The 72,089-nt window shown below is 43.7% G+C and overlaps 3 protein-coding genes and 1 pseudogene across 9 annotated transcripts in view; 2 read left to right on the forward strand and 2 right to left on the reverse strand.

Moving 5' to 3' along the window:
* Positions 1-16,630: 16,630 nt before the first annotated feature.
* Positions 16,631-22,693, reverse strand: LOC125537870 (uncharacterized). The gene is made up of 4 exons (XM_048701192.2): positions 22,419-22,693; positions 20,895-21,078; positions 17,652-17,748; positions 16,631-17,071 (listed from the first exon to the last, which is right to left on the reverse strand). The coding sequence occupies exons 2-4, from the start codon at positions 21,057-21,059 to the stop codon at positions 16,815-16,817; spliced, it is 519 nt and encodes a 172-aa protein (XP_048557149.2). The 5' UTR covers positions 21,060-21,078; positions 22,419-22,693; the 3' UTR covers positions 16,631-16,814.
* A 2,363-nt stretch (positions 22,694-25,056) lies between these two features.
* LOC147985356 (uncharacterized) lies at positions 25,057-26,142 on the forward strand. Its single transcript, XM_087539874.1, has one exon. It carries the CDS (start codon positions 25,057-25,059, stop codon positions 26,140-26,142), a length of 1,086 nt encoding a protein of 361 aa, XP_087396000.1.
* A 284-nt stretch (positions 26,143-26,426) lies between these two features.
* LOC147985357 (uncharacterized) lies at positions 26,427-42,184 on the forward strand (annotated as a pseudogene).
* A 12,747-nt stretch (positions 42,185-54,931) lies between these two features.
* PHOT2 (phototropin 2) overlaps positions 54,932-72,089 on the reverse strand; it is a 17,731-nt gene continuing 573 nt past the window's right edge. For 2 of the 7 annotated variants that reach the window (XM_048701193.2, XM_048701195.2), the window contains exons 2-24: positions 71,277-71,806; positions 71,018-71,200; positions 70,843-70,934; positions 70,494-70,743; positions 70,199-70,409; positions 70,043-70,113; positions 63,916-64,022; positions 63,731-63,780; positions 63,510-63,614; positions 63,046-63,105; positions 62,568-62,657; positions 61,774-61,850; positions 61,280-61,364; positions 61,102-61,182; positions 60,815-60,918; positions 59,277-59,326; positions 58,987-59,093; positions 57,919-58,041; positions 57,048-57,099; positions 56,180-56,292; positions 55,777-55,917; positions 55,596-55,689; positions 54,932-55,244 (exon numbers count right to left, since the gene is read on the reverse strand). In XM_048701193.2, the coding sequence (XP_048557150.2) occupies positions 55,597-55,689; positions 55,777-55,917; positions 56,180-56,292; positions 57,048-57,099; positions 57,919-58,041; positions 58,987-59,093; positions 59,277-59,326; positions 60,815-60,918; positions 61,102-61,182; positions 61,280-61,364; positions 61,774-61,850; positions 62,568-62,657; positions 63,046-63,105; positions 63,510-63,614; positions 63,731-63,780; positions 63,916-64,022; positions 70,043-70,113; positions 70,199-70,409; positions 70,494-70,743; positions 70,843-70,934; positions 71,018-71,200; positions 71,277-71,716 (2,685 nt within the window). In that variant the 5' untranslated portion in view covers positions 71,717-71,806 and the 3' untranslated portion in view covers positions 54,932-55,244; position 55,596. Of the gene's footprint in view, positions 55,245-55,325; positions 55,471-55,550; positions 55,690-55,776; positions 55,918-56,179; positions 56,293-57,047; positions 57,100-57,918; positions 58,042-58,986; positions 59,094-59,276; positions 59,327-60,814; positions 60,919-61,101; positions 61,183-61,279; positions 61,365-61,773; positions 61,851-62,567; positions 62,658-63,045; positions 63,106-63,509; positions 63,615-63,730; positions 63,781-63,915; positions 64,023-70,042; positions 70,114-70,198; positions 70,410-70,493; positions 70,744-70,842; positions 70,935-71,017; positions 71,201-71,276; positions 71,807-72,089 lie in introns of all 7 variants that reach the window. The other 5 variants (XR_007296132.2, XR_007296130.2, XM_048701196.2 and 2 more) reach the window with 5 other exon arrangements.

Consider the following 72,089-nt stretch of genomic DNA (forward strand, 5'->3'; position numbering starts at 1 on the left):
TTGCACTTAGTATTTACTTCTGATAATTAAGTGTGTTGTGTGTTCATTTGGATTTTCTGAGTCTTTTCATGTTGCATGTTATTTGGTTCTCTGAAATGATTGCTTATGTGAATGCAATGTTTGACTTTATAGATTTTCATTGGAGAGTGACGAATAGTTCTATTAAGTAAATTTCTGAGAGTGATATAATCTTCATCAACTATTACCAGGCAAGTTCACATTTGACCATTCCTTCAATTACCTATGTTTTTATTATGCACTTAGTCCTTTTGTGGTAGGATTGCATGGTAGGATTTATTGTTTCCAGATGGCTATGCCATTACCTAGTAGTTCATTTGAGGTAGGTCTGATCTATACATCCTTGTCACCAACGTGTAAGTTTATTTTATTTTTTTGCCTCGCCAAATGTAGACGTGGTTTGGGAAGCGAACATGGTGAGATATGAGTGACAAAGTAGTAATCAGGACCAAGATAACTTAATGAACTACCTGGGCGGAGGTTTGGTTTGAATGGTGGCGAAGTACAGTGGGAGCTGATACGTCTCCAACGTATCTATAATTTTTGATTGCTCCATGCTATATTATCTACTATTTTGGACTATATTGGGCTTTATTTTCCACTTCTATATTATTTTTGGGACTAACCTATTAACCGGAGGCCCAGCCCAGAATTATTGTTTTTTTACCTATTTCAGTGTTTCAAAGAAACAAAATATCAAGCGGAGTCCAAACGGAATAAAATCTTCGGGAATGTGATTTTCTCACCGAACGTGATCCAGGAGACTTGGACCCTGCTCCAAGGAACAAAAAAGGCGGTCACGAGGTTGGGGGCACCCCCCCCCCCTAGGGCGCGCCCCCTACCTCGTGGGCCCCTCGTTGCTCCTCCGGCGTACTTCTTCCTCCTATATATACACATGTACCCCCAAACGATCAGAACAGGAGCCAAAAACCTAATTCCACCGCCGCAACTTTCTGTATCCACGAGATCCCATCTTGGGGCCTGTTCCGGAGCTCCGCCGGAAGAGGGCCGTCATCACGGAGGGCTTCTACATCATCGTAGCCCCTCCGATGAAGTGTGAGTAGTTTACCTCAGACCTTCGGGTCCATAGTTAGTAGCTAGATGGCTTCTTCTCTCTCTTTGAATCTCAATACAAAGTTCTCCCCCTCTCTTGTGGAGATCTATTCGATGTAATATTCTTTTGCGGTGTGTTTGTTGAGACCAATGAATTGTGGGTTTATGATCAAGTCTATCTATGAATAATATTTGAATCTTCTCTGAATTCTTTTATGTATGATTGGTTATCTTTGCAAGTCTCTTCGAATTATCCGTTTGGTTTGGCCAACTAGATTGGTAGTTCTTGCCATGGGAGAAGTGCTTAGCTTTGGGTTCGATCTTGCAGTGTCCTTACCCAGTGACAGAAGGGGCAGCAAGGCACGTATTGTATCGTTGCCATCGAGGATAACAAGATGGGGTTTATTTCATATTGCATGAATTTATCTCTCTACATCATGTCATCTTACTTAAGGCGTTACTCTGTTTTTAACTTAATACTCTAGATGCATGCTGGATAGCGGTCGATGAGTGGAGTAATAGTAGTAGATGCAGAATCGTTTCGATCTACTTGTCATGGATGTGATGCCTATATACATGATCATGCCTAGATATTCTCATAACTATGCTCAATTATGTCAATTGCTCAACAGTAATTTGTTCACCCACCGTAGAATACTTATGCTCTTGAGAGAAGCCACTAGTGAAACCTATGGCCCCCGGGTCTATTCTCATCATATCAATCTCCATTACTTTAATCTTGCTTTGCTTTTTACTTTGCTTTTACTTTTTTACTTTGCATATTTATACCAAAAATACCAAAAATATTATATCTATCAGATCTCACTCTCGTAAGTGACCGTGAAGGGCTTGACAACCCCTAATCGCGTTGGTTGCGAGTAGCTATCGCTTTGTGCAGGTACGAGGGACTTGAGCGTGAGCTCCTACTGGATTGATACCTTGGTTCTCAAAAACCGAGGGAAATACTTACGCTACTCTGCTGCATCATCCCTTCCTCTTCGGGGAAAACCAACGCAAGCTCAAGACGTAGCAGGAGCATGCATGGGAAATCCATGGTGGTGCACCACTAGTGGATGGTCCGCCCAGGCTCAAAGAGATCAATCGTATTCTCATGTCTAGAAGCTTACGTGTGCAGCCACAAGCCAATATGGGCTCTGGCTTAGTCGAGTAGTTAGTGTGACCCCTTTCGGGATGGGCTAGCAGATGTAGAATGTTGTAGGTATACCGGCCTATCCGTGGGTTAAGGGGGGGCATTTTCGAAAGACTATGTCTCGGTCATCCTGTTCTCAAACACCAGGCAGTGCGAGAATTTTAAGGGAGGTGATCGAGTCTTGTGGGGAAAAGTGCGCAAACCTCTGCAGAGTGTTAAAACCTAATCGATTAGCCGTGTCCCCGGTTACGGACAACTTGAGCATCTAGTAGTGGAAATGTTGGGAGATCTCATCACCCTTAATTAAACAGTTGGGTTTTAATGAAACTTTGGGAATGGATTACTCATCCTATGCTATACAGTAGTGGTAGAATAATATATTTTATTCTAGGGAAAAACTAGCTTTATGCAAAAACTAAACTTAGAGCTTTCCACCAGCCAAATTGCATGTACAAATAGGTTCATTATTCTTATGATGTGACTTGCCAGTACATTCAATGTACTGACCTACAGGGCTGCAACGTCTTATGTTGTAGGGATTTTTTCTACGACGAGTAAGAGTTACGTTGTAGGGTTACGGTCTACACTCAACTTGCCGTTGGCGTTGATGGACTCCACACCCTTATGTTGTTTCCGCTGAGACTTATGAGGTATATATCAGTTTTATGTTATTTATACATGTGATTGCACTTTGATATATACATTGATGTACTGTGCGTGCCAGCATACCGATCCAGGGATGGCACGGATACACAGAGGCTTGACCATTTGAGGTCGGGTCGCTACACGCGCACACGTCCCCGCCGCCGCGTCCGCCTACCTCCGCCAAGGCCAGCGCGCTGCGCCGCTCCCCTCAAGTTGTGCCGCTACCGCTGGCGGCCACCTCCACTCGCTCGTGCCCCGCTTCCCCCGGCGTCGTTGCTCCTCCCCGCGGCCGCCCGTGCTCGCCGCCCCGTGTTGCGCTACTCCCCGCCCCGTGATGCTGCTGTTGTCGGAGCCGCTCCAGCCACCGCTGGTGCAGCTTCGCATCGGCCAGCGCTCTGTCGCCCGTCGTTGCCTCGCGCCCCCTGTCCGCTGCCTGCTGCCCCGCTCGCCGCGCCCCCCTGCTCCGGCTGCGCCCGTGGCCACCGGCGCCGGGCCGCAGTGCCCGAACCGCGCCTCACGCCCGCTGCCCGCTAAGGCCGTTGCCCGCTAAAGGCCCTCCAAGGGCCTATGACGTATGGGCCCCGCGCAGAGAAATGTTTTAATAAAAAAGGAATTTAAAATAATAATAATAATTTCATTAATTAATTAATTAACTAAGTTAATTAACTTAATTAATTTTGATTAATTAACCTAATCATTTAACTAATCTAGTTAATCCTGATTAGTTAGTCTCAATCAATGACAAACGGGGCCCATGTGTCAATTTGACTGGATCAACTGGGCCCTCTGGCCCCACATGTCATGCACATGCACACAATGCTGGGTACACTAATGTGTACCCATAGCATTTAGCTAGTTAATTTTCGAATTAATAATAACTCCAGAAATTGATTAGAACTTTGAAAATTAATATAAAATAATCCGTAAGGGCTTCACCTAAGCACTACGGCGTGGTGACGGTGTTGGTGAAGAACAGTCTCCGCAGGGCTTCACCTAAGCACTACGAAAACTATGACGGAGGATAAACTAGAGGAGACGGGGTAGCCGGCACACGGCTTGGTGTTTCTTGATCTGTCTTTGGTGCTAGCCCTACCCCTCTATTTATATGTTGAGCCCTGGGGTCGAAACTTGGAGTAAAACCCTCCTCAAAGTCGGTTTCACCCGAAAGGCAAGAGTCCTTCTCGGACTCCAGGGCTAGACGCTAGGGTTCCCGGCGTCTACCCCCTAGACGCCAGGGTTCCTGGCGTCTAGCCTCTGGTCTCCGCAAAACTTCCTTTTGCACTTTCCAAAAGCCTCGTGGGCTTTCCCCTTTGGCCCAGATAAAGTGTTCTCGTGCCCAAACATTTCGGGAAACATCCGGAACCCCTTCCGGTGAATTCTGGAACCCTTCCGGAGATCAAACACTACTATCCACATATCAATATTTACTTCCGGACCATTCTGGAGTTCCTCGTCATATCTGTGATCTCATCCAAAACTTCGAACAACATTCGGTCACCAACATACATAACTCATAGTACTATATCGTCAATGAACGTTAAGTGTGCGGACCCTACGGGTTCGAGAACTATGTAGACATGACCGAGACACCTCTCTTGTCAATAACCAATAGCGGGACCTAGATGCCCATATTGGCTCCTACATATTCTACGAAAATCTTTATCGGTCAGACCGCATAACAACATATGTTGTTCCCTTTGTCATCGTTATGTTACTTGCCCGAGATTCGATAGTCGGTATCTCAATACCTAGTTCAATCTCGTTACCGGCAAGTCTCTTTACTCGTTCCGTAATACATCATCCCGCAACCAACTCATTAGTTGCAATGCTTGCAAGGCTTATAGTGATGTGCATTACCAAGTGGGCCCAGAGATACCTCTCCCACAATCGGAGTGACAAATCCTAATCTTGAAATACGCCAACCCAACAAGTACCTTTGGAGACACCTGTAGAGCACCTTTATAATAACAAAGTTACGTTGTGACGTTTGGTGGCACACAAAGTGTTCCTCCGGTAAACGGGAGTTGCATAATCTCATAGTCATAGGAACATGTATAAGTCGTGAAGAAAGCAATAGCAACAAACTAAACGATCAAGTGCTATGCTAACGGAATGGGTCAAGTCAATCACATCATTCTCCTAATGATGTGATCCCGTTAATCAAATGACAACTCATGTCTATGGTTAGGAAACATAACCATCTTTGATCAACAAGCTAGTCAAGTAGAGGCATACTAGTGACACTCTGTTTGTCCATGTATTCACACATGTATTATGTTTCCGGTTAATACAATTCTAGCATGAATAATAAACATTTATCATGATATAAAGAAATAAATAATAACTTTATTATTGCCTCTAGGGCATATTTCCTTCAGTCTCCCACTTGCACTAGAGTCAATAATCTAGTTCACATCGCCATGTGATTTAATACCAATAGTTCACATCACCATGTGATTAACACCCATAGTTCACATCGACATGTGACCAACACCCAAAGGGTTTACTAGAGTCAATAATCTACTCCCTCCGTTCCTAAATACTTGTCTTTCTCGGCATTTCAACAAGTGACTACATACGGAGCAAAATGAGTGAATCTACACTCTAAAATATGTCTACATACATCCGTATGTAGTAGTCATTTGAAATGTCTAGAAAGACAAATATTTAGGAACGGAGGGAGTAGTTCACATCGCTATGTGATTAACACCCAAAGAGTACTAAGGTGTGATCATGTTTTGCTTGTGAGAGAAGTTCAGTCAACGGGACTGCCACATTAAGATCCGTAAGTATTTTGAAAATTTCTATGTCAACAATGCTCTGCACGGAGCTACTCTAGCTAATTGCTCCCACTTTCAATATGTATCTAGATTGAGATTTAGAGTTATCTGGATCAGTGTAAAAAATTTCATCAACGTAACCCTTTACGACGAACCTTTTTGTCACCTCCATAATCGAGAAACATATCCTTATTCCACTAAGGATAATTTTGACCGTTGTCCAGTGATCTACTCCTAGATCACTATTGTACTCCCTTGCCAAAAACAGTGTAGGGTATACAATAGATCTGGTACACAGCATGGCATATTTTATAGAACCTATGGCCAAGGCATAGGGAATGACTTTCATTCTCTTTCTATCTTCTGCCGTGGTCGGGCTTTGAGTCTTACTCAGTTTCACACCTTGTAACACAGGCAAGAACTCTTTCTTTAACTGTTCCATTTTGAACTACTTCAAAATCTTGTCAAGGTATGTACTCATTGAAAAACTTATCAAGCGTCTTGATCTATCTCTATAGATCTTGATGCTCAATATGTAAGCAGCTTCACCGAGGTCTTTCTTTGAAACACTCCTTTATGCTTTGCAGAATAATTCTACATCATTCCCGATCAACAATATGTCATTCACATATACTTATCAGAAATGTTGTAGTGCTCCCATTCACTTTCTTGTAAATACAGGCTTCACCGCAAGTCTGTATAAAACTATATGCTTTGATCAACTCATCAAAGCATATATTCCAACTCCGAGATGCTTGCACCAGTCCATAAATGGATCGTTGGAGCTTGCACATTTTGTTAACACCTTTAGGATCGACAAAACCTTCTGGTTGCATCATATACAACTCTTCTTTAATAACTCCATTAAGGAATGCAGTTTTGTTTATCCATTTGCCAGATTTCATAAAATGCGGCAATTGCTAACATGATTCGGACAGACTTAAGCATAGATACGAGTGAGAAACTCACATCGTAGTCAACACCTTGAACTTGTCGAAAACCTCTTGCAACAATTCTAGCTTTGTAGATAGTAACACTACTATCAGCGTCCGTCTTCCTCTTGAAGATCCATTTAATCTCAATGGCTCGCCGATCATTGGGCAAGTCAATCAAAGTCCATACTTTGTTCTCATACATGGATCTCATCTCAGATTTCATGGCCTCAAACCATTTCGCGGAATCTGGGCTCATCATCGCTTCCTCATAGTTCGCAAGTTTGTCATGGTCTAGTAACATGACTTCCAGAAAAGGATTATCGTACCACTCTGGTGTGGATCTCACTCTGGTTTACCTACGAGATTCGGTAGTAACTTGATCTGAAGTTACATGATCATCATCATTAGCTTCCTCAATAATTGGTGTAGTAGTCACAGGAATAGATTTCTGTGATGAACTACTTTCCAATAAGGGAGCAGGTACAGTTACCTCATCAAGTTCTACTTTCCTCCCACTCACTTCTTTCGAGAAAAACTCCTTTTCTAGAAAGGATCCATTCAAAGCAACGAATATATTGCCTTCGGATCTGTGATAGAAGGTGTACCCAACTGTCTCCTTTGGGTATCCTATGAAGACACATTTCTCCGATTTGGGTTTGAGCTTATCATGATGAAACTTTTTCTTATAAGCATCGCAACCCCAAACTTTAAGAAACGACAACTTTGCTTTCTTGCCAAACCATAGTTCATATTGTGTCGTCTCAACGGACTTAGATGGTGCCCCTTTTTAAGGTGAATGCAACTGTCTCTAATTCATGACCCCAAAACGATAGTGGTAAATCGGTAAGAAACATCATAGATTGTACTATATCCAATAAAGTACGGTTATGACGTTCAGACACACCATTATGCTGTGGTGTTCCAGGTGGCATGAATTTGTGAAACTATTCCACATTGTTTTAATTGAAGACCAAACTCGTAACTCAAATATTTGTCTCCGCGATCAGATTGTAGAAACCTTATTTTCTTGTCACGATGATTTTCCATTTCACTCTAAAATTCTTTGAACTTTTCAAATGTTTCAGACTTATGTTTCATCAAGTAGATATACTCATATCTGCTCAAATCATCTGTGAAGGTCAGAAAATAACGACACCCGCCGCGAGCTTCAACACTCATCGGATCGCATACATCAGTATGTATTATTTCCAATAAATCAGTTGCTCACTCCATTGTTCTGGAGAACGGAGTTTTTAGTCATCTTGCCCATAAGGCATGGTTCGCAAGCATCAAGTGATTCATAATCAAGTGATTCCAAAATCCCATCATCATGGAGTTTCTTCATGCGCTTTACACCAATATGACCTAAACAGCAGTGCCACAAATAAGTTGCACTATCATTATTGACTTTGCATCTTTTGGCTTCAATATTATGAATATGTGTATCACTACGATCGAGATCCAACAAACCATTTTCGTTGGTGTGTATGACCATAGAAGGTTTTATTCATGTAAACAGAACAACAAGTATTCTCTAATTTAAATGAATAATCGTATTGCAATAAACATGATCAAATCATATTCATGCTCAACGCAAACACCAAATAACACTTATTTAGGTTCAACATTAATCCTGAAAGTATAGGGAGTGTGCGATGATGATCATATCAATCTTGGAACTACTCCAACACACATCGTCACTTCACCCTTAACTAGTCTCTGTTTATTCTGCAACTCCCGTTTCGAGTTACTAATCTTAGCAACTAAACCAGTATCAAATACTGAGGGGTTGCTATAAACACTAGTAAAGTACACATCAATAACATGTATATCAAATATACGTTTTTTCACTTTGCCATCCTTTCTTATCCGCCAAATTCTTGGGGTAGTTCCGCTTCCAGTGACCAGTCCCTTTGTAGTAGATGCACTTAGTCTCAGGCTTAGGTCCAGACTTGGGCTTCTTCACTTGAGCAACAACTTGCTTGCCGTTCTTCTTGAAGTTCCCCTTCTTCCCATTGCCCTTTTGCTTGAAACTAGTGATCTTGTTAACCATCAACACTTGATGCTCTTTCTTGATTTCTACCTCCGTCGATTTCAACATCACGAAGAGCTTGGGAATCGTTTTCGTTATCCCTTGCATATTATAGTTCATCACGAAGTTCTACTAACTTGGTGATGGTGACTAGAGAATTCTGTCAATCACTATTTTATCTGGAAGATTAACTCCCACTTGATTGAAGCGATTGTAGTACCCAGACAATCTGAGCACATGCTCACTGCTTGAGCTATTCTCCTCCATCTTTTAGGCATAGAACATGTTGGAGACTTCATATCTCTCAACTCGGGTATTTTCTTGAAATATTAACTTCAACTCCTGGAACATCTCATATGGTCCATGTAGTTCAAAACGTCTTTGAAGTCCCGATTCTAAGCCGTTAAGCATGGTGCACTAAACTATCAAGTAGTCATCATGTTGAGCTAGCCAAACGTTCATAACGTCTGCATCTGCTCCTGCAATAGGCATGTCACCTAGCGGTGCATCAAGGACATAATTCTTCTGTGCAGCAATGAGGATAGACCTCAGATCACGGATCCAATCCGCATCATTGCTACTAACATCTTTCAACTTGGTTTTCTCTAGGAACATATCAAAAAATAAAACAGGGGAGCTAAACGCAAGCTATTGATCTACAACATAGATATGCTAATACTACCAGGACTAAGTTCATGATAAATTTAAGTTCAATTAATCATATTACTTAAGAACTCCCACTTAGAAAGACATCCCTCTAATCTTCTAAGTGATCACATGATCCAAATCAACTAAACCATAACCGATCATCACGTGAAATGGAGTAGCTTTCAATGGTGAACATCAATATGTTGATCATATCTACTATATGATTCACGCTCGACCTTTCAGTCTCAGTGTTCCGAGGCCATATCTGCATATGCTAGGCTCGTCAAGTTTAACCTGAGTATTCTGCGTGTGCAAAAACTGGCTTGCACCCGTTGTAGATGGACGTAGAGCTTATCACACCCGATCATCACGTGGTGTCTGGGCACGACGAACTTTGGCAACGGTGCATACTCAGGGAGAACACTTTTATCTTGAAATTTAGTGAGAGATCATCTTATAATGCTACCGTCAATCAAAGCAAGATAAGATGCATAAAAGATAAACATCACATGCAATCAATATAAGTGATATGATATGGCCATCATCATCTTGTGCTTGTGATCTCCATCTCCGAAGCACCGTCATGATCACCATCGTCACCGGTGCGACACATTGATCTCCATCGTAGCATCGTTGTTGTATCGCCAATCTTATGCTTCCATGACTATCGCTACCGCTTAGTGATAAAGTAAAGCATTACAGCGCAATTGCATTGCATACAATAAAGCGACAACCATATGGCTCCTGCCAGTTGCCGATAACTCGGTTACAAAACATGATCATCTCATACAATAAAATTTAGCATCATGTCTTGACCATATCACATCACAACATGCCCTGCAAAAACAAGTTAGACGTCCTCTACTTTGTTGTTGCAAGTTTTACGTGGCTGCTACGGACTTTAGCAAGAACCGTTCTTACCTACGCATCAAAACCACAACGATAGTTTGTCAAGTTGGTGTTGCTTTAACCTTCGCAAGGACCGGGCGTAGCCACACTTGGTTCAACTAAAGTTGGAGAAACTGACACCCGCCAGCCACCTGTGTGCTGTCACGTCGGTAGAACCAGTCTCGCGTAAGCGTACGCGTAATGTCGGTTCGGGCCGCTTCATCCAACAATACCGCCGAACCAAAGTATGACATGCTGGTAAGCAGTATGACTTATATCGCCCACAACTCACTTGTGTTCTACTCGTGCACAACATCAACGCATAAAACCTAGGCTCGGATGCCATTGTTGGGGAACGTAGTAATTTCAAAAATTTCCTACGCACACGCAAGATCAGGTGATGCATAGCAATGAGAGGGGAGAGTGTTGTCTACGTACCCTCGTAGACCGTTCGTGGAAGTGTTATATCAACGCGGTTGATATAGTCGTACGTCTTCACGATCCGACCGATCCAAGTACCGAAAGCACGGCACCTCCGAGTTCTGCACACGTTCGGCTCGGTGACGTCCTCGCCTTCTTGATCCACCAAGAGGGGTGAAGTAGTAGATGAGTTCCGGCAGCACGACGGCGTGGTGACGGTGTTGGTGAAGAACAATCTCCGCAGGGCTTCACCTAAGCACTACGAAAACTATGACGGAGGATAAACTAGAGGAGACGGGGTAGCCGGCACACGGCTTGGTGTTTCTTGATCTGTCTTTGGTGCTAGCCCTACCCCTCTATTTATATGTTGAGCCCTGGGGTCGAAACTTGGAGTAAAAGCCTCCTCAAAGTCGGTTTCACCCGAAAGGCAAGAGTCCTTCTCGGACTCCAGCGCTAGACGCCAGGGTTCCCGGCGTCTACCCCCTAGACGCCAGGGTTCCTGGCGTCTAGCCTCTGGTCTCCGCAAAACTTCCTTTTGCACTTTCCAAAAGCCTCGTGGGCTTTCCCCTTTGGCCCAGATAAAATGTTCTCGTGCCCAAACATTTCGGGAAACATCCGGAACCCCTTCCGGTGAATTCTGGAACCCTTCCGGAGATCAAACACTACTATCCACATATCAATCTTTACTTCCGGACCATTCCGGAGTTCCTCGTCATATCTGTGATCTCATCCAAAACTCCGAACAACATTCGGTCACCAACATACATAACTCATAGTACTATATCATCAACGAACGTTAAGCGTGCGGACCCTACGGGTTCGAGAACTATATAGACATGACCGAGACACCTCTCTTGTCAATAACCAATAGCGGGACCTGGATGCCCATATTGGCTCCTACATATTCTATGAAGATCTTTATCGGTCAGACCGCATAACAACATACGTTGTTCCCTTTGTCATCGGTATGTTACTTGCCCGAGATTCGATCGTCGGTATCTCAATACCTAGTTCAATCTCGTTACCGGCAAGTCTCTTTACTCGTTCCGTAATACATCATCCTACAACTAACTCATTAGTTGCAATGCTTGCAAGGCTTATAGTGATGTACATTACCGAGTGGGCCCAGAGATACCTCTCCGACAATCGGAGTGAAAAATCCTAATCTCGAAATACGCCAACCCAACAAGTACCTTTGGAGACACCTGTAGAGCACCTTTACAATCACCCAGTTACATTGTGAATTTTGGTGGCTCACAAAGTGTTCCTTCGATAAACGGGAGTTGCATAATCTCATAGTCATAGGAACATGTATAAGTCATGAAGAAAGCAATATCAACAAACTAAACGATCAAGTGCTATGCTAACGGAATGGGTCAAGTCAATCACATCATTCTCCTAATGATGTGATCCCGTTAATCAAATGACAACTCATGTCTATTGTTAGGAAACATAACCATCTTTGATCAACGAGCTAGTCAAGTAGAGGCATACTAGTGACACTCTATTTGTCTATGTATTCACACATGTATTATGTTTCCGGTTAATACATTTCTAGCATTAATAATAAACATTTATCATGATATAAGGAAATAAATAATAACTTTATTATTGCCTCTAGGACATATTTCCTTCATGTTCGGCCAGAGGGATCGAGCGTGTTGGGAAATGTGGTGCACCCCTACAGGGAAGTTTATTTATTCGAATAGCCGTGTCCCTCGGTAAAAGGACAACCCGGAGTTGTACCTTGACCTTATGACAACTAGAACCGGATACTTAATAAAACACACCCTTTCAAGTGCCAGATACAACCCGGTGACCGCTCTCTCACAAGGCGACGAGGAGAGGATCGCCGGGTAGGTTTATGCTATACATTGATACTTGGTTAACTTACCTCTACTCTCAGCTACTGGTTCAAGATGGAGGCTGCCAGAAGCGTAGTCTTCGGTAGGACTAGATATCCCCCTCTTATTCTGGCATTCTGCAGTTCAGTCCACAGATACTACCCATTTCATTGATACCAATGCATATGTAGTGTAGATCCTTGCTTGCGAGTACTTTGAATGAGTACTCACGGTTGCTTTGCTATTTATTTTCCCCCCTTTCCCGGTTATTGCGATCATATGATGGAGTCCAGGAGCCAGAGGATCCCGAGGATCTACGTGGAGTTCGGCTTCGAGGAGTAGTTAGGAGGTCCCAGGCAGGAGGCCTCGCCTTTTCGATCGTTGCTACTTTTGTGCTAGCCTTCTTAAGGCAAACTTGTTTAACTTATGTCTTTACTCAGATATTGTTGCTTCCGCTGACTCGTCTATGATCGAGCACTTGTATTCGAGCCCTCGAGCCCCTGGCTTGTATTATGATGCTTGTATGACTTATTTATGTTTTTAGAGTTGCGTTGTGATATCTTCCCGTGAGTCCCTGATCTTGATCGTACACGTTTGCGTGCATGATTAGTGTATGATTAAATCGGGGGCGTCACATATGTCTTGCATGTGGATACCCGTGGTGACAATGGGTGTTCTATTGATTCACTTGATGTATGTTTTGGTACTCAGCTTGTGGATTCCTGTGGTGACATCCGGGTAATCTATGCATGGGGGTTGATACATGTGTTCTTCCTACTTTCTCCTATAGAAATCTTGGGGCACTCTTTGAAGTTCTTTATGTTGGATTAAATATTATGAATTTGAAGTTGTTTGATGCGTATCGAATAATCAACTCACAGATACTTGTGATGACATTGGAGCATCTAGGTGACATTAGAGTTGGTTGATGTGTATCATATGGTGTTATTTTAGTACGAACTCTAGGGCTGTTTGTGACACTTATAGGAATAGCTTAATAGATTGATCGGAAAGGATAACTTTCGTACCCTACAAAACAATTTCGTCTTATATTCTCCGCTAGATAAGAACTTTGGAGTGATTCTTCGTCGCACGTTGAGGGATTGTTATATGATTCAATTATATTAGCACTCTTGGGAGATTGTAACTAGTGAAGATATGAACCCTAGGCCTTGTTTTCAAGCATTGCAATATCGTGTGTGCTCCGTTTTATCACTTCTACCTTGCTATTTTTATATTTTCATATTACGAAAACCTATATCTACTATTCATACTACACTTGTACCACCGTGTCCCTAGTAAGCCTCTACTAGACTAGCTCATTGACAATTCGTCACCCTGAGTGAGGAATGGTTATTCTTCACCCCCCCCCCCTCTATTTTAATATCAATGCACTGTAAAATCATAAATTTTATCTTATTTCAGACATAAAAAGAGAACGTAAAAAAATCTTCGTAAAAAATATTGTATGTTATGTAAAATTACAAATGTAAAAACATAATGTAAAATTTACATAAAATGTAATTTTTCTAATCTTATCACCTTTTTTCTTATGCCAAATTTTACACGGTGAATCAATATGAATGTAACTATTCGTATTTAAAATGTAATTTATTTGTGAAATGATCTTAAGATTACCTCGAGTGAAGAATAATTTATTCTGCACACTGGGTGATGAATAGACTTTCTATATATATAGGTAAATTATATGGGGCACCCACCTAGGTGCCTGGGTTGCACTAAGAAGGACAGGCTATAGAATAGGGATAACCATCCAATTTGCTATTGTGCAAGGACCGGCTAGATTTTGGAATCAAGAGAACCTTTGGTACACCATCATAACTTGCATGATCTTGAACGACATTGTCATTGAGAACGAGTGTGGATAAAATTTAGATTACACCTTCTATCACCTCACAGAAAACCGATGCGGCCAACTAGAAGGCAAGATCAAATCCAACGCTTTTGTTAAGGTGTACCATGACATCAGAGTCCGATACTCATAATGTTCTTCAAAAAGATATCATGGAGGAGGGTGGCATGGCATGGGCAACAACGCCCCTAGTTCCTTTCTTTTTTTTGAGAGTACGCAATCGCGTACCTTAGCTTTATAAAAGATGGAAATATGTACAAGAAATTGTTACAAATGAGAGGTATGATCTGGCACACGACCTAACCGATGTTTGCCAGAGATCCCCAGCTCCACTCCAACACTACACTCTACTACTCACAAAATATGCTAACTGCACGTCCTCCTGCCAACACCCAAGTGCGCATAATTTCGAAAGTTTGCATGGTAAAATGCTGCACCGTGTCAATCGCAGTTCTCTGACCAAAAACCATACCGTTTCTATGCTTCCACAGCTGCCAAGTGAATAGCATTACCAGCGAATCAAAACCCTTTCTGTGCTCAGCTGGTATTAGAGCGCGACTCGCCATCCACCAGTCCTCCAAGGAGTCATTTGTGGTCGGGACCAGAGAGATATCCAACCGAGCTTGTTGAAAGCATTTATGCCAGACCTGTCGAGCAAAAACACATTGAACCAGGATGTGATCCATAGTGTCTTCCTCCTGGGCACATATGTAGCATGGCGATCGATGATCTTGAAGCCCATGTCTGAATCTACGATCGGTCGTCTAGAGACGATAATGTGTGGCTAGCCACATGAACAGCTTGCAGGAGAGAGGAGCCCAACACTTCCAGATGGCCTTTGCCGGGGCAAAGCTAATGCTACCTTGCCAAACCATACCGTTTCTACGCCCCTAGTTCCTTTCATCTGTGTGTTTGTTGTATTGTTGATGAACTTTATTGCATTGTGTGCTAAACTTTGTTGTATTGTGTTGCATTTGATGTTGTGGGTCGAATTATTGTTATGTTTGTTTTGGATTGATTTGACATAAGTTTGATATTTGTTTGATTGCAATATGTATGCATTTATGGTGCGAATGCCCTATTTTAGGGCAACTGTTTGAGCACTAGTGCCCTATTTTAGGGCATTTATTAGAGATGCACGTTTTTTGGTACCCTGAAAATTACTTTGAGATGTTGCAAATTTTGCTCCAAGTACAGTTTATTAGTGCCCTAAAATAGGGACCTATTGGAGATGCCTTAACCACAAATGCGTTTTTCATTTTGTAATTTACTCACCTAGTGACAACCAACAAAATAATTTCCAGTTCCATTGTATCGATGAAAACGCATTATATTCATCTGATGGTTTTGATAAACTTCCTCGGTTCCAAAATAAGTATCATGGTTGTTATTTATTTTTTCCGCAAAATAATTGTCGTGGTCTTGCTTCATTTCTGTTTTGCACAGAGGGAGTACATAACCACCCTTTAAAGTATTTAAACTACTACTTCAGTTTTTGTATACAACAAGACCACTATGAAAATACATTTTGTAGCTATACAAGGCTACCAAGAGTAACCGATGCAAAAATTGATGACCTTGCCTCATATTAGCAACTCATGGTTTAACTGCTCGCATGCATGCAGTGAATGACAATAATAGTCTCAACTACTTTCTCCCTTTGTTCCATTCAATTTTCTCTAATTTGCATGTGCCCTATTAATTAACCTAGTAAACAGAAGACAAGTTGACTTACAAAATAGATATTAATTTTTATCTTGGTACCAGTAATTCAAGTACTTCCTCTCTCTCAGTTTACAGGGTGTGCACGTACCCCTAGGTCGTCAATTTGACCAACCTAATACAAGTCATATATTACAAAAAATATACCAATATAAACTTCAGATGTTCTATTTTCAAACGGTATAATTTTTGTGTTATATAGTTTATATTAGAGTGATAAAATTGGCAACCTAGGTATACGCGCAGGACTTGTAAATTGAAACGGGGGAGTATGTGATCTTGTATACTCAGACCTCCTCCAATGCAAAGGTGCTTAGATAAGGTGATAAGTGCATTAAATACCTTAGCAACTCAACTCCCCAGTGCATAGGTGCTTAACTTGTTGCTAAGCACACTTTATTTAATAAGTTAACACTTAAAGTCTTTCATCCATTGGTCAAGTTATTTCATTTAAATGGTTTGCCTAGGTTCACGCATTTGGCATTGGTTCTTCCCGGGTCACCAAAGTGCTCTTTCTCCTTAATTATTATGCCATGCCAATTTTTCACTTATGTGACATGCTTAGCACCTGTCCACCATGGAGCACTAGGAAGAGCCTTAAGTAAATGAAGGGAGTATGCACTTTGGATCCGTAATAACTTCATTCAGGTGTTCTTAAATTGCATCTTACAAATGGGGTCAAACCCAGAAAATCATCTCGCCATAAAACGGTGTAAATCTGTACATTCTTGAAATCTTTTTTCCACGTCTTACAGGCCCTTCAAAGCTGAATAAATGATTGTTCCATGAAGAGAAAATACGCACTATCAATCAACAGGGAAACCAAGAAATCTGTTTATCAGTGCCACAACTGGCTTGGCCTCTCCTGGCACGTAAGGCTGGAGCGTCTTCAGATCCATCGCCTCGACGGTCTCCCGCAACGTGTGTGGATGGGCACAGAAAAGGTGATTCCTCTCGGCCAGTTCCTCTGCTAGCTCGCTTTGGTGATTGTCCATCAGGTCTTCATTCACAACCACGATAAGAGGTTTGCCCAGTCGCAGCGTCTCAAATATGCTGCCAGAACCTGTCAGCAATAACAAGTTAAACAAACGATGGATTGGAATGCTTTTTCCAACCATTCATGTCGCTAAAATGCAACACGGGCAGCATATTATATTTCCATAACCCTCTCGCTCTAAAATATAGCAAGTTTTCCAACAACAAAAGTCCAAAAGACTACATATAGATGCAACTACAAGTCCTGATTCCATGATCACTAGTGACTAATGCCAATTCAGCAGGCACCTTTGTCCGCCTTCTACAAAATTCACAGGATAGTGCACGATAGTGACCACCTAGTAATGGACATGTGTCGAAATGCTAGTCTGTAGTATTTATTTCCTTCTCGCCAAAAAAGTTACTCCTATTTGAAGTTGAAACTCCAAATCCATAAATAATGACAGAAGAATCAAAATCCTTAACATAGATTTCTACAGGTTTAAGAGTTGTGACAATATCAGTGTGAAAGAGATTGCTTAGGGCTATATCATTACAACAACCAATATACATAGGCCAAAGGATTCACCATCAAATAATCTGCTTCAAGTATCGTTCCATTATAGTTTCTCAAGAAAATAAATCTATTATTCAGATTTGATCATCACCTGCATGACTGATGACTAAGGATGCTTCCCGTATGTTGTCAGCTATGCTTGGTGAAAAAGTGAAATGCTCAACTTGAAGACTTGAATTTCCTGAGGCCTATATTCAAGAAGAAAAAACTAAATTCATGGTACATTCACACACTTATAACCGTTAGATACAAACTACAACCAATGATTACGGTACAGTGCAGCAGAAGATATTAGATAGTACTATCCTAAAAAAAGATATTAGATAGTACTATGTAAGAACTAGAACCTACGTAGGCCTTCTGCCTTGCCAACTTTTTTTTGAGGATCCTGCCAGTTATTAAAGTATATAGTTGCAGTTATTATTCAAAAATCAAATTATCTCCTGGACTTAACAAAGCGGTGACGTATCGAAATGAAGTTTATACCCACAAGAAATCAATTACTCCCTTTGATCATAATAAGTGTCATGGTTTTAGTTCGACACCACGACACGAGTAAGGGAATCTCCAACGCTAACCCGCAAACCGGACACCACATCCGTCCGCGGACAGCCAGGGGGAGGGGGGGGGGGGGGATCCGCGGACAAGGATGCGGGAGCCGGCCATGCAAAAACATTTCGAAGTTTATTTAACAAACCGGGCAAAATTTAATCAAACACGACGAAATTCAGTCAAGTTCTGTCATAATTTACATAAACGGCCTATATCTCGGCCGTTTTTACTGAAAACTAAAAAAACTGCTTGTACTGGACAACCACCTCGTACACGTGGCCGCCCTGCCCGACCGCAATGTCGTCGCTGTTCGTGCCGTCACTGTCATCCCTCCAGCTGTGGTAGGGCGCCGGTGGGCCGCGACAGCCTTGTCCGGCCGTAGCTTGCACTTGCGGAGGAGCCGCTCCACTTCCTCCTGCGCGGTCGGAGGGCCGCCGCAGACAATGCCGACGGCACCTGCGGAGCACAGGCGGCGGCCTTGCCCCTGCCAGCGTTGGCGAAGGAATCGCTAAGCAACCAGTCCTCACCGATCTTGGCAAGCTCGCCGTCAAGGCGGCGCTTGGCTGCAGTCTCCGCGGTGGTGATGGAGCGGTCGAGGGCCCAGGCGGCAGGGAGGTCTGGGTCGTTGCAGACCCATTCCGGCGCTGCGTCCAACTTAGCGAATGCGGAGCGTCGGGCGGCGTTGCGCTGCTCGCAGCGTGCCTGTTGCCTCGCCGCCCGCTCCTCCTCGGACCCGACAGCCCTCATGCCTTGGTGATCATGGGCGGCAGCTCGTCCTTGACAAACTGTCCGTGGCGGTTTTCGTGGGGCGGTGACACAGACCCGTCAATATGGGCGGGCCTAGCGGTTGTGTGCTGGCGGCGACGCTGGCTCCTCCTTCACGCGGTGCCTGACATGGACGCTGCGGTTGCGTGGCGGCTCCTCCTTGATGCAGCGTCCGATCTGGACGCAACCTCGGTTGCGCGAGGGTGGGGGGTGCGGTCTCCTCCTTCACTCGCCGGAGAGGGGACACCGGCTCCCTCTTCATGCGGTAGCGAGGTAGGGATGGCGGTTCCTCCTTGACCGCACGCGGCTGCGAGGGTGGCACCGAGCCCATCTGACGGAGCGATGCTTCGTCATGAGCTCCATCTGACGGACGAATTCCTAGTCCGTCAGAGTTGCCTCCGCGAGGAGGCGTAGCTGCTGCTACGGCTGCTGCTCCTGCGGCGGCGCCTGGTCCTCCTCGTCGCCGAAGGAGATGATGATCTCGTCCTTGCCAGAGGAGTCGACCACTGTGGATGCCGAGGGGCCCCGAGAATGAGGGCGGCGGCGCCATGAGCCGCCTGACGAAGAACTGCTGCCGTCTCCGCCCGCCAGCGCGGAGAACCATGACTTCGACATCGCTGGAGTTGGAAATGCTCGGGAAGGAGGGGCTTGGATATGTGCATCGCCGAGGTACGACTTAAATAGCCGTGGCCAGGCCATGCGAAGGGCCGGTCAACCCGCTTCAATGCGGCGCAGCAACCGGAGTTGGTTTCTCGGGACGCGTCGTCTGCATTGAAGCGGCAACGCCCGAGATGTCGTGTCCGTCAGCGTTGCCCTCCCGTCCGGTCACGTTGCTCGGCATCAATACCGGCTGCTGCGTGCTCTGGACCGGCATGAATGCGGCGTGGGCGTTGGATGGAAAGCGCGGGAGAGACAGGATGTTTTTTTGGGTCGGCCACGACAATCAGATGTGGGCGTGGCAGTGGTCCAGACGCCCGCAAAGCCCCCCCTTCCCCCAGTTTTGTTTCCGGTTTGCGGGAAAAAGCACGTCGGGAACGGTCGGCAGACTGATACAGGCCCGCGTTGGATGGCAAAACACGTCCGGACCACGCGGTCCGGACGGTTGCAGGCGGTTTGAGGGTCGGCGTTGGAGATGCCCTAACATATAAGCGAGTTACTTTCCTATTTTCCCATCAGATCCTTCATTGTCCCAGTTTATTTCCACCTTCTATTGCACAATAGCCTAATGCTCTTGTAACCAGATTCTGGTATTCCAGTCTATAATACTATATATAAAAGGCACCAGTTCACTAGACCATAATTTGATCTTTTCCATTATGAGACTTCAAATTATCATACTACCTCTGATCCATATTACTTGTCTTAGATTTGTCTAGATACGGATGTATCTAACACTAAAACGTGTCTAGATACATCCGTATCTAGACAAATCTAAGACCAGTATGGATCGGAGGGAGTAGTTAGCACACAAAAAAGTAAAACATTGTGAACTTGCCTGAAGTCTGGACAATCAAACTTATCTCTGCCAATGTGTTATCCTAATGTTGCCTATGTTCCCTTTTTTTTTGCCACCTTTCCTGTCTAGCTTTATCATAAATTTTGCAAGTCTGGAATTTTGTTCATGTGATGCATCAAAAGATGTAAATGATTGTAGCATTAAAAGTGTCAGCATCTATAAGGATGCCACAATTAGTTACAAATATCTTCATGCAATTTCTTTCCACAAGCAATGCGCAATTTACACCTAGATGTCAGATCAGCAGTTACAGATCTCAGTTGGTCAGATACTATGTCCATTTAAGGATTAATAAGCAACATTACAAATCAATTACTCCTTGCAGTAGTAGAACCTGATGAGATTGCAAAACATTATCGGACTTTCCCTTCTTACCTATTAAGTATGCTGTAGATTGCGATTTTGATAACAAAATACTGCATTGACTAAAAGGTGCAGTCGGCCAGTCACTAAGCAAAACCACACAAAGAAAATTGACTGCAAGATGGAGACAGATGTTACCTTGGATGGCTTGTATGTTCCTCGGCCCATTTGAATCAGAAGGTCTGTGTAACCTTTCTGCAGTAGTGCTTGTTTGAGTTCCTCAGAATCTACCACTTTGACAAGAGCATCGAAACATGTCGTCCCTACTGTGACAAACACCACTCGCCTTTCTCTATCTCCCATTCCTTCTAAAGAGTAAGCTCTGTAGAAAAACAAGTTAGTATCAAGGTTTTTTTGTTGTCAAATACAGTCAGAGTCACGACTATAGACTATAGTCGTGATCCAAAAAAAGGTGTGTCCTTTTATAACATTCTTATTTTCAGATCCCACTTGATCCAATAGCACGGAACAACTATCTTCAAAATAGATTCCTGCCACTGGGTCTCACCGAATCGAGACACGCATGGCTCCGCGTTCATAGTCACCGACTAGTAGGAGCAAGTCGCCTTCCATATGTGTGGCTCGAATCATAGAAGCAAGCCACAACCGCTACACTGGCAAGTGCGTAGTCGCAGCAATTAAGCACCAAGCCGCCAACTAATCGGCGACTCAATATCACTTGTTAACATTTAAAAGGGAAACTAAAGGAAACGGATACAGGATACTACCTCTGATTCAAAACGTAAGTTCTTTAAAATTTAATGCTAGTAAAATGTTTCTAAGTTTAAACATGTATAAACAAAGAATTGCAAGAATCCATAAAAAAACTTAATATTGTTAGATTTATCAATACATATACTTGCAATAATGTATAATCATTTTTATGTGTGAGAACATGTTTGCACATAAACTGATGATCAAAAAATAATAATCTTGAAGACTATGTCAAAGTGTCAATGTCCAAAAAAATTTACATATTACACCGGTGGGAGCTGACTTATGCTTGTACATGGGTTAAGGCACTGAGTTTCCAAGCAAAAGAAGACTATTTATCTATAGGAATGTAAAAAATACTTAACCAAGCAAAAATGTTTATTCCAGTTTATATCTCATCCAATGGTTATGTTCCACCTTTGCCTTCCATTTCTTCACATCTTGAACGACCCGACAGCACACTTTTATGTGTGTCAATTCGTACAACACTTGCACATGCTCTTTCATCCAATTCATTGCATCTAATCCACAAGATGTCCCTCATTACTGAGAGACTAAAACGTTAACAAGTCGGCCTTCAAGATTTAGATGGCAATTTGTCATAATTATTCCTCCCTCCGTTCACAAATAGTATAAAACGTCCTAACTTTTTTGTGAATCAGATGTATGTAGACACGTTTTAGTATGTTTGTTCACTCATTTCAGTCCGCATGTAGTCCATACTGAAATATCCAAAACATCTTAATATTTGTGAACGTAGGGAGTACTAATTTTGTTGCGAAAATAGTTTTGTCAATTATGCTCGACTATGTGCTGTGAATTCCCCATGCTAGTGCTAGAGTTGATACGTACCAAACAAAATCGCGGCACGCATGAAACCCTGAAATCACCCAAATTGGGGAACTAACCAGATACATGGGGCATCAGAATTGGGAGAGGGAAGCTCACCTGAGAGGAACCTCCCTCCCTCGATTCGCGGACGGGAGCGAGCTGGGGTCGAGCGGAAGGCAGGGCGGGGCGGGACGGGATCGCGCGGTGGAGGACCCGCGGGGGCGGGAGGAGGACCGGCGGGCGGGGCGGGAGGGTGGAGCTCCGGCGGCGGGCGGAGGGGCAGTCCGAGCGAGCGAACGAAGCGGGGCGGCGTGCGTCGTTCTGAACGGACTGAAGAGAACAGAGGAGCGGGCTGTACAAACAATAGTCGGATGTCTGAGAGTAAGGGCCCGTTCGGATCTCATCCAGCTTCATGAAATAGCCAGCTTCCTGAGAAGCCAGCCGCCGCCAGCTTCTGACCGGATTCGAATACGTTCGCCCCACCACCAGCTCCTCTTCTCCGTCATTATGGGCTGGCAGCCCAGGAAGCGAGTTTGTGGCCCAGTTTGATTGCTCGTAACGAGGAAAACTGTTTGAGCGAAAGAAAACGGTTCGCACCGAGGCACTTCGGAAGGGCATTTCCCAATAATTACCAGCAACTTCTCCTCCTCCTTTACGTGAAGCTACGCTTCTGCTGCTCTACGGATTTACACTGCGGGCCGCTCGGTCTCCTGGAGCGGGATTCTCGGAGGTGAACCGTTCGGGTCGCTTCTCGCTGGCTTCTCGGGAAGCTAGATCGTGGATGAGATCCGAACGGGCCCTTAAATTACATAGAAGTACCACAATTGAGGCATTGAAAGTAGATTGGTACCAAAATTGGTAATTTTTATGTGTCAGTACCAAGATTGGGATGAGCCGTTGCAAAAAAGACTAAAAGTGCGTTTTATACGTATTGACAGAAAAGCTGACCGGTTGAGCCCGTCCGTCAGGCGCCACGCTAACCAGTGCGCGCGTGCCCGCGCGCTGACTAGGACGATGCCGGCTCGCACCGTTTAGGTCTCGCTGGTGCGACCGAGCCAGACCCCGACCCCGCTCTGCCCTCGCACCCTCGCCGGCGGCTGCCTCCCCCTCGCCGGCGGCTGCCTCCCCGCCACCCGCCACAGCACGCCGCCGTAGCCTAGGATCGAAGTGCTTAGGCACTGTCACCTCCCCTGCGGCTGCTCCTCCCTCGCGCCCTCCTCTCCCCCCCCCCCGGCTGTTGTGCCTCCCTAGGCGACGATGGCCTCGGCGACTCCGGCAGGCGGCGATGGCCGGGGCGATGTGAGCGGCGGCGACCTCCCCCGCTTAGGCCTAGATGGCAGTGGCGGCTACTCCAGCTCGGAGTACAGTAGCGAGGACGAAGATTTTGCGGAGCCGGCGTTGTCGATGGAGCAGAGGCTGCAGTTGGCGCGAATTTGGGTGGCCAACCCTAGCACCGCCCATCACTGGACTCATGGCTTCGGTGGTGTTCTGTAAGTGGTCAACTGTTCCATTCTTGCTCATTGAAATTGGGGATTAGGGTTAGGTTTCTACTGCCTGCATGTTTAGCACTCTAATAGCTAGTTCTAATTAGAGCAGAGAAGTATAGTGGATTACATTGTTATTTGTTAGTCCAAATTGTCATAGCAGCATTATGTGTTACCTAACTGGAGCAGAGCAGAGCATCATTAGTGGCTTACATTGTTATTTCTTAGTCCTAACTAGAGCAGAGCACCATTAGAGCATAGCACCATTAGACCAGAGCAGAGCAGAGAAGCATAGTGGATTAAATGAGTCCTAACTAGAGCAGAGCATCATTAGTGGACAATTCTGTTAACTACTTATATGAAAATACAAAACATCAGTTTGCTGTGAGTTAAGTACCCACTCTGTAATTATGGTTGCATTGAGATAGTTGTTTACATTGTTTGATTTTGTAGTAATTGTTTAGTTTATTCATATTGCAAGGCTAAATTAAACAAAGCTTTGTTTATATGTTAGCCTATCTGTTAAGAAAAATTGTTTATTAACCAATTTTGTCTGTTATTTCATTTTGCAGTTTGTATGATGACATTTTGGATGTTAGGTTCCATTTTGATGCTTCAGAAATGTTTGAGCTGAAGCTCTGCAGTTCAGATGTGACATACATGAATATGATTGCAGTGATGGAAACCCAAGGATTTAGTGAATATGATCTATTGTTTCACATTGAGAATCCAGATTTAGGGAAGAAAGGATTAGAGATGGTAGAGAGTAATGCTGAGTTGCAACTAGTAAAGAGGCGGTTGAGGAGTGTAAGGTTTTAAATTTGTTAGTGAGAGCATGTCCACCTCCTTGCAGCCAGTTTGAGAGGCAAGATTTATCCATTGTTCCACCTCCTTGCAGCCAGTTTGAGAGGCAAGAATTATCCACTGTTCCACCTCTTTGCAGCCAGTTTGAGAGGCAAGAATTATCCACTGTTCCACCTCTTTGCAGCCCATTTGAGAGGCAAGAATTATCCACTGTTGTGTATGAAGAGCCTGTGTTATATGATCTCAGTGAGCCACCCATCTATGCTGTTGATGAAGAAGGAGTTGCCTTTGAAAGTCAGAGTAGCAGCTTCAGTGTAGCTCATGGTACTGGTGTTTGCACACAAGAGAGCAAGAATGTAAAAGGAAAACTGAAAGTTGTGTTGGAAATAGAAGAAGAAGAGGGATATGATGGCAGTGGTGGTTCTGATTGTGAAGGTGAAGATGACAGTGATGTAAACCCTTTTTATATGGGTGATGCTGGTGATATAGAGATGGAGGAGGGAAAGAAACAGAGAGAGTATGATGAAATAGAAGAGGAAGAAACAGATGATGAAGAATCCGAGGTGGAAGAAGTGGTGCATTATGAGGATGACACAGAGGTTGAGGAACCTTTCCAAATGGATGAAGATGAGAAAGTTGTTTCACAGGATGAAGAAACTGTAATTGTACAGGAAGAGAAGAAGAAGAAGAAGAAGAAGAAACAGAAGCTTCCAGATAGGAAAGGGCCTACAACAAGGACACATTCAAGTGTAGTTCAAGAGGAGGAATCTGATTTCAAACCTTCATCTGATGAAGAAGAGAAAGGATTGTTGAAGAAGGCTGATGATGATGGTTATGAGCCATTGTCATTTGTACTGCCAAAGAAAAGGAAGAGCAGGGCAAAGCAGAGGCCTCCTAGAAAATGGTACAATGAGAAGATGGAGGCACCACATGAGCAATTATGTATAAAGATGTGTTTTTTGGATCAACATCAATTCAGAGAGGCTTTGTTGAACTTGTACATCACTCAAGACAGAAACTGCAGATATCATAGGAACTCAGATAAAAAAATAATTGTAGAATGCAACCAAAAACATTGCAACTTCTTTATGGTGGCAGCAGTTATAAAAGGTGAAACTATTTTTGTAATTAAGAAGATGAGAATTAAGCACATTTGCCCTATTAGTACAGAGACAACAAGGGTAAGTGCCAAGTGGCTTGCACAGAAGTATGAGTCACTGTTCAGATCTGATCTAACAACTGGCATTCAGACTTTGATTGATGCCTGCATGGAGAAGTATGGTGTGGATGTGCCCAAGTCAATGTCATATAGGGCAAAGAACCTAGCTATTGATGCTGTGCTAGGAGACCACAAGAAGCAATACCCTAGGTTGAAAGACTATGCTCAGACAGTGATGGATACAAACCCTGGGAGTAGAGTAGTTGTCACTACTGTAACTCCAACACCCAATGCAAAAATCCCCCATCCAGGTCCAAGATTTCATGCTATGTTCCATTGCATCAATGGAGCAAGGGAGGGGTTTCTCAAGGGGTGCAGACCATTCATTGGTTAGTTTGTTCACCTTGTGCATTAGTTACATATTGTTTCATCTTTAAATGCATTTGAATGTTCTAAATATTGAATTTCCTTGCTCATTTAGGTGTTGATGGGTGCTTCATTAAGTTAACTACTGGTACTCAACTACTTGCTGCCACTGATAGAGATGGCAACAACAATATATACCCACTAGCATTTGGTATTGTTGGGCAAGAGGACAAAGCTAATTGGTGTTGGTTTCTACACCAACTTAAAATCTGCCTAGGAGGAGAAGAGGGACATTTTGGTCCATATACAATAATGTCAGATAGGCAAAAGGTATGTGCTTGCATCTTATGTCCTTGTTCCTATAAGGTTGTTTTGTGCTAGAATTAGCTTAGCTAGTTTAATTGTGTGTCCCAGGGCCTACTATATGCAGTGAATGCTGTCTTTCCTAAGTGCAACCAAAGGTTCTGCCTTAGGCATATCTATGCAAACTTCCAAACTGCTGGGTTTAGGGGGGAAGATCTGAAGAAGTGTATGGATAATGCTGCCTATGCATATAGTGAACACAAATTTAACATTGCAATGAATGACCTTAGAGCTGAATGTAAGGAAGCATGGGAGTGGCTTTGTCAAATACCCAAGAAAACATGGGCAAGGCATGCATTTGACACAAACTCCAAGACTGACCTTGTAGTCAACAATTTGTCTGAGGTGTTTAACAAGTATGTCCTAGATGTTAGGAAGAAACCAATTAGGACAATGTGTGATGGAATAAAGGATAAGCAGATGATGAGGTGGCATAGGAATAGGGAGAGTGCAAAGACAGCTAGATGGGACATAACACCCCATCATAGTGAGAAGCTAGAGGTTGAGAAGGAGAGGGCCAAATATTGCAAACCAATTCAAACTGGTGTGGACTTGTGGCAAGTTACAAGTGGGCAGCAAACCCATGTTGTTAACTTGCAAGTGCACACATGTGGGTGCAGAAAATGGGACCTCAGTGGCATCCCATGTAACCATGCCATCTCAGCAATAAACAAGGGCAAAAGATAACCAGAGGATTATGTCAGCAAGTTCTTCAAGAAAGAATTTTATGTGGCAGCTTATGAACCAATGATCTATCTATTGGAAATATGCCCTAGAGGCAATAATAAAATGATTATTATATTTCCTTGTTCATGATAATTGTCTATTATTCATGCTATAATTGTATTATCTGGAAATCGTAATACATGTGTGAATACATAGACCACAATGTGTCCCTAGTGAGCCTCTAGTTGACTAGCTCGTTGATCAACACATAGTCAAGGTTTCCTGGCTATGGACATGGGATGTCATTGATAACGGGATCACATCATTAGGAGAATGATGTGATGGACAAGACCCAATCTTAAGCTTAGCTCAAAGATCGTGTAGTTCGTTTGCTGTAGCTTTTCTGAATGTCAAGTATCATTTCCTTAGACCATGAGATTGTGCAACTCCCGGATACCGTAGGAGTGCTTTGGGTGTACCAAACATCACAACGTAACTGGGTGGCTATAAAGGTACATTACAGGTGTCTCTGAAAGTGTCTGTTGGGTTGGCACGAATCGAGACTGGGATTTGTCACTCCGTATGACGGAGAGGTATCTCTGGGCCCACTCGATAATGCATCATCACAATGAGCTCAATGTGATCAAGTGGTTGATCACGGGATCATGCATTACGGTACGAGTAAAGTGACTTGCTGGTAACGAGACTGAACAAGGTATTGGGATACCGACGATCGAGTCTCGGGCAAGTAACGTACCGATTGACAAACGGAATTGTATACGGGGTTGCTTGAATCCTCGACATCGTGGTTTATCCGATGAGATAATCAAGGAGCATGTGGGAGCCAACATGGGTATCCAGATCCCGTTGTTGGTTATTGGCCGGAGAGCCATCTCGGTCATGTCTACGTGTCTCCTGAACCCGTAGGGTCTACACACTTAAGGTTCGGTGACGCTAGGGTTGTAGAGATATGAGTATGCAGTAATACGAAAGTTGTTTGGAGTCCCGGATGAGATCCTGGACGTCACGAGGAGTTCTGGAATGGTCCGGAGGTGAAGAATTATATATAGGAAGTGTATTTTCGGCTATCGAGAAAGATTCGGGGTCACCGGTATTGTACCGGGACCACCGGATGGGTCCCGGAGGTCCACCGGGTGGGGCCACCCATCCCGGAGGGCCCCATGGGCTGAAGTGGGGAGGGGAACCAGCCCATAGTGGGCTGGTGTGCCCCCTCCTTGGGCCCCCCTGCGCCTAGGGTTGGAAACCCTAGGGTGGGGGCGCCTCCACTTGCCTTGGGGGGCACTCCACCCCCTTGGCCGCCGCCCCCCTTGGGAGATCCCATCTCCAGGGCCGGTGCCCCCCCTAGGGGGCCTATATAAAGGGGGAAGGGAGGGCATCCACACCTGAAGCCTTGGTGACTCCCTCTCCCCTGCTGCACCTCTCCCTCTCGCAGAAGGTCGGCGAAGCCCTGCTGCGATCATTGCTGCATCCACCACCACGCCGTCGTGCTGCTGGATCTTCATCAACCTCTCCTCCCCTTGCTGGATCAAGAAGGAGGAGACGTCATCCGCTCCGCACGTGTGTTGAACGTGGAGGTGTCGTCCGTTCGGCACTTGGTCATCGGTGATTTGGATCACGGCGAGTACGACTCCATCATCCCCGTTCTCTTGAATGATTCCGCTCGCGATCTACAAGGGTATGTAGATGCACTCTCCTCTCGTTGACAGTTGACTCCATAGATTGATCTTGGTGAAACGTAGGAATTTTTTTTGTTTTCTGCAACGTTCCCCAACAGTGGCATCATGAGCTAGGTCTATGCATAGTTACTATGCACGAGTAGAACACAAAGTAGTTGTGGGCGTCGATATTGTCAATTTGCTTGCCGTTACTAGTATTATCTTGATTCGGCGACATCGTGGGATGAAGCGGCCCGGACCAACCTTACACGTACGCTTACGTGAGACCGGTCCACCGACTGACATGCACTAGTTGCATAAGGTGGCTGGCGGGTGTCTGTCTCTCCCACTTTAGTCGGATCGGATTCGATGAACAGGGTCCTTATGAAGGGTAAATGGAAATTGGCAATTCACGTTGTGGTTTTGGCGTAGGTAAGAAACGTTCTTGCTAGAAACCTATAGCTTCCACGTAAAAAACTTGCAACAACAATTAGAGAACGTCTAACTTGTTTTTACAGCAAGTGTCTTGTGATGTGATATGGCCAAAGGTTGTGATGAATGATGAATGATATATGTGATGTATGAGATTGATCATGTTCTTGTAATAGGAATCACGACTTGCATGTCGATGAGTATGACAACCGGCAGGAGCCATAGGAGTTGTCTTTATTTTTTTGTATGACCTGCGTGTCATTGAGAAACGCCATGTAAATTACTTTACTTTATTGCTAAACGTGTTAGCCATAGTAGTAGAAGTAATAGTTGGCGAGAAACTTCATGGAGACACGATGATGGAGATCATGATGATGGAGATCATGGTGTCATGCCGGTGACAAGATGATCATGGAGCCCCAAGATGGAGATCAAAGGAGCTATATGATATTGGCCATATCATGTCACTATTATTTGATTGCATGTGATGTTTATCATGTTTTTGCATCTTGTTTACTTAGAATGACGGTAGTAAATAAGATGATCCCTCATAATAATTTCAAGAAAGTGTTCCCCCTAACTGTGCGCCGTTGTGACAGTTCGTTGTTTCGAAGCACCACGTGATGATCGGGTGTGATAGATTCCAACGTTCACATACAACGGGTGTAAGACAGATTTACACACGCAATACACTTAGGTTGACTTGACGAGCCTAGCATGTACAGACATGGCCTCGGAACACAGAAGACCAAAAGGTCGAGCATGAGTCGTATAGAAGATACGATCAACATGAAGATGTTCACCGATGTTGGCTAGTTCGTCTCACGTGATGATCGGACACGGCCTAGTCAACTCGGATCATGTTATACTTAGATGACTGGAGGGATGTCTATCTAAGTGGGAGTTCATTGAATAATTTGATTAGATGAACTTAATTATCATGAACTTAGTCTAAAATCTTTACAATATGTCTTGTAGATCAAATGGCCAACGTTGTCCTCAACTTCAACGCGTTCCTAGAGAAAACCAAGCTGAAAGACGATGGCAGCAACTATACGGACTGGGTACGGAACCTGAGGATCATCCTCATAGCTGCCAAGAAAGATTATGTCCTACAAGCACCACTAGGTGACGCACCCGTCCCACAGAACCAAGACGTTATGAACGCTTGGCAGACACGTGCTGATGATTACTCCCTCGTTCAGTGCGGCATGCTTTACAGCTTAGAACCGGGGCTCCAAAAGCGTTTTGAGCGACACGGAGCATATGAGATGTTCGAAGAGCTGAAAATGGTTTTCCAAGCTCATGCCCGGGTCGAGAGATATGAAGTCTCCGACAAGTTCTTCAGCTGTAAGATGGAGGAAAATAGTTCTGTCAGTGAGCACATACTCACAATGTCTGGGTTGCATAACCGCTTGACTCAGCTGGGAGTTAATCTCCCAGATGACGCGGTCATTGACAGAATCCTTTAGTCGCTTCCACCAAGCTACAAGAGCTTTGTGATGAACTTCAATATGCAGGGGATGGAAAAGACCATTCCTGAAGTATTTGCAATGCTGAAATCAGCAGAGGTAGAAGTCAAAAAGGAACATCAAGTGTTGATGGTGAATAAAACCACTAAGTTCAAGAAAGGCAAGGGTAAGAAGAACTTCAAGAAGGACGGCAAGGGAGTTGCCGCGCCCGGTAAGCAAGCTGCCGGGAAGAAGCCAAAGAATGGACCCAAGCCCGAGACTGAATGTTTTTATTGCAAGGTAAGTGGTCACTGGAAGCGGAACTGCCCCAAATACTTAGCGGACAAGAAGGCCGGCATCACGAAAGGTATATGTGATATACATGTAATTGATGTGTACCTTACCAGTACTCATAGTAGCTCCTGGGTATTTGATACCGGTGCGGTTGCTCACATTTGTAACTCAAAGCAGGAGCTGCGGAATAAGCGGAGACTGGCGAAGGACGAGGTGACAATGCGCGTCGGGAATGGTTCCAAGGTCAATGTGATCGCCGTCGGCACGCTACCTCTACATTTACCTACGGGATTAGTTTTAAACCTCAATAATTGTTATTTAGTGCCAGCTTTGAGCATGAACATTGTATCAGGATCTCGTTTAATTCGAGATGGCTACTCATTTAAATCCGATAATAATGGTTGTTCTATTTATATAAGAGATATGTTTTATGGTCATGCTCCGATGGTGAATGGTTTATTCTTAATGAATCTCGAGCGTAATGCTACACATATTCATAGTGTGAATACCAAAAGATGTAAGGTTGATAATGATAGTCCCACATACTTGTGGCACTGCCGCCTTGGTCACATAGGTGTCAAACGCATGAAGAAGCTCCATGCAGATGGACTTTTAGAGTCTCTTGATTACGAATCATTTGACACGTGCGAACCATGCCTCATGGGTAAAATGACCAAGACTCCGTTCTCAGGAACAATGGAGCGAGCAACCAACTTATTGGAAATCATACATACTGATGTGTGCGGTCCAATGAGTGTTGAGGATCGCGGTGGCTATCGTTATGTTCTCACCCTCACTGATGACTTGAGTAGATATGGGTATGTCTACTTAATGAAACACAAGTCTGAGACCTTTGAAAAGTTCAAGGAATTTTAGAGTGAGGTTGAGAATCAACGTGACAGGAAAATCAAGTTCTTGCGATCAGATCGTGGGGGAGAATACTTGAGTCACGAATTTGGCACACACTTAAGAAAATGTGGAATAGTTTCACAACTCACGCCGCCTGGAACACCTCAGCGTAATGGTGTGTCCGAACGTCGTAATCGCACTCTATTAGATATGGTGCGATCTATGATGTCTCTTATCGATTTACCGCTGTCATTTTGGGGCTATGCTTTAGAGACTGCCGCATTCACTTTAAATAGGGTTCCGTCAAAATCCGTTGAGACGACACCGTATGAATTATGGTTTGGGAAGAAACCTAAGCTGTCATTTCTAAAAGTTTGGGGATGCGATGCTTATGTCAAGAAACTTCAACCTGAAAAGCTCGAACCCAAGTCGGAAAAATGCGTCTTCATAGGATACCCTAAGGAAACCATTGGGTATACCTTCTACCTCAGATCCAAAGGCAAGATCTTCGTTGCCAAGAATGGATCCTTTCTAGAGAAGGAGTTTCTCTCGAAAGAAGTAAGTGGGAGGAAAGTAGAGCTTGATGAAGTACTGCCTCTTGAAGCAGAGAGTAGCGCGGCTCAGGAAAATGTTCCTATGGTGCCTGCACCGATTAGAGAGGAAGTTAATGATGATGATCAAGATACTTCGGATCAAGCTCCTACTGAACTTCATAGGTCCACAAGGACATGTTCCGCACCAGAGTGGTACGGCAACCCTGTCTTGGAAATCATGTTGTTAGACAATGGTGAACCTTCGAACTATGAAGAAGCGATGGCGGGCCCAGATTCCGACAAATGGCTGGAAGCCATGAAATCCGAGATAGGATCCATGTATGAAAACGAAGTATGGACTTTGACTGACTTGCCCGTTGATCGGCGAGTGTCGGTGTCAAAACCGGCGGATCTCGGGTAGGGGGTCCCGAACTGTGCGTCTAGGCCGGATGGTAACAGGAGGCAGGGAACACGATGTTTTACCCAGGTTCGGGCCCTCTTGATGGAGGTAAAGCCCTACGTCCTGCTTGATTGATATTGATGATATGGGTAGTACAAGAGTAGATCTACCACGAGATCAAGAAGGCTAAACCCTAAAATCTAGCCTATGGTATGATTGTTGTATATATTGTATATCTATCGACTAGCCTGGCCTCGGTTTATATAATGCACCGGAGGCCTAGGATAACAAGAGTCCTAGCCGAATACGCCGGTGGGGAGAAGTCCTTGTCTTGATCGCCAAGTCTTGTGGAATCTTCCTTGTATGCGGTAGCCGTCCGAACTGGCCCATGAGTATACGGCCACGGGGGTCCTCGGCCCAATCTAATAGATCGGGAGACGACGTGGTGAGTACCCCCTAGTCCAGGACACCGTCAGTAGCCCCCTGAACCGGTCTTCAAGTTAGGGATGCTCCTCGATTCTTCCGAACTGTTCTTCATCTTCGGTTGCCGGTCTTGAAAACTAGTTCAACAAATCTTCTTTATCTTCGATCTTGAGGATCGCTGAAATGCATTCGACGAGTTTACACGTCGGGTATCCGAGGAGCCCCTTTAAGTTTCCAGCCTTTATCAATGCCTTGTTTATTTTTATGCCACACCTCGGGTTTGAAGTTGTTCCCGGGAGGCAGGGTCCTCTTGCGTCCGAGCTCCAACGCCGGACTGCATTCGAGGTATCTTTTGCAGTCGAGCACCAACGCCGGACTGCTTCCCAGCTCTAGCGCCGGAATGTATCCGAGCTCCAACGCCGGACTATGTATCCGAGCTCCAACGTCGGACTGTATATCCGAGCTCCAACGCCGGACTGTGTCCAGGCTCCAATGCCGGACTATATCCGAGGTGTCATATCACCTTGGTTCAAAAAAGTTGAAGGAGTTTAGCCGAGCTTAATGCCGGAAATGCCCTCTATGGAGCCAGCCACTAGCGCCCGAGCTTTATGCTGGACTGCTTCCGAGGTGGTGCACCACCCCGACTATGGGCCGATTTTTTGTCAATATTTTTTATTAGTGCAATTTATTCTCTGCCGAGATATATAGCCAGTAGCCCTCAAGGTGTGTATCGGTCTAAAACCCGAGATGCACATGAAGGATGACATAAGACCGCTGATCCCAGTAGCCGCTGAGACTCAGGTTGATTTGCAAAATCGGCCTGAGGATCAAGTCCTAGCTCGGCAGAATACTTCGGGACACAAAAGCGGCGTGCTCAGTCCTCACGACTCAGGTTGGGTGCGGCCGACCAACCTGAGGATCAAAATATCCTCGAAAACTATATTGCACACAAAATTTTCTGCATTGGACAAGCAATGCAGTAGCCCCCGAGACACTGGTCGGGTGGCAACACCAGATCAGGGGATCGATATGCCCCTTTAATATTTGTAAATAATAAGCCCGAAGCCCGGTAGCCCCCGAGCCTTAATGCGGGCACGGGTGGCCGAATTAAGGATCAATATCCATAGTAAAATCACAAATTATGTGTAATGACTCTATGTATCCAAGTACTTTACGTCATTAATGCTCGGATCCGCATTGTACAAAACTTTGTTGACCGACCATCGGCTTCCACCTCCTTGGCCAGTAGCCGTGGAGTGTTTGTCCTACTTTATAAAGCCTTTATGAGGGCAAAGATTTATGACAAATAAGGCAATCTGGCCACACGGTTTTATAAACAAAGGTACGCAGAGAGATATGTTATATTACTGTTTAACAGAAGAAATGTATTCCAAAGAAAATAGTCCCGCTATCGGTTCCTTTCTTTGGGTTGTCATGCTAAGCATGATCATGAAACCTCAGCTCGAATGTAAGAGCAAAATATCGAGGATTTAGTTTGGGAGGCCAGTTAATAGCCCCCGGTAGTGTTCGGCGACAGTCGAGGTCAAGCCGTAAACACTTCGGCCAATGTTATGAATGGCCCGTCATAGTCATCGGATCGCTGACCAGTTTACGCTTATTGTGACAGTCAGTTTTCGGCTTTCTCCACTAAGGTGCTTAACCATGTGAGCTGGAAGCACAATCGCAGTGGTTCTCCCTTTGCATGCCTAGCCGAACAAAACGGAACGTAGGAAGCAAGTGCAGGAGCCGGGCAACCCAACTATTGACCGAAGACACAATTCGAAACCGATGCATATATAGCAATATCTGAGAATGTTTTTGCCGAATCCCTAAAGGTGTCCGGCGTTGCACTGCGAGACTAATGCTGGAAAAGCACAAATAGTTTAAAAGTGCCAAAAAGCTTGGAAAACCAAGAAACGTCAGTAAAAACATGACGTCCGAACAAGATCAAGTGTTCGGTGCCAATCCAAAAATTGGTCTTAGAAAAAAGAAGTGCTTCTGTCATCCTTTAACATGACACATCCTATCTCAAGACTTCGAGCGGGTCAGCCTACGGCTTCAACCTCCTATCCCGAGGGCGGAGTACTTCTCATTAGGCCAGTTTAGCAAACTAAACTCTAGCGGCTTTGAGAGAGAAATTAGGCTCCCCGGCTAGTGACCGCACACTCCCGTCGAAAAAAGGAGTGATAAATGATAATAAAACTTTGCAACGACTAAGAAGAAGAACACTTATTATAAAACGGCTCAAATGAACTTAAGAGCCCCTAATTGACTTGGGTAGAGGAATGATTGCATGTACCGAAGTACTTATATCATATCTATGTTCAACCGAACTTTAAACGCGTCTTAACCGACCGTCAGCTTCTCCCTCTTCGGTCAAGGACCGAAAAGTGTTATGTACTCCATCGGTCGAGAATATCGACGGTGTTTCCAGTAACCAGGCAATCAGGCCATAAGGCTGTAACAGACAAAGCGTGCTCAGGGAACTTATGCTATATTACTGTGAAGTGTAAGAAGCATCTTCGAAGAAAATAGTACCCCCACCGATACCTTTCTTCGGTGCTCATTGTTATTATGAGACTTGTGCAATAGATTTTTTGTACTCATGAGTTCCGTTGTGTGCCGACCATCATTGAAAACTATAAGAGCGCTAGCTTTCGGCTTCACCCAGTCTGAGGTCCGGCTCGGTTGACCCGATCGTGACAATCGCAGAGGTGCTCCCTTTACTCCCTAGCCGAACAATCGGGAACGTAGGGGTAAACACAGGAGCGAGGCAACCCAACTTGCAAATCGCTTAAGTCAATATGGTGCATATTGTGGCATAATACACGAACAAGGAACAAAGCCGTACAAGTATAATCATATGCAAGAGGAAAAGCTTCATAAATGAAGCCCCCAAGTGAATTGGGTCCTTGAATTTGTGTGTCACAAACAAAGTTTGGACAAGGAAAAATTTTTACAAGCAACTTTTTTTCAAAAAAGTATAATGCTTGGTCGAACCGAACACAAGTTAGAAATTTAAAACTTTGAGCATGAAGGCAACTTAGCTGGTTAATGTGTTCGGTATTGATGACGCGGTCCGAGCTTGATGCGGGACAAGGTGCCATCCCCCAAGCCGGTCCCGAGGTGGCGGAGCGAAGAGCTTGGCACTCCAAAGTGGTGACATAGCACGGTCAATGCAGGCCGGCAGAGTGATGCCGAAGTCCTCGGCATGGGGTAATGAAGTGTTGACGAAGCCCCCCGTCCAGCCGAGGTGACGCCAAAGGATATAGTCCGGCTGGATCATTTTCCTGTGCCACATAAAATAGTGCAAACCGGAGATAATAGTAATAATAAAAAAAAAATCGTTGCATAATCAATAATTTATGCAAAGTGAGTAATAAAAGAAATATGGCCTGGCGCCGAAGTCAATGTCGATGCAGGGCGTCGGCGTGATGCGGTAAGGGCGTGGCAAAGCCTGAATTCACAGGTCGGTCCAAGCTCCGGATGCGGCGTTCGCCGGACTATGTACGAAGACTGACCGGACCACCATGCGACCGTCGTTAATGCGGCCACCATTTGATAGACCTGTGTGCATATGATGGACAAACCAGAGTAATAATTCCTTGAAAAAAATTGAACCCAAACAAGCAAAAAATACTAGGATTAATAGCACCTGGTTTATTTGTTGTAGCAATCCGGAGGAAGGTGGTTCCAAAATTGGGACTCGATCCGCACACCCGTTACCGGAGTAGGTTGATGAAGAGATGATGAAGCCCCCGATCCAGCCGAGATGTCGAAGTAGGTCAGCGTGATGGACACCGGCTCGGAGGAGCAATAGTGCGGCCCTGCCGATGCAGGTCGTGACGTGGTCAATGCCGGCTTGATGAAGTGACCGTGCGGCGATGCCGGTGTGCCCGCTCCGTGTAACCCGTGGGGCGTCGATGTTGGTGATGATTTATTCTTTGCGATGCCGAACTGTTGTTCAACTTACCGAGGTGATGATCCGAAGAAGTTGAGCTCGGCTCAATAAAGTGACGACGTGTCTAGCGCAGGTCGGCCGCCGTGGAGCAATATTGCCGGACTGGTTTGACACCAACATGATGTTTGAAGATCATGTTCAAAAGATTTTAGTGGGATGTGTTCGGGAACAAAACACAATACCTCATACAAAACTTCCTTCAAAAAGGATGTCCGAAATCCCGTTCATAAAAAAGACGAACTCGGGTCGGATTCGTTTTCGCGCAGAAAACAGATCCGAAAAGTGATGCACTAATCGGAAGGTTTCCGGAGTTTGGACAGTCGGATCGAGCTGAAATTTGGAGGGCTGGTAGATATAGGAATTCTGCAGCCGATGAACTGTTGGATCTTCCAAAGGACGTCCGAGCTAGAAGCTGGACAGCACACCCTAAACTCGTCCAGATTCCCGTCCAGATTTGACAGGGCTCCGGTATATCGCGGATTGCCAGAGATTCCTCCATCGGAACTCGACGAAATTTTTCAGGGTTGTTGTAGACCCAATTACGCACAATCCCACCGAAGCAATCGTTAAAACGACACTTGAGGAGGCGGTGGCGGCGGATACAAGTTCGCTGTTCAGAAAAACAGCACGGTCGCCCAAGGGCAATGTTAACGTTGAGCCCGCGAGCTCCATAGATGATTCCTCCGTGATCTTGATAGAGATCAGAGTTGATGTTTCATGAAGGCCCTCGTCCGGACATGGTGATCCAAACACGGGGCGCAATTCTTGGTCGAACCAAGGTGACCAGTCGAGCTGGTGACGAAGATGCCGAAGTCGCAGTTGATCTGCAGGCGAGCCATCGATCCTTTTGTCGATCACACAGCGGAGCCCTCAATGAAAGCACCAATGTCGGTGTCAAAACCGACGGATCTCGGGTAGGGGGTCCTGAACTGTGCGTCTAGGCCGGATGGTAACAGGAGGCAGGGTACACGATGTTTTACCCAGGTTCGGGCCCTCTTAATGGAGGTAAAACCCTACGTCCTGCTTGATTAATATTGATGATATGGGTAGTACAAGAGTAGATCTACCACGAGATCAAGGAGGCTAAACCCTAAAAGCTAGCTTATGGTATGATTGTTGTATATATTGTATATCTATCGACTAGCCTGGCCTCGGTTTATATAATGCACCGGAGGCCTAGGATAACAAGAGTCCTAGCCGAATACGCCGGTGGGGAGAAGTCCTTGTGTTGATCGCCAAGTCTTGTGGAATCTTCCTTATATGCGGTAGCCGTCCGAACTGGCCCATGAGTATACGGCCACGGGGGTCCTCGGCCCAATCTAATAGATCGTGAGACGACGTGGTGAGTACCCCCTAGTCCAGGACACCGTCAGCTAGCCATAGAAAATAAATGGATCTTTAAGAAGAAGACAGACGCGGATGGTAATGTGACCATCTATAAAGCTCGGCTTGTCGCTAAGGGTTATCGACAAGTTCAAGGGGTTGACTACGATGAGACTTTCTCACCCGTAGCGAAGCTGAAGTCCGTCCGAATCATGTTAGCAATTGCCGCATTCTATGATTATGAAATATGGCAAATGGACGTCAAAACGGCATTCCTTAATGGTTTCCTTAAGGAAGAATTGTATATGATGCAGCCGGAAGGTTTTGTCGATCCTAAGAATGCTGACAAGGTGTGCAAGCTCCAACGCTCGATTTATGGGCTGGTGCAAGCATCTTGGAGTTGGAACATTCGCTTTGATGAGATGATCAAAGCGTTTGGGTTTATGCAGACTTATGTAGAAGTCTGCGTTTACAAGAAAGTGAGTGGGAGCTCTGTAGCATTTCTCATATTATATGTAGATGACATACTTTTGATGGGAAATGATATAGAACTTTTGGACAGCATTAAGGCCTACTTGAATAAGAGTTTTTCAATGAAGGACCTTGGAGAAGCTGCTTATATATTAGGCATCAAGATCTATAGAGATAGATCAAGACGCCTCATAGGTCTTTCACAAAGCACATACCTTCATAAGATATTGAAGAAGTTCAATATGGATCAGTCTAAAAAGGGGTTCTTGCCTGTGTTGCAAGGTGTGAAATTGAGCTCAGCTCAATGTCCGACCACAGCAGAAGATATAGAAGAGATGAGTGTCATCCCCTATGCATCAGCCATAGGGTCTATTATGTATGCCATGCTGTGTACCAGACCTGATGTAAACCTTGCCGTAAGTTTGGAAGGAAGGTACCAAAGCAATCCCGGCAAGGAACACTGGACAGCGGTCAAGAATATCCTGAAGTACCTGAAAAGGACTAAGGACATGTTTCTCCTTTATGGAGGTGACGAAGAGCTCATCGTAAAGGGTTACGTCGACGCTTGCTTCGACACAGATCTGGATGACTCTAAGTCACAAACCGGATACATGTATATGTTGAATGGTGGAGAAGTAAGCTGGTGCAGTTGCAAGCAGAGCATCATGGCGGGATCTACATGTGAAGCGGAGTACATGGCAGCCTCGGAGGCAGCGCATGAAGCAATTTGGGTGAAGGAGTTCATCACCGACCTAGGAGTCATACCCAATGCGTCGGGGCCGATCAAACTCTTCTGTGACAACACTGGAGCTATTGCACTTGCCAAGGAGCCCAGGTTTCACAAGAAGACCAGGCACATCAAGCATCGCTTCAACTCCATTCGTGAAAATGTTCAAGATGGAGACATAGATATTTGTAAAGTACATACGGATCTGAATGTTGCAGATCCGTTGACTAAACCTCTCCCTAGAGCAAAACATGATCAACACTAGAATTCCATGGGTGTTCGATTCATCACAATGTAACTAGATGATTGACTCTAGTGCAAGTGGGAGACTGTTGGAAATATGCCCTAGAGGCAATAATAAAATGATTATTATATTTCCTTGTTCATGATAATTGTCTATTATTCATGCTATAATTGTATTATCCGGAAATCGTAATACATGTGTGAATACATAGACCACAATGTGTCCCTAGTGAGCCTCTAGTTGACTAGCTCGTTGATCAATAGATAGTCAAGGTTTCCTGGCTATGGACATGGGGATGTCATTGATAACGGGATCACATCTTTAGGAGAATGATGTGATGGACAAGACCCAATCTTAAGCTTAGCTCAAAGATCGTGTAGTTCGTTTGCTATAGCTTTTCTGAAAGTCAAGTATCATTTCCTTAGACCATGAGATTGTGCAACTCCCGAATACCGTAGGAGTGCTTTGGGTGTACCAAACGTCACAACGTAACTGGGGGACTATAAAGGTACATTACAGGTGTCTCCAAAAGTGTCTGTTGGGTTGGCACGAATCAAGACTGGGATTTGTCACTCCGTATGACGGAGAGGTATCTCTGGGCCCACTCGGTAATGCATCATCACAATGAGCTCAATGTGATCAAGTGGTTGATCACGGGATCATGCATTACGGTACGAGTAAAGTGACTTGCTGGTAACGAGACTGAACAAGGTATTGGGATACCAACGATCGAGTCTCGGGCAAGTAACGTACCGATTGACAAAGGGAATTGTATACGGGGTTGCTTGAATCCTCGACATCGTGGTTCATCCGATGAGATCATCGAGGAGCATGTGGGAGCCAGCATGGGTATCCAGATCCCGCTATTGGTTATTGGCCGGAGAGCCGTCTCGGTCATGCCTACGTGTCTCCCGAACCCGTAGGGTCTACACACTTAAGGTTCGGTGACGCTAGGGTTGTAGAGATATGAGTATGCAGTAATCCGAAAGTTGTTCGGAGTCCCGGATGAGATCCTGGACGTCACGAGGAGTTCCGGAATGGCCCGGAGGTGAAGAATTATATATAGGAAGTGTATTTTCGGCCATCGGGAAAGATTCGGGGTCACTGGTATTGTACCGGGACCACCGGATGGGTCCCGGGGGTCCACCGGATGGGGCCACCCATCCCGGAGGGCCCCATGGGATGAAGTGGGGAGGGGAACCAGCCCATAATACGCTGGTGCGCCCCCTCCTTGGGCCCCCCTGCGCCTAGGGCTGGAAACCCTAGGGTGGGGGCGCCTCCACTTGCCTTGGGGGGCACTCCACCCCCTTGGCCACCGCCCCCCTTGGGAGATCCCATCTCCAGGGCCGGCGCCCCCCCTAGGGGGCCTATATAAAGGGGGGGAGGGAGGGCAGCCACACCTGAAGCCTTGGCGCCTCCCTCTCCCCTGCTACACCTCTCCCTCTCGTAGAAGCTCGGCGAAGCCCTGCTGCGATCATTGCTGCATCCACCACCACGCCGTTGTGCTGCTGGATCTTCATCAACCTCTCCTTCCCCCTTGCTGGATCAAGAAGGAGGAGACGTCATCCGCTCCGTACGTGTGTTGAACGCGGAGGTGCCGTTCGTTCGGCACTTGGTCATCGGTGATTTGGATCACGGCGAGTACGACTCCATCATCCCCGTTCTCTTGAACGCTTCCGCTTGCGATCTATAAGGGTATGTAGATGCACTCTCCTCTCGTTGCTAGTTGACTCCATAGATTGATCTTGGTGAAACGTAGGAAATTTTTTTGTTTTCTGCAACGTTCCCCAACACTATCCAGTTCCTGGTGAGCATGACTGGACAAGGACCCCTGGTTCTGACATTGACCCACCTGCATTTAAAGTGAAGAGAGGAAGAAAGAAAGAGAAAAGGATCAAGGGGAAAATTGAAGTTCCAAAGCCTAAGGACACATCCAGAATGGGGACTATAACATGTGGCAATTGTGGACTACAAGGACATAGGTACACTAGCTGCATGAAGCGGTTGAAGCCTGAGCTGGCTTTGAGGAAGAACAAACATGTGGTAATCCTCTTATAAGTAGTAACATGTTTTCCTTCTTGTACATTCCATTTTTTAAGTACTAACTCATTTTCCTTCTTGTTTATGCAAGCCTCTTGCAAGGAATCCCAATGCTGGTGCTGCTGCTACTACACCAGCAGCAAGAACTTCTCAACCAACTCCTACAACAACACCAACAGCTGGAACAGGAGGTGCTGGGAGAGGTGCTGGGACATGAGCTGAGAGAGGAGCTGGTAGAGGTGCTGGGAGAGGTGCTGCAGCTGCAGGTGCTGGGAGAGGTGCCGGGAGAGGGAGAGGTACATTCTCTGCCCCAAGGCAATCTGGTCCATCCACATCTACTGCTAGGACAGGTGCTGGTGTTACACATAGTGGATGGAGGAGGTACTTCTATGCAAGTGGCAACTAGATACTTCATGTGTGTGTTCTTGCATCCTATGATACAACGGTGATCTTGCTTTGATGATGTACTTTAAGAATCAATGCCATGTATGGCTTTTGTTCATGTGGATGCATATTATTGGATATCTTCATGTGATATGTTGATGAGTACTCAATATATTATTGGATATATTGCTGGAGTTATTGATATTTTGGAGTTATTGATGAGTACTCATTATATTGGATATCTTCATAGTGTGTATGTTCTTTTTATGATTCATATGTTGATGAGTACTCAAAATGGAGTTATTGATATGCTGGATATATTAATGGAGTTATTGATATGTTGTGTATGCTGAAAATGTTCTTTATATGATTGATATGTTGATCCTATTGATATGTTGTATAAAGCGATCATTTTGGGTTTTGGTGGCTCGGGGTCGACGAAACCACCTAAAGCCATCATTTTGGGTTTTGATGGCTCGGGGTCGACGGAACCACCTAAAGCCATCAACTAGGGTCTAGGGTGGCTCGGGGTCGACGAAACCACCTAAAGCCATCAACTAGGGTCTAGGCTGGCTCGGGGTCGACGGAACCACCTAAAGCCATCATTTTGGGTTTTGGTGGCTCGGGGTGGACGGAACCACCTAAAGCCATCAACTAGGGTCTAGGGTGGCTCGGGGTCGACGAAACCACCTAAAGCCATCAACTAGGGTCTAGGCTGGCTCGGGGTCGACGGAACCACCTAAAGCCATCATTTTGGGTTTTGGTGGCTCGGGGTGGACGGAACCACCTAAAGCCATCAACTAGGGTCTAGGGTGGCTCGGGGTCGACGAAACCACCTAAAGCCATCATTTTGGGTTTTGGTGGCTCGGGGTCGACGGAACCACCTAAAGCCATCAACTAGGGTCTAGGGTGACTCGGGGTCGACGAAACCACCCAAAGCCATCAACTAGGGTCTACGGTGGCTCGGGGTCAACGAAACCACCGAAAGCGATCATTTTGGGTTTTTGTGGCCCGGGGTCGACGGAACCACCTAAAGCGATCATTTTGGGTTTTTGTGGCTCGGGGTCAACGGAACCACCTAAAACCATCAACTAGGGTCTAGGGTGGCTCGGGGTCGACGGAACCACCTAAAGCCATCAACTAGGGTCTACGGTGGCTCGGGGTGGACGGAACCACCTAAAGCCATCAACTAGGGTCTAGGGTGGCTCGGGGTCGACGAAACCACCTAAAGCCATCAACTAGGGTCTACGGTGGCTCGGGGTCGACGAAACCACCTATAGCGATCATTTTGGGTTTTTGTGGCTTGGGGTCGACGGAACCACCTAAAGCCATCAACTAGGGTCTAGGGTGGCTCGGGGTCGACGAAACCACCTAAAGCCATCAACTAGGGTCTACGGCGGCTCGGGGTCGACGAAACCACCTAAAGCGATCATTTTGGGTTTTTGTGGCTCGGGGTCGACAGAACCACCTAAAGCCATCAACTAGGGTCTAGGGTGGCTCGGGGTCGACAAAACCACCTAAAGCCATCAACTAGGGTCTACGGTGGCTCGGGGTCGACGAAACCACCTAAAGCCATCAACTAGGGTCTACGGTGGCTCGGGGTCGACAAAACCACCTAAAGCGATCAATTTGGGTTTTTGTGGCTCGGGGTCGACGGAACCACCTAAAGCCATCAACTAGGGTCTAGGGTGGCTCGGGGTCGACGAAACCACCTAAAGCCATCAACTAGGGTCTAGGGTGGCTCGGGGTCGACGAAACCACCTAAAGCCATCAACTAGGGTCTACGGTGGCTCGGGGTCGATGAAACCACCTAAAGCATCACTGTACCATAACAAACTATTTCTTTTGCAAATGCATTTAAGCATTTAAGAATCACTCTAACATATGTAACTATATGCATTTAAGAAGCATTTAACCATCAGAATAACATAAGCATCAGTATGTAAACATTTTCAGTCTAACATAAGCATCACTGGAGTTCACATTACATGGTGGAGTTCAAATGCACAATCCATCCTTTTCTCACAAAAGGATGAATAGCATATTACTAGGTAGATAAACAGCCAGAGTTCACAATTAGTACTAGAACCATACATTACACAACCATACTTCTAAGTTACTAGGTCATTGCACAACCATCCTTCTCAAAAGGTCTGCAATGCCCACTAATCTCAATTCATCTTGTTCAGTTCTCCAAGATGGCCTAGATCCCCTTGATCTTCTCCTTCAGCTTCTCCTCTGCCTTCATGAGCTCAGTTATCTTAAACTCTTGCATTTGCTTCTCTTCATTATGGTTTTCCTTGAGCTTCAGCAGATCAGCAACCTGGAACTTCAACTCTAGCTTCTCTTGGGCGAGCTTCTCCTCAAACTTTGTGAACTCTGCATTCTTCAACTCCAAATTCATCCTAGCCTCACTCAGCAATTCCTTCTCTTTCATATTCTTCAACTTGAGGTTTTGGATGGCAATTGCTTGAGCACTGATGAGGACATCAATACCATTGTTACACCCACAGCCCCTACTGTTACATATACTGGACCAATTACTAGAGCTCGCGCACGCCAATTAAATTACCAGGTACTTTCGTTTCTTGGTAATGATTCTAATGTTCATGAGATTATGATGCTGCCTAAATTGGATACATTTGTTTTGCTTTCAAATGAAGGGCCTAGCTTGGAGAAGGATGAACATTGGAGTAAGAACACGCATGAAGTTGATGGCATGCGCAAGGGGATCAAGAACGGAGTTACAAGTGATGATTTCAGGACTTTGAAGCCGCCATAAGGAGTGCATGAAGCCATGGACGAAATATACAAGATGCCACTTCATAATATTCGTCCATAGGCTATTCTAGGTGCTGCGTCACCTTATTAATGGGCCAGGCCCATGTAATTTCGAAATACTTAAGTATAGGCTATTTTTAGAGTCCGTATGTGTGGGGAAACAAGAGTTAGGGTTGGTTTCGGACCCCACCCTCAAGGGCCACGAAATTCCCCTCTCTTCCTCCATATATACAGCCCTTAGGGCGTCGTTTAGACTTTGGGTTTTGTTTAGATTAAAAGTTCGCCATAGCTGCAACTTCGCGTACTTCGTTTGTGTCCAACGACCAGACCAAGACGTCACAGAACCCCACCTTGATCAATAAAGCTTTCATCTTATATTCGCAATATCCAGATTGCAATCTCAGTTTCTTGCTTGTTCTTCGTTTGCTCGCAGGAAACAGACCCTCGTGGTCAGGTTGATCGTGCTCCGGCGTGGTCAATAACCCCTCGGAAGTTGGTTTAGCGATTGCTAAGGCGCGACGTCTCGCACGTTCGTAGTCGGATCGACAAGGTCGACTCCCACAGAAAACGATAGCCACCATCTCATCGAAACATCGGGACACCTTTGCCTCTATCAAGTGGTATCAAATTTCCAGGTTGCTCGGTGAGATTTTACAGTTTTTCGTAGATTAGATCGAGTCTGTTCTTCATACCTACAGTCCACGAAAAAGGCACACAAAAAATTAGGGTTAGTTCATCATATCCGAACCAATCTGAGCCTTTGCATAATCTTTTTAGGGTTTTTGCTTTGTTGCATTTGCGGTTGCATTGTCGTGTCAAGTTGCTGGTCTTAGAGTCTAGTCTTTTAGAGTTTCGAGTTCTGGTCATAAGTTGTCACGCCGCCGCCGCACCATCATCATCGCCCATCTACCACTTTTGCTTATCCGCCACCGCTCTGAATCCTTATCCATATACCACTACCAATCCGTATCCATATACCACCATCAATCTCTATCCATATACCACCACCGCTACCATATACCACCACCGCTGCCATATACCACAACCATATATCCACCACCAATCCGAGTTCTTCTCATATTAGGTTTGTTCTTGAGATCAATCTCAATTCCGATTCGTGTTTCCTTGCCTGCGTAGGTCTCGAAAAAAAAAAGTCTGGAGACCCCCGGGCAGTTTTTAGGCCAAAATTTTCACGGGCAAAAATATTTTTTCCCTATCCTATTTTTAGGCTTTTCTGAGTCTTTTGAGCCACGTGCCATCATAGTGATTTTTTGTCGCACTTTTTCGTCGTCGCTGCCCTGATTTCCGAAAAAAAAAGTGGAAATTTTTTTTTTCGTGCCCATCCTATCAGTTTGACGAGGGAAGAGTTTTGAGACACTCGCCATTATAGTAATTTTTCGCAAAAAAAAAGAGGAGCGCAAAAAAAAAGAGGAGCGCAAAAAAAAAGCGAAAAAAAAGTTCCAGAGTGTGCTTTTCCCTTATTTACGTGCAGCGCCGTGATTTTGTTAGTGTTCTAGGCTCGCGTCTCTAGCACGGTCTAGCCTAGGACCAGCACAGTACCGTCGTTGAGCATTTATTCAACTTTGCATCTCTGAATTGATTATTGCTGACCCTTTTTGCTACCATACTATAAGCCTTCCCAGCTCCACATACCTCTACGTCGTGCGTTTGACTCTCCCTGGCAATCGCTCTATCCAAGCCTTTGAGAGTTTTGACTACAACGGTTGCCGATCACCGCCTGCTGCTGGGTAAGAACTGGTAAGAATTTGAGATTTGCTTGACGGATTTGTGACACCCGCCACCACCACCTCTTGTTAGTATTCTGTAGGATCATATTCTTGTGTGTTTTCTATTGTTGCTAACCATGGCAGGATCACAAGCCGACGAGACTGACTGGGAGAACATGACGAATCAGGAGTTGCATGATAAATTTCAGCAAATGATGAATGGACAGGTGCAGGATGTGCTAAACAGATTTGAAGAGGCCATGGAGAAGATAGATGACATGGAGAAGACGTTCGAAACAAAGCTCGATGACAGGTTTAATGAATTGCTCGCGCGTCTTCCACCACCACCACCGGCTGCACCTAACGCACCTCTACAACAACAACGACGACGACTACCTACACATCGTGAAACAGCCCTCCGCCGAGCGAGCCGTCTCCCTCTTGCACCTGGCCAAACTGTTGGTGCTGCTGTTGCTACTTCTGTGGCTCCTGCTGCTGATGCGGAGGAGGATGATTTTGCTGGCGATTACGAGGATGAGGTTGATCAAAATCAGAACTACGTGCCACCACCAGCACAGCAACCATCAGGTCGTCCACATGCAAATAATGGCAATGGTAGGGCTCACCCTCAGGTACGAGATCATGACCATCTCCCTAAACTAAAATTGAATATTCCACCATTTGAGGGTAGATATGTTCCTGATATATATCTTACTTGGGAGTTAGAAACTAAACAACGATTTACATGTTTACAATATCCCGAGGAGAGACGTGTTCCTGCTGCTGTTTGTGCATTCACTAGTTTTGCATGTGTTTGGTGGTCTGAGCATTGTAGATTATATCCCATTCCTGCTACTTGGGCTGCTTTGAAAACTGCTATGCGTACTCGTTGGGTTCCACCATATTATCAACGTGAATTACTTCAAAAATTGCAGCGCTTAAGACAGGGAAAAAATTCTGTAGAAGAATATTATCAGGAATTACAAACTGGCATGATTAGATGTGGTATTGTTGAGGAGAATGAAGCTATGCTTGCACGTTTTATGGGTGGATTAAATAGAGAGATTCAGACGATTCTAGAGTATAAGGAGTATACTAATATCACTCGTTTATTCCATCTTGCTTGTAAAGCTGAACGTGAAGTGCAGGATCGACAGGCATTGGCGCGGACTAACTTTTCTGCAGGTCGACCTTCTTCATGGACACCACGTGCATCATCTACTTCCACACGTTCTGCTTCACCGGCGCCTCCGTCGGCCGCCACCTCCAACCGTAATACAAAAGCAGGCACAATCACCACTATCTGCCAAGAGCACACCTTCTGGGCCTGCAAAGAGCTCTTCTTCATCCATGGCATCAACAGGGCAAACACATGATATTATTTGTCGACGTTGCAAGGGTGGAGGTCATTATGCGAGAGAATGCCCATCTAAGCGTGTGATGATTGTTACTGAGGATGGTGGGTATGAGTCCGCTAGTGACTATGATGAGGAGACTTTGGCTCTTATTACACGTGACGAACACGGTGGAGACGATTCTGATCATGAGACGCAATACATGGCTCCTGAAGATGCTGACAGGTATCAATGTTTAGTTGCTCAACGTGTTTTGAGTGTGCAGGTTACACAAGCTGAGCAAAATCAGAGGCATAATTTGTTCCATACAAAGGGAGTTGTGAAGGAACGTTCTGTTCGCGTGATCATAGATGGAGGGAGTTGCAACAACTTGGCTAGCATCGAGATGGTGGAGAAGCTATCTCTCACCACAAGACCACATCCACATCCTTACTACATCCAATGGTTCAACAACAGCGGCAAGGTTAAGGTAACACGTATTGTTCGTGTGCATTTTAGTATCTCTACATATGCTGATTATGTTGATTGTGATGTGGTACCGATGCAAGCATGTTCCTTATTACTTGGTAGACCATGGCAATTTGATAAAAATTCTATTCACCATGGTAGAAACAATTAGTATACTCTTGTTCATAAGGATAAAAATATTACTTTGCTTCCTATGACTCCTGATTCCATTTTGAAAGATGATATTAATAGAGCTAATAAAGCAAAACAGGAGAAAACTAAGAGTGAAAATCAGATTGTGGCAAAAGAATTTGAGCAACAAATGCAGCCTAATAATAATAAACAATCTAGTGTTGCTTCTGAAATTAAATTGAAAAGTGCATGTTTACTTGCCACCAAATCTGATATTGATGATCTAGATTTTAGCAAATCTGTTTGCTATGCTTTTGTGTGCAAAGAGGCATTATTTTCATACGAGGACGTGCCTTCCTCTTTGCCTCCTGCTGTCACTAACATTTTGCAGGAGTTCGCCGACGTCTTTCCACAAGACGTGCCACCGGGATTACCACCTATTCGCGGGATTGAGCATCAAATTGACTTAATTCCCGGTGCATCATTACCCAACCGGGCACCATACCGTACCAATCCAGAGGAGACGAAGGAGATTATGCGTCAAGTACAAGAACTGCTCGACAAAGGTTATATACGCGAATCCCTTAGTCCTTGTGCTGTTCCTATCATTTTAGTGCCGAAAAAGGATGGTACGTCGCGTATGTGCGTTGATTGTAGAGGCATTAATAATATTACTATTCGTTATCGTCATCCTATTCCTAGGCTAGATGATATGCTTGATGAATTGAGTGGCTCTACAATATTCTCCAAAGTTGATTTGCGTAGTGGTTACCATCAAATTCGTATGAAATTGGGAGATGAATGGAAAACAGCATTTAAAACTAAGTTTGGATTATATGAGTGGTTAGTCATGCCTTTTGGGTTAACTAATGCACCTAGTACTTTCATGAGGTTAATGAACGAAGTTTTACGTGCTTTCATTGGACGATTTGTGGTAGTTTACTTTGATGACATATTGATTTATAGCAAATCTTTGGAGGAACATTTGGAACATTTACGTGCTATTTTTATTGCTCTACGTGATGCACGTTTGTTTGGTAACCTTGGAAAGTGCACCTTTTGCACCGACCGAGTATCTTTTCTTGGCTATGTTGTTACTCCACGGGGAATTGAAGTTGATAAAGCCAAGATTGAAGCTATTGAGAGTTGGCCGCAGCCCAAAACGGTCACACAAGTGAGGAGTTTCCTTGGCCTCGCTGGTTTTTATAGGCGTTTTGTGAGAGATTTCAGCACCATTGCTGCACCTCTCAACGAGCTTACAAAGAAGGATGTACCTTTTGTTTGGGGTACCGCACAGGAAGAAGCCTTCACGGTATTGAAAGATAAGTTGACACATGCTCCTTTACTCCAACTTCCTAATTTCAATAAGACTTTTGAGCTTGAATGTGATGCTAGTGGAATTGGATTAGGAGGTGTGTTATTACAAGATGGAAAACCTGTTGCATACTTTTCTGAAAAATTGAGTGGGCCTAGTCTGAACTATTCTACTTATGATAAAGAATTATATGCTCTTGTTCGGACCTTAGAAACATGGCAACATTATTTATGGCCCAAGGAATTTGTTATACATTCTGATCATGAATCTTTGAAACACACTAAAAGTCAAGCAAAACTGAACCGTCGACATGCTAAATGGGTTGAATTCATTGAGACTTTCCCTTATGTGATTAAACACAAGAAGGGTAAAGAAAATGTTATTGCTGATGCCTTGTCTCGTCGTTATACTATGCTTTCACAACTTGACTTTAAAATATTTGGTTTGGAGACCATCAAGGATCAATATGTTAATGATGCTGAATTTAAAGATGTATTGCAGAATTGTAAGGAAGGGAGAACTTGGAACAAGTTCGTTCTTAACGATGGATTTGTGTTTCGTGCTAACAAGCTATGCATTCCAGCTAGCTCCGTTCGTCTTTTGTTGTTGCAGGAGGCGCATGGAGGAGGATTAATGGGACACTTTGGCGTCAAGAAGACGGAGGATATACTTGCTACACATTTCTTTTGGCCAAAGATGAGACGGGATGTTGAGCGTTTTGTTGCTCGCTGCACTACATGTCAAAGAGCTAAGTCACGACTCAATCCTCATGGTTTATATATGCCTTTGCCTGTACCTAGTGTTCCTTGGGAGGATATATCTATGGACTTTGTTTTAGGTTTACCTAGAACAAAGAAGGGGAGGGATAGCATATTTGTTGTCGTGGATAGGTTCTCGAAAATGGCACACTTTATACCATGTCATAAAAGCGATGATGCTGTTAATGTTGCTGATTTGTTCTTTCGTGAAATTATTCGCTTACATGGTGTGCCAAATACTATTGTTTCAGATCGTGATACTAAATTTCTTAGCCACTTTTGGAGATGTTTATGGGCTAAGTTGGGGACTAAGCTGCTTTTTAGTACTAGTCACCCCCAAACTGATGGACAAACTGAAGTAGTCAATAGAACATTGTCTACTATGCTTAGGGCTGTTTTGAAGAATAACAAGAAAATGTGGGAAGAATGCTTGCCTCATATTGAATTTGCTTATAATCGTTCATTGCATTCTACTACTAAGATGTACCCTTTTGAAATTGTGTATGGTTTCCTACCTCGTGCACCTATTGATTTGTTGCCTCTTCCATCTTCGGAGAAGGTTAATTTTGATGCTAAAGAACGTTCTGAATTGATTTTAAAAATGCATGAGTTAACTAAGGAAAACATTGAGCGTATGAATGCTAAATATAAACTTGCTAGAGATAAGGGTAGAAAACATGTTGTGTTTGCACCTGGAGATCTTGTTTGGTTACATTTGCGTAAAGATAGATTTCCTAATCTGCGCAAATCAAAGCTAATGCCACGTGCTGATGGTCCTTTTAAGGTTTTAGAGAAAATAAATGATAATGCATATAAACTTGAGCTACCTGCAGATTTTGGGGTTAGTCCCACTTTTAATATTGCAGATTTGAAGCCTTATTTGGGTGAGGAAGATGAGCTTCCGTCGAGGACGACTTCATTTCAAGAAGGGGAGGATGATGAGGACATCAATACCATTGTTACACCCACAGCCCCTACTGTTACATATACTGGACCAATTACTAGAGCTCGCGCACGCCAATTAAATTACCAGGTACTTTCGTTTCTTGGTAATGATTCTAATGTTCATGAGATTATGATGCTGCCTAAATTGGATACATTTGTTTTGCTTTCAAATGAAGGGCCTAGCTTGGAGAAGGATGAACATTGGAGTAAGAACACGCATGAAGTTGATGGCATGCGCAAGGGGATCAAGAACGGAGTTACAAGTGATGATTTCAGGACTTTGAAGCCGCCATAAGGAGTGCATGAAGCCATGGACGAAATATACAAGATGTCACTTCATAATATTCGTCCATAGGCTATTCTAGGTGCTGCGTCACCTTATTAATGGGCCAGGCCCATGTAATTTCGAAATACTTAAGTATAGGCTATTTTTAGAGTCCGTATGTGTGGGGAAACAAGAGTTAGGGTTGGTTTCGGACCCCACCCTCAAGGGCCACGAAATTCCCCTCTCTTCCTCCATATATACAGCCCTTAGGGCGTCGTTTAGACTTTGGGTTTTGTTTAGATTAAAAGTTCGCCATAGCTGCAACTTCGCGTACTTCGTTTGTGTCCAACGACCAGACCAAGACGTCACAGAACCCCACCTTGATCAATAAAGCTTTCATCTTATATTCGCAATATCCAGATTGCAATCTCAGTTTCTTGCTTGTTCTTCGTTTGCTCGCAGGAAACAGACCCTCGTGGTCAGGTTGATCGTGCTCCGGCGTGGTCAATAACCCCTCGGAAGTTGGTTTAGCGATTGCTAAGGCGCGACGTCTCGCACGTTCGTAGTCGGATCGACAAGGTCGACTCCCACAGAAAACGATAGCCACCATCTCATCGAAACATCGGGACACCTTTGCCTCTATCAAGCACTTGTCAGGTTGCATAGGATTTCATACTTCTGTTGAAGCTTCTCTGTAGCTGCATCTTTCTTTGCCATTTCTGCATTCTTACGAGCCACCAATTCAGCTCTGCATTCGTGCTGATATGTGACAGCTGACTGCAGATAACTAAAATCCACAACCCTATCCTGCTGAAAGTCCACAAGTTGATGCACATATTTCACTAACTTGTCATAATCTGCATCCAGCTTCTTCTTTTCTTCTGTCAAATGGTGAATAGTTAAAGCACTTTGAAGATTATCATTCACCCTAGCAGACTTGCTCTCTTCAACTATTGACCAAAGCTTCAGCAATGCATTCTTCATTGTTGGGGGCCACTGCTCATCAACCCACTGAACAAACCCACAATTCTAACCTTTCTGGAAAAATAACAAGGCAAAATTTAGTACAATACAACTACTATGAGTAGTAAGCAACAGTTAGTTCATGCCAGTAGCTAATGTTGGTACTGACCAACACTGAATTTGCACAGCCATGTGCTAAGCAAGAGGGTGATCAGTATATAATTAGCAGAGTAACACTCCATTCAACTTTGCATAATAACCAACTTACAATTGGCCATTAATATAATGGAATCCTACAATCTGCACTACCACTCTAGCAGTGAACTACTTTGCCATATATCACTAACAAATGGAACATAGAAATTACTGAATGAAGAGTTATCAAACCAGACTACATTAGCCTAGCTAAATACACTACATTAGCCTACAGGAACAAACTAGCTAATGACAGTACCTACTGTCAGCAGTAAGCAACAGTTACTTATTAAGAGTCACACATCAGCTAATGGAGGGGCTAATGTGAGTACTAAGCAACATTGCATACAAGCATAAATAAATAGCATGTGCACACAACAGAGCATTCATGTGCACACAACAGAGCATGCTTGAGCCTATATTTAGCCTAAATGCACTCCACTGACCATAATATTCACCATTCCTACAATGAGCACTACAATATGACATATATGAATAACAAAATTACCATACACATAACTGAATCACAATTGGCAAACAAGACTCTGTCATTTCCAATGAACATATCCTGTGCATAATCAATAAGGCAAGAAAAATACCGGCTCTGCATATGCTAAGAACCTTCTCCCAGTCATTGTTCCTTCAAATGCAACAAGCCTCTCTGGTGGCTTCCCATGCTTCTCGCACAGCACTATCAGATCTAGCTCAAGACCCTTGTAATCCGGGTCCTCAAGAGAGAAAGGCACCTGCCCAAGCAAAATCCAAGTTAGCATCATGTGCAGAGGACGAGGACAAAGCAAATCAAACGAAATCCTCACACCAAAGACCACCTACACAGAAAAATCCCCAATTTTTTCTAAACCTAGCCCTAACCCTAGCTCCAATGGAGTAACTGACCTGGTTGAGCCCATCGGTGGAGGTTTCCGAGTGCATGTACGGGAGGCTTGAGTTGTCGTCGCTGCTCTCGTCTTCAAAAACCATGGCTGCGGCAGCTTCATGTGGCGGCCGGCGGGGGCGGGCGCAGGCGGCGGCAAGGCAGAGAGAAGGAAGAAGAACGCAGAGCAGAGCGGGGGGAGTGAGCGGGGTGTGGCTCGACCGCACCAGCCGCGCCCTAAACGGCTCGACCCGGGCTCGTCCGAGTTAGCGCGCGGGCACGCGCACACTGGCCAGCGTGGCGCCTGACAGGCGGGCCCAACCGGTCAGCTTTTCTGTCAATACGTATAAAACGCAGCTTTAGTCTTTTTTGCAACGGCTCGCCCCAATCTTGATACTGACATGTAAAAATTACCAATCTTGGTACCAATCTGCTTCCAATGCCTCAATTGTGGTACTTCTATGTAATTTACTCGATGTCTGATGTACTCCAATCCTCGGACTGCCGTTTTTTTTTTCTTTTCAGTCGTATGGCCGAGAGGCTCCAGCAATAACACCTTGTGCAGAATTTAGTTTTGGTATATAGGAGTATATAGATAGCTAGAATAGTTTACTTGAAATTACCATGAGTTTTATGGACCTGCTAAGGTACTGGCTTGAAATGTTTGACAGAGAAATAGTTTCTATGTAGAACAAAATAGATTCGAGACCGAGATGCGGCAACGGATTTCTGTATTTTGTCGTGTAGAAAATTATTTCCTTTTTAGCTATCGAAGGAGGATCCAATGAGCCGAAAATCCTTAAAACAGGTATTACAGTAATCCTGATGGTTTGTAAATACAAGCTTTATTGTAAAGAAGCAAATTTTCAGATCTTTTCAAAGTACATTATCCGTGCCGCGTACATCTTACCATACCATCTCCAGGAAGAGTGAAACTTTACAGGAATAATATCCTATTTACAGGATACATTAAGCTCCTAATCTAACCAAAAGAATAGCTCATGTACAGGATCTCGAGGCATCTCAAAGTGAAAACACTGAAGGCCACGCTTCCTTCTATCACTTCACAGGACTTGCAAGCCTCTTATTTGGTTAAGAACAACCATTCCTACCACATGGACGTCGTGCAAACAGTCCTGCAAAAATCAATAATATCAGTTTACAAACAAGAAAAAACATAAATCAAGAAAAAATTTACACTGTAAGTAATGTAGTACTTATTTCAGTACGACGGCCTGCTTTGATTACACAAGACCTGCTTTTACTAGGCACAGACCAAGCCTTCGCGTATGATATGTCCACGCATACTCATCCGCTTGTTCATACTCGCCCCCGTTTTCTCATTATCTAATTAGAGTTTGACTATATTTTAATCATTATAAATGTCAATTATTCATCTTCTTGCAAGTTCGTAACAAAACATTGACAATGACAAACATTACTTGACACGGAGAACATGTTGTGAAATTATCTTGCGTCATTTCCACCTTAAAATGTATCGATAACACCTTCCTCGGGCTTCACTTTTGGTTGAGATTCCTTGCCAATCAGCTTCAACGGAACATCAAGCTCCGGGGGACTCTGCAAATCCAAACTTATTTAAACATTAATAACAAACTAAGCTATCATACTCTGGAAGCTTTCTGCAACCAAAAACTTTTAGATCACCATGCAACGTATAAGTGGCCAATAGATGTCTTCAAAAAATGGATGTTCCTTGATATCATTTGCACCAGTATTTGAACCTATGCGAGAAGAGGGATCTCTCTGAAGCAGTCCATGGATTAGTTGCTTCGCCTCCAGGCTAACCTGAAGAACGTACTTCAGTTAACAAATTGACACAAACAAACAAAATGTACTATATACTGAAGCAGTTTTAGACAGACATGACGTGTCGTTATTCATTCCACGCTGTAAAATACAGCTGTGTAACAACCGAAATTTGCTCAAGAGATTGTACTTACATTCAAGTTTTACCATTTAGAACTGAATATATTGAGCAAGAATAATTGGCCTACATCACAAAATACTCAGCTCTTTGTTTTATAGATAGGGAAGAAAAAAATCTTACCGGGATGCTACTAGGAAAGGTAAGATCTTTGTGCAGGATGTTATAAAATGTCTTCTTCCTGTTCTTTCCTCGAAAAGGTGTACGCCCATACAGCATCTCATACAATAGAATTCCTATAGCATGGAAAGGATGTTAGCTGACTTCACAGTAGTATTACCTATTAACGTCACCTTACAATTAGAATGGTTGGAGATACTTAAGAATACATCTCGTTTCTAACACATTTCATAATTATCTAGATATTGCAGATATAGGATCATATGCACCACTCTACATCATACAAACATCACATGGTTTATCCGCTTCAAGTTGGAACCAAAGAATTTAGTATGCATATAATATTTTTTGATAGAAGGGATTTATCCCTGATTTAATTATGTGAACCTTAAGAGTTCTTATACAGAAAAAAAGCAGGAAACAACATGAAAAGAACAGGTATGTAAACCTTAAGGATTTATCCCTGATTTATCACTGCAAACCCAGTTTGCTGAAATGTTTCCACGTGACTACATGAGATATAAACAATACTGTGAAACTAAACACTCGGCTTAAATGTGTTCGAGAAACAATCAACTTAACCACTACTCCCTCTGTAAACTAATGTAAGATGTTTTTGCGGTTCAAATTGAACTGCAAAAACGTCTTATATTAGTGTACAGAGACTTTTTGTAGTCAAACTGACAATATATATGGCTGAGATGTAGCTGACCCTCAGAAATTTCAGCTATCTACACCTTTTCAGGTGATTGCTACTCCTACTAAGAAGAGAGGAGAAAAAAATTAACCGTTTTTTACTCGTGGTTTACTACACTGGTACATCAGATAATTTATATATAATAAAATATATTTATTAGTGTTATAGCTTTACCAAGAGCCCACCAATCAATGGCACTTGTATGTCCTGCACCTGTGATGACCTCCTAAAATAACACACAAAAAAAGGCAAGGCAATTGTGTTAATTATTAGGAAATAGCTACAATAACATCAGGTAGTTTAGAATAGTACATTTCAGACTACGTGGAAGATCAAAAAACAACTTACTCTGTTATAAAACTCCCTTCACTTTGAAATAGATGATGTTTTAGCATAAAGTTCATGTTATAAAATAGTGTTTTGGCGATGTAAGATTCATATTTTCTCAAAAGATGACCATGCTATTTATTGTGGTCATGAATATCAGTGAGACAATGTTGGGAACATTAAATTTTATAGAACTATTAGAGACAATAGAATATACATGAAAGAGAGAATGGGTTATCATCGCAAGTTTCAGATTTTGACATTCCATCTTCTGAAACAGGCGAAAGGTAAGTTGAATCTATCTTTCGTAACTAAGTTTAGGCCAAAACCTGAGACAGGCTAAAAGTGAAAATGGAATGTCAAAACCTGAAACAGTTGTGATAGATTATAATTTATCTTTTGTAACTAAGTTTGAATCTGAGTGGATTAATCTATCTACTGTAACTAAGTCTAGGCCAAAAGTGAGTATAATCTATCTTTTGTATACCTTCAAAACCTGAAACAGGCCAAACGTATATATGGAGATGGGAAGTTTAGGCCAAAAGTGATCTGTTTTGTGATGGAGGCCGTAGTACATTAGGATGTTATGATGATGCAGGTTACGTTAAAGATTATATTGTAAACAATTACTCCAACAATGAAAATTATTGAGTTCCAACAAAAAACTATATGTAAACCAACAAGTTGACATGCTATGACTGAGAGCAAGGTATCGTACTGGTGCAATGTATTCTTCAGTTCCAACAAACGAATTCGATGGAGTGGAAGGATCCGAGACAAATGAAGGCGGCGTAAATTCTTGAGATCTCCTTCGTTTTAGTGATGTTGAATGCTTTATAACCTGCAGGAGAGATGCCCATCATGAATTTTATAAATATTTTGTTTGAAGCGATTCCTTACAAGAAAATATAAAGATGTATAATTGTAGTAAACAAAAAGCAACTTTAAAACCGGACAGGCAAATGAACAGTCAGGATATCGGTTAAATAATTCAGTCACCAGTTTTTGAATTTTTGATATTATACTCATATAGCATTAGTTAGTTCAGAAAATACAGAGAGTTGGTTGAGAAAAGTGATAGATTTGCTAACTTCCATTTTTCTAAGTGAGACAAATTTGCTAACTATGGAGTTCAAGCTCGGGCACGGAAATGTCAAGCAAGATGCCATGCAATACAAGCACTGGCTGGCTGGTGTGTGCCCTTTGGCCTGTGGGCTCCATATCTGTTAGTAGACTACTTCAGATGGGCCAAGGCAATTGTGCAGACCTTGCACGGCTGGCGGTGCACCGTGCACCACTGCACGCCTGCACCTCAGCAAGGGAAGAAGGCACCATGTAAGAGTTTGACAAGAAACACGTGGTAAGCGACTGCGGCCTTCATCCAAATAATTCACTATCAGACAGATCAGGTCAGCGGTTCAGGTAAAAAGCCAGCCTCCTGCCCATTTTTCACATCTGCATGGATGATCTCTAAGCTGAGAAGGTTGCTGGTTGTGTTCTTTTTTGGTCGAACAGGCGGTCCAGTCCAGGTTTTTAATATAGGTCAAAAAAGTACTACTAGTCTACATAAAATGTTTTTGGCAATTAGGTAATCTGTTATCTTCACTTTGAATACGATGGATGTGAAAAAGTCAAAGATGGTTACTTGAGTATGAGGAATGCTTTTGATTTAATCTTCAAAATGTTTCAAATTCTATCTGTGTGAAACAACTCACCAGCTGATAAGGAATCAGTTAAGTATTCTAGAAAAGTTTTACAGCACTTAAAATGTGTTTCCTCAACTTACATGGGGTTTCGAAGAAGTCAAAAATGAGAGGTCAAAATCAGTCAGCACAATGTGCCCATCGGCTTGGAGCAAAATGTTTTCTGGTTTCAAATCACGGTATATAATACCTGCATCAGAAATAGTGCATGCAAATTATCAACCTCATACATCATAACAGAAATACCAAGTCGGTCTCTTTAAAGAACATATACAAGTACAGCACCACATTGTTAACAGTGAAACACTAATGCACGGTCTTCTAAGAAACTTTGTCAATAATAAAATATTAAGTTAGGAAGTCACGGCTATACCAAGACAATGAAGATACTCGAGACCAATTACAACCTCCGCAGCATAAAACCTACAGAAAACATAGATCAAAAGAATGTTACAGAAAAAGAAAATGTGTAAGTTGAATATAGTAGACGCATATTGTTAAGACATGATCTTATCACTGCAGAATCTAAACAATTGCTTATTTCTATAATGGGAAACAGAAGAGCAAAAATAGTGAACAGTCCTGTGGTTTTGAGCAGCTAGATTTTTCCTTCACACAAGCAAGTTATGTACTCCAAACTACAAGAATTTGATGATAATATTTGCTAGAAGCAGTTTCATTCAGTGGAATAGTAAGAAAGAGTATAGCGCTGCTCACAGGCTACTGCAGGGGCAGCTAGCCTCATAACATCACTACCAAGCTTAGCGCTCAGGGGTGTAGCTGGGCTCTGGTTCTAACCGACCTACCTGTAGGCTTGTCCAAAACTATTTCTTTCTATCAATGCATGGATACACAAAGCTCTTATGTTTTCTCAGAAAAGAAAGCAGTATGAAAAAGTGTATCAGAGCGACTGTATTAGCAAAAGATGCCTAGATATATCGTCTTAGTGCCATAGTGAGTAAAAAAGCTTATATCAGGTAAAAATATTCAGATATTGCAATACCTGTAAATACAAGGTATTATCAAAAAAATACCACATGTTTTACTCAGTAATTTTCTAGAGCCAGTTGAAATAATTACTATTTGAGTTCAGGAAGGAATAGGCTGACCATAAATCATTTGACTTTGTTACTATTTTTTTACAGAAAGACATTAAGCTAGTTTCCATCTAGATTGCCAGTTTGCTTATCATATAAAGGAGTTGTAATACAGGTTTGGATGGGAGAGTAAAAAGAGAGAATCCCAAAGTGTCCTTCGCTCCCGTGATCTCTGCTGTCTTTGTTATCCCTGCCCTATACTGTCAGACCAGAAATCTTACCATATGGGTTGGTTCAGTTATAAGGGAACTTGCAAAAAGTTGTGCGGTCAATTGTTCCCATTTCTACCATTTGGCCACAACAGCCTGGGCAAGAAAAGAATCATGACTGGCTGCTAGAGCTATTCCTCTTATTTCCCACGGCTAAAACTTAAGTTTTCCAACCTTTTGGAAAGACCTCACGTTCCCTTTTCAGGGAATCAGCACATACAAAATTTGAACCACTGGAAATGCCCGAAGGAAAAGATGTCCCTCCATTACAAATAAATGATTTTTGGTTTTCCAGCTCTCAGTGTCCAGAGTCTACATGATGAAATTTTGACCGTCATTTTAATAGTATGAATATAACAACGAAAGCACTTTTGATTACATATCGACAAATATAATCTTCACGTGGAAAATAGGGAACAGCAGTTGCAGGATCATGGGATTAAGTGTAGGATTAGTTAGTATTTTCCTTAGAAGAAGCTAAATTTGGAAGCACAAAGCCCATAAGTAAAGAGTGAATTAAAGGGCAACTTTGGAAGCAAATTACAATTTCTAGAAAATACCATGCATGTAACGACTAGCCCAGATGTTACGATTTGAGCAGCTACCTTGCAGAATCTTCTCTGAAAATTTTCAAGGGTTGCTTATCCAGTGCCGCAAACAATTCTCCTCCGGGACAAAAGTCTGTTATAAGACAAACATGTGTTGGCGTCTGAAAATAGACAATAAGAATTAGCATAAATGTTCCAATAAAGTTATCTTGAAATATAGTATTGGCCATTGTGGAGATTAACAGGAAGCAACTAATGGGGCTTAAATCTTCATATTACCTTCCATATTTTGTTTACTAGAAATGTAAAATAACTCAGGTAAGGCATAAGGTCATGAAACAAACCTGAAATGAAGTATACAATGTTGGAAGAAAAGGATGATCCAACAGAGAGTATATTTCTCTTTCAATAATAGCTCGGTGCACCTGCGCATTACAGAACTTCATTAAGATATTCAATGCAAAAGATTGTACAGAAAGATAATCTATAATAGCATGTCAATATTTATTTATAAAAAAATACCTTGTTGCGGTTCAACATCACTGATTTGTCCATTGCCTTCATCGCAAATAATTCACCACTACCTTGCAACTCAACCAAGTGTACACTGAAGACAAAAAAGAATAATTTGATAGCAGAAATAGGGCTAAATTTGAACAGAATTGCCTAAAACACGAAGTTTACTTCAGGAAAATCATACAAGATGGCTACCACACATAAATAAGTTAGACATGACACAGCCAAGCTTACTGAATTAACCAGACCTGCCTACATAAATAGGGATAAATTTGAACAGGATTGCCTAAAACACCGAATTTACTGCAGGAAAATCATACAAGATGGCTACCACATAAATAAGTTAGACATGACACAGCCAAGCTTACTGAATTAACCAGACCTGTCTACGTAGACATAGGTACTATTTTGAACTACACACTGTTCTTGCAGCCCCATGCTCTCATAACAGTAGAAATGGAGATTAGCTAAAAAGTTTAGACACCGTTGAGGAGTTGTACCTGCCAGTGTCCCCACACCCCAGAGGTTTAACTGGCTTGAAGTGTTTCAAGCCAATCTTCTCCCCAGTTTCTATAATCTGCAATGCCAAAAAAAAACATTAAAAGTATGTGGGTAATTAACAATCTCCCCCTTTTGTTCCTTGCCTTCTTTCTAGCAACTTAAAAGCACGCTTGCCGGGCAGGCATGTCAAAAAAGATAACATAAGAGATAAGACCTATTGGTCGCGCACTAAATGATGTGCCTTGAAGCACTAAACGAAGTCCCAAGTTAAATTAGTGGATACTAAGGTAGGGGTTCTATTGTTTCTAAGGGCAATGATTGGCTGAACCTAGGGGCTGCAGCTCCAAGCTGTCAATTCATAACTCCTCGTCTCGAGATGCATGCACCCTTATAGCTAAGAAAATCTAATTAACTAAGATTGTTTTAGGAACTAAGAAAATGAAGAATTTCTTTCAGAAGCTAACTTTTGGCCATGTTGAACACAATGTATCTCTATCATTTTTTAATACCATGTTGCACACATCATAATCAAAAAGCATCTGCATTTTTGATGGGGTTTTTTTTTGCGAATGCGCTTTCAATGGTTAATGTGACCCAAATCATGATGACATCATGGGGGTCTAGGAGGACATTAGAGCTGGTGCTCGTAGGTCCAGATAAACCCCTCTCTTATTTCTAATTCATCAACTATTATACTAATATATTCAAGTTCATGTAGGTTGAGACAATTTGACTCTGCTATTGCTACTGCAAGAATACAGAACTATCTTGTCAAACAACAGATAGAATATACCTTTTCTATAGCTTTCCAAGAAGAGTTATTCTGTTTGTGAGGTTTTGGAGAAACAGATAGTGAGTGCATTGCCCACAGGTCCTCTGGTCTCTGGGAAAGTAACAGATAGCATGACGTCCACCAATCACAAAGAACTGGCTAAACAAATAACTTTTCCAATATATTCATATCAAGTAACAATATCCAGGAAAAAAATCTATTGTGTACTGCAAGGACCAAGTAGCAACCTATCTGATCAGTCCAATGTGCATGCCAGCATGTGTTCGTATAAATTTACGATGTTATACCTTATGTTGCATATTCTGGTTTTTGTATTATTTGCATAGGAATAACTAAGACTTTATTCGGTCTTTAAATTGACTTCGACAATCATCTATCCACTCTTTCATATACCAATCAAGAACAAAACATGCCAAAGCAATGTTGAGTTCAGATTCCTTTAGGAACATTAAATAAACAAAAAGTAGATGTACCTTACCAAGTTGGCATCAGGAAGCTCCCTGACTGCTTCATCCACATTCCCTGCTGTAGCTTTGACCTGGTTAGATCTCATTCTACAAATAGTTAGCAAAACTCAAGTGTTACTATTACAGGAACATTACGTGTCTAGGTTTTTAAGTAGTCCCATATTGCAATGATTTTGGAACCTTCCAGCCTATTTTAGAATTTCTTACAGAGGCTGTTGACTGCAGAAACATTACTACAACCCACGCTTCTTGAAAATACACAATCTGTTGTGTGTTTTTGGAACGTTGCATTTAATTTACAAAACAAATCATCTACAGTAAAAAAGGCCATGGAGCTTAAGCACCCAAATGATATCCAGCTGACTAATTATAGGTCTCTAGATTAATTTTATCTTCGATTCCCAACATATTTTTTTCTGAACCAAAGTACCTTCACATCCTCGAAAGGGAAATTACTCAAGCTGAGCTGACCTACCAGTTTGGCACTTTGTATCTCAGTGTTCTCCGAGAGTCGGTTCCTGAGGGGTTCAACATGATCACTTCCATCAAGTTGCACGCCGATAAAGTACTGAAGCTCCCCCTGTATCCATAGTAGCATACAAATGCACAATCGTTACAGCACCATGCTGGCTCCATCTATGTAACTGTAACTGCAAGCTCCAGAACAAATTCAGCATTTGGATAACATTTCGCTACCTTCTGATCCCACATAGGCTGCAGGTGAAACAAGTTCCAGAACTTCTTCCCTGATCCATCAGAAGCAAAAGCAGATATGGTAAGCAAATATCCCACTACATCCTAGAAACTGGATTGCCTATAGGGGAGGGAGCAGAACTAAAATGTGAGTCCAGGAATCTGTCACTAGATGATGCAAAAATTACCGCTCTTGGTGTAGTTAATTAGCTGGACGGTGACCTCCTTCTGCTCCCTGATGGCCTCCCTGATCTTGTCAACGGTGGTCTGGTCGGTCTCTGACCCCTGAAGAAATCTGCAAGCACCAACAAAATCAATCCACATTACATCACCTAAGGCTAAGAGACTGACAAGAACACATGGGAAACTAAAGCAGAAGAGACATGGGAAAATCGAAGGGGGGAAACAAGCATTGCAAAAATGTGGTGGCTAGAAATGCGGCGACCTCCGCCATGGGGCGGTGGCGCTGCTCTTGCACGAAGGTCTGACGGTATGTGGCTGATGGCGGGGACTCGATATCAGTCAGGATTCAGCCTCTCATGCAAGGCCGGGGCACAATTAAACTCCGGCCGCACCGTGCTCACGTTCCAAAGCCCTAGCCGCCATATCCAGATCAAACTCCTCTCCCATACTCTCCGGCCACAGCTCCGGCGCCGCGGGGCAGAGGGAGGGGAGGAGTCCCCCGCGACGCTGACGATGGACATCAATCTCCTCGCGAAGCTAAGCTTCTCTGTTCATGGTTAAATGGAGAACAGCGCCTGTTTGAGATAGATCCGAACGGCTTTGGATCCGTCCGACCGTGATCGTGCGGCTGTAATGAGTCACTGCGATTTTTTGGCGCTTTAGGGCACGTTCAGTTAATCCTCACCGCAAGGGGATTGGAGAGGAATGAAGGGATTTGAGGTGGATTTTGACTTGCTCGGGATTTAATCCCTTCCAATCCCCTTCAAACCCCTTGAAATCCTATGAAACCCAACAAGGCCTTAACGAGATTTGATTTTACAGGGATAGTTGATTAGTTGGTACTTTGTATTGATCAAAATTTGTTTCCTTTTTACATGACTGTGGTGGATGTAGCGCCCTGCAGTTTTAATAGGAAAAGAAGCATGATAAAACTAAGAATTGAACTGTGGCCTGGGAGTTGAGAGATTGCATCTCTAGTCAACTAGGACAATATTTTGGTACAACTCTAAACTATGATTTTCTTTGTATACAAGCGAACCTTGTTACTAATCAGACCAGCCAATCGAGAGACCCTCGACAGAAACATGAGATCCGGTTTTTGAAGATCTCATCGCAATGGACTTAATAATGAAAAAGAAAAGAAGTTATTGAAACATATCACAATAACTTTTGTTTGAATAGCATGTTAATTTAAGCAACGCAGACCTAATAACTCACGTACAACACAACAACAACATTGACTCGTACTTCTGTGTGAAGTATAATAATTTACGCACCGCAGACCTGATAACTTAAGTACAACACAATGGTAACATTGACTCATGAAAAAAAGTTGTTGAAAACAAACACCATTAAATTCTGTGTAAAAAGTGTGGCAATATACGTATCACGGGACAACTTAGGTACCCGCTAACTTTGGATCCGAAAAAACCCATGAAACATAGGCCTTGTTTGGTTCTAAATAAGTCACCAACTTATAAGTCGAAAAGTGTAAAAAATGACTTATTTTGCCAAATAGACCTAACTTATAAGTCACCCCAACTTATAAGTCATAAGTTGCTCCACCCCAACTTAAAACTTATAAGTCACCCTCTTTTACATGGGTCCCACCACCTTTACATAAAAAACAAGGTGGGAAGGTATGCTCAGATGACTTATAAGTCAGGTGACAACCAAACAGGCATGACTTAGTCAGTGGTTTTAAGTCACCTGACTTATAAGTCAGGTGACTTATTGGAACCAAACAACCCCATATCATCAAGGGATCTAGTTTTGAAGATTTTGTCGTGACGGGTTCAATATAAAAATAGATTTTAAATCAGACAGGCCGTTTGACCTACAAAACATTTTAATTATTGAAATGAGGAGAATCTAGGATAGCATCCGTTTTTTGTCCTTTATTGCATGTGGGAGAAGGTTGGGAAACCTATTTTATGCCCCGCTAATTTCAGTGTAAATAACATCTAGACCTACTAATAAAGGGAGGATTGTTTCTGCCCGTTCGTCATGTATTTTGCAGAAAAGCCTTGACTTTTCTGAGAATCAATTTGCAGTCTAGATTTAAGTTAGATTTTCCCTTTTGCAAAAAAAACCCTAACATTTTCGTTAATCAACCCTAAGTCAAGTTTTGAGTCAGATTTTCACTTTTGCAACAAACCGCCTCATATTTAGGTTAATCAACCCACAGTTCATATTAAATGTTTTTTAAAAAAATCCATATCTTTTAAACCCTAACTCCAAATTTAACTTTTTATATATGGAACTTAATTAGAAAAATGTGTACAGTCTGAATATGTTATTTTACGTGTTTGCAAATTTTTAAATGATATTTAGGGTGCAACCTAAACCAGTAGCGCATGGTCCGTCTTTCTTTCGTACTAGTGTCAATCCAAATTGAAAATGAATACCTCACCAAAATCAAAGTGGAGATGAAAGAAACCATCTTTGATCACGCATGCACGCCTGATCAAAACCTCACAGTAAAAACAGATTTCTCATCTTATGCCGCGCGAGAGAGATACCTTATGATTGACCACATTCAACCGTGCTGAAATTGTGTGAGCACTGAGGCCATCGTCGACGACGGTGAGAAGAAGGATAAGCAGAAACACAAATGGAATGACATGTGTTTGAAATAAAGCACGTGAGTCTATTGGGGTCTTGAATCATGGTTATTGGGTTAGGGGCGTGTGGTAGTTTCTCTCTCTCTCGTTGCAATGCACATGCTCTTTTGCTATGATAACTTATGTACACAAACATGATAACTTACATAATCTAGACGTGGTAACTTTGGACCCGAATAAAAATCATCGAAACATACCAACATGGAATCTGGCTTGAAGTCGACCACCGATTCGAGTTACAAAACATTTTGAATTTTTGAAATGAGAAGAATCAGTATGACACTAGCTTTTGTCCTCTAGTGTATGCATGCATGTGCATATGAGGAGGAAAAGATAAGGTGTTTGTATATATCTCTAAAAATATAACGTTCTCCCGTTAGTCCACTCTTCTAAATTTTTTTAAGTCAAATTGTGCAAAGTTTCACGAGGTTTATAAGAACAAGATATCAACAACTAAGATACAAAATAATATCATACAAAAATAAATTTATTATGTATTTAGTTATAGTAATTTTGTATTTTAGTTATTAATATTTTTTGCTATAAACTTAGTTAAACTTTACACTGTTTGACTTGAGACAAAATTTGTAGACCTTTTGGGAGATGAAGGGAGTAACTTTTAATTTTAGTTCAGTTTAGATTATATTTCGTTTGAGCTAGTTGCACAAATTAGCACGAAAGCTTTTGATTCAAATATGTGGTTTAATGAGCAGCTCAATTTAATAGAAACTGGGAGCTTCCATTTATAGCAATTGGATGTTAAAATGATCAGTAGTTTATGTTAAGTATGTTAAAAACTAGGGGCAAATCATGTGGGTGCACAAACGCTGGAATGGTCTGGTTTGGAATTGTGTCTTTTGGGGATTAATGTTGGCATCGATTAGAAACACCCTTCCAATACACTGAATTTTTGGGATTAAGTTTTGAAAACGGGTTTAGGAGTAAAATTTTGAGGATCGATTAGAGTTGCTCTTATCCATTGGAGTTAAGTTTTGGGGATCGATTAGAGTTGCCCTTAGCTATTGGTGTTGTGGTGATATCGCTGAGATGTGATGGTGACGTAGTCTCGAATAAGAATCTTTCGTCTCCAATGTTTCGTCGATGATATGTGCGGTGTCCTGGAGAAACTTGTAGGCCTTATTGTTCTCATCATTCTTCATTGATGACATGATGATACTCCGTGTTTGTCGGTGGCATGGCTCCATGTGTATTTTCGACGAAATCATAATAAAAAAGGTAGGGGCAATATTATTATGAATCCCAATACCCATGGACACCGTGCATGTAAGGTGTGGTTTGGAGGGCAGTTTATGCCCACTATTTTTCATGATGGGTATCCACGAGCTCAAGGATTGGCCATGATGTAGATTTTGTTGTAGATACTTATCTAACAGGTAGATTCCACATGATAGTGACCCTAAGCCTTATAGATGGTCTAGAAATCCAATGGCATATATCCATGATTAAATATTTGTATTATATTGGTAATATGTAACTCTTATTGTGTTTGGGGCTTTTATTTGCCATTGTTGCTAATGCTTTTTGCATTTGCTCCATGAATATCCATGAATAGTTGGGTATCTGGAAGTTGTGTGCATGCATAGGAATTTGTGCCACATGGATATTAACGTGGCTAGAAACAAGAATGAGTAGCTTGATATGGGTGATCTAGAGGAGCTATACGCGGCCAAACCCACTGCACTGCCATCCTTATTCTTCTTCAATGCGCTCTTCTTTTTCGAACCTTCGCGAGAAAGGTCATGAGCCTGACCTAGTGGTACAACCACCATTGTTTACCTATATTGGGGTAGTTCACCTGATATGTTGGCGCTATTGTCAATCTTCGTTTCTACAAGGTAGTCTACAATTGTGGCAATTCAACAAGGTTTGGTCATCCATACGCTTTTGCGGGTGCTTTAGTGGCTAAATTTATTGATGTTGTCAATCGTCTACAAGAGCTATGGTAGCATAACGATGACAAGTTCGCCTTTGGTTTTGATAAGAATTTTGAGATATATTGTCTTGATTCTAATATATCCTTTTGTAGGGTCATTTATCTTGACAAAAAACTCCACCCTAGATGAGACAAGCCCACGATTAGCTAAGAAGTAAGTTTGAGAAATCTCCACCTCATCTCCCACTCTATCTCTAAATTCCACTCCACCCCTAGATTATAAAGGTGTGAAATGTGTGCTGGCTATCAAACTAGCTCCAAATTTCATATTAGGGAGAAGTTGTTGTGAAATGTCTAAACTAACTACCTATTTTCTTGTTTTTTCGATCAATATGCTTGTGTATCACTTTCCTTGCTAAGCATCATGTGTTTGTCCGGAGTGTGATCAAGAAGGTGATGGTGAAGTTCGTTGGCAGAAAGTCTTGGTCAGTGGAGTGCTCTAGCAGGGGACGAAGTCGATCCTCCCTCCATCAGACGGTGATGAGATTGAGAAAAATTCTAAAAGAATGAGACGGCAACAACATGTACTATGGGAGAATGAGGGGCATTGACGATGTACTTTAGAAGAACGAGGTGACAACAACACGTTAGTCCATTACTGACAATGGTGGGAGACGGAAGAAACAAGAAGGGGATAAGAGAGGACAAGCGATTGAAGCTTTTGAGAAGATGAGGATCATTAGGAAGCCTGTGAAGACAAACCCTAACCCTAGGTGTTGTCATACTGTGCCATGAAAAAGATTTGAGGAAGACATAGGGTAGTTAGAGAGAAAACAGGCAGTGGGTGGGCTAGTGACTTGGAGTCACTCGGTGTCATTGATGGGCGTTTTCATATAACTCCAAGCTCTGGGCACGTGAAGCATCTCTAGTCAAATCGACTAGTGGTCATTGTAATTTTACTCTACCTACAATAGCAAGTTGAGTTTTTTTTAGGACAAACATATCTCCTCAACTAGTGAAGCTATGGAGCGGAGTTGTCCTCGAAACACCCTTGAAGGGGAAGGTTTTAGGACGCGGCTATTCTGCACCCGGGCTCATATGAGTGGGTGTGAACAGTAAAATCATTTTAAATGGTAAAAAAATATGAATTATTTTGTGGTGCAATATGCCCAGGTGCGTGATGCCCATGCAAAATTTGATGAAGTTTGAACATTCGAGGAGTTTGTAGCAAAAAATAAGATTTTCGGGTGCCGGAGAAATTTTTGGAAACAACATTGTTCACGTCCGATTTTGTCTTTTTTTTGCCACGAGCTCTTCAAATGTTCAAACACCTCGAAATTTTGCACAAACGTCACATTCGAGCATCTAGCGCCACACAAGAAATAGGAATTTTCTTTACTGTTCACCAGGTGTAGATGAGCCCGGATACCGAGCGAATTATCGGAGGTTTTAAATCTGTTCAAGAATGCATTTTTTTTTCTTTGCTTTTTGACTAGGAAACTACCATTGCACCAATATGTTTGGTTACTTCTACTCATGATCTAGTGAGTTGAGAAGGCGAGGCTTATTCACAAAACGGAAGTATTTTAGGATTTGTAGTTTTGTTTTTCTCACCTGCAGTTCCTCCCTAGGATCTCTTCGCGCGTGTACTCCGTCAGCTCCAGGAAGCTATCAGACGCGAAAATCTGCCCAAGAAAAGACCATTCCATCAGTACTGTACTAGTCTTCATCATGCACAAGTAAAAACTGATTTCAGCTACGACTACATACAATTGGGTTGTCTGGGAGCCTGGGGTCCGTGATGACGAAGTTCTTCTCGATACGCTCGAGCGTGGTGGCGAGGTCCAGCCCCTGCCTGATGTCCTTCTCCCTCTCCGCGCGCTCCCAGCTGTTGGTGCGCTCCACCGTCATCTTCAACTCCGGCGCCTCCACCACCGCCGGCTCCCTGCTCCCCACGGAGCTCCTCTTCCCCACCTTGAATCTGCACATACAGCCTCTGCAATTGTGAGGACGAGGTTCCAATTCATTCAGTGTACAGTACCTGTGCGGCGATCAGGTGACTGACCCCATGAGGGAGGAGCGGCCGGACTTGCGCCCGCTCATCATCTTGCTCATCCGTGACTCCTCCTTCTTCAGGTCCCAGTAGGGCGACTTGTAGCCGCCGCCGGACGGGGTGGCAGGAGCCACGAGCGGCGAGCTCATCTTGTCCGCGTCGCTGGCCTTGGGCGGCTCCCGCTCCGGCGAGTCCGCGCGCCGGTGCTTCACTGTCTGCACGACCTCCGTCATCGAGGACATGGCCTTCTCCTTCTGCCGGTCTGCGTTCCCACGGAGTGCAGAGAATTGTCAGTTTCAGCGCCGATCGAGTCGAGAGTGACCCGACGACGGCCAAGGCAGAGTTGTTGCGCGTGGCTCACCGTCGTAGCGGATGAGCGACACCGGCAGCTCGTTCGGCCGCATGCGCTTGTCGCTCAGCCCTTCCGTGTACTTGCTCACCTCCACCTGCATCCTGCGCGTCCATCATCACAAATAAGAGCGCAGCTCGAGCAACAACATGTAATGGCATTGGACAAGTATAAGGTGAGCGCGTACCCGATGAACTTGATGACCTTGCCGTTGTCGTCGCGGATGGGGGTGACGGTGAGGAGATTCCAGAACGGCGTGCCGTCCTTGCGGTAGTTGAGCAGCCGGCCGCAGAAGCTCTTGCCGGCCTTCACGGCGTCCCTGATCTTGGACACCTCGTTCTGGTCCGTCTCCGGGCCCTGAAGAAACCGGCTGCACAAAAAGCAGAGCTCAAACATGCATCGCACTGATCGGTCGACCAAGAAACCGGCGACGATGGCGCACGTACCAGTTGCGTCCGATAATCTCCTTGGCGGAGTACCCAGTCATGGCGTAGAAGCCGGCGCTGGCGTAGATGATGGGGATGTCTGGGCGGGTGGCGTCGGAGACGACGAACGTCTGCTGCAGGTTGGACAGCGCGTCCTTGAGCTCCTGCGACACCCGCGGCAGCGCGTCGGACGACCCGCGCCCCTCCATGGACGGCTTGGCGCTGCCCATGCCGGTGCCGCTGCTGCTGCGGCGCCGCTGCTCCGGCTTGGGCCACCACCCCTGCGGCTTGCTGCCGCTGCCTGAACCGCCCGGCTCCTCGACGATCTCCTTCCCGCTGGACAGCGACGGCGGCGTCGGGAGGGTGAAGCTGGTCTCCTCGCCGGACCCGGACCCGGACGGGAACGCCATCCACTTCTCCACCGAGTCGGCTACATCTTTGGAGCTGCCCGCGCCCGCCATGGATTACGTCACGTGCTACGCCGCTGACGAGACTGATTTGATCAGCGGTGCAGCAGCTATGGTGGAACAACCATCTGCTGAGTTTCTGCGCTGAAAAGAAGAAACGCAAAATTCAGGTACGTATCTCGCAGGCAGTGTTGCTATGATCTTGTCGTAAAATTCACTCAGCACACCGTGTCCGTGATTTGGGGAGAATGAAGAGAAATCCAATCAAATCGCACGTACATTTGAGGCTGTCAACTCCAACAGGTGAAAATTTGAGCAACCACTTTTCTACTGTAGTATAGTGACCAATCAAGGGCTCCAAACAAAACCGAACAGGGGAATTGGATATGTATATTTTTAAGGAAACACAACCGACATGTGAGTGGAG

This window comes from Triticum urartu, chromosome 2A, assembly GCF_056163025.1.
Source record: "Triticum urartu cultivar PI428250 chromosome 2A, HENAU_Tu73, whole genome shotgun sequence".
Lineage (NCBI taxonomy): Eukaryota > Viridiplantae > Streptophyta > Magnoliopsida > Poales > Poaceae > Triticum > Triticum urartu.

Coding starts and splice junctions, on each gene's coding strand:
- LOC125537870 (XM_048701192.2), bottom strand. CDS start 21,059: ATGGGAGATAGAGAAAGGCGAGTGGTGTTTGTCACAGTAGGGACGACA. Junction 17,749..20,894: donor GAACATACAAGCCATCCAAG/GTAACATCTGTC, acceptor TCTTGAATATAG/GCCTCAGGAAATTCAAGTCT. Junction 17,072..17,651: donor CTTAGTCATCAGTCATGCAG/GTGATGATCAAA, acceptor TATTGCTGACAG/GTTCTGGCAGCATATTTGAG.
- LOC147985356 (XM_087539874.1), top strand. CDS start 25,057: ATGGGTGATGCTGGTGATATAGAGATGGAGGAGGGAAAGAAACAGAGA.